This window comes from Telmatherina bonti, assembly GCF_933228915.1.
Source record: "Telmatherina bonti genome assembly, chromosome: 10".
In the NCBI taxonomy this organism is placed as follows: Eukaryota; Metazoa; Chordata; class Actinopteri; order Atheriniformes; family Telmatherinidae; genus Telmatherina; species Telmatherina bonti.
The window spans coordinates 8,322,192-8,379,569 of NC_136628.1; the positions used below are offsets into that span (position 1 = coordinate 8,322,192).

The 57,378-nt window shown below is 42.1% G+C and overlaps 3 protein-coding genes across 4 annotated transcripts in view; 1 reads left to right on the forward strand and 2 right to left on the reverse strand.

The window, feature by feature from the left end:
- The window catches only part of vps37d (VPS37D subunit of ESCRT-I), a 68,741-nt gene extending 62,171 nt beyond the window's left edge, over positions 1 to 6,570 (forward strand). The window contains exons 4-5 of one of the 2 annotated variants that reach the window (XR_013771466.1): positions 4,399 to 4,989; positions 5,839 to 6,570. Coding sequence is in view for 1 of the 2 variants with exons in the window: in XM_079247205.1 (XP_079103331.1) it covers positions 4,399 to 4,938 (540 nt within the window). In the remaining variant the exon portion in view is untranslated. Of the gene's footprint in view, positions 1 to 4,398; positions 5,270 to 5,838 lie in introns of those variants that run through there. The other variant, XM_079247205.1, reaches the window with a different exon arrangement.
- A 19,616-nt stretch (positions 6,571 to 26,186) lies between these two features.
- LOC306761195 (ATP-sensitive inward rectifier potassium channel 1-like) lies at positions 26,187 to 27,335 on the reverse strand (the record flags this gene model as incomplete). The annotated part of the gene is made up of 1 exon (XM_079247296.1): positions 26,187 to 27,335. The coding sequence occupies one exon, from the start codon at positions 27,333 to 27,335 to the stop codon at positions 26,187 to 26,189; it is 1,149 nt and encodes a 382-aa protein (XP_079103422.1).
- Positions 27,336 to 37,656: 10,321 nt separating this feature from the next.
- Positions 37,657 to 56,954, reverse strand: foxred1 (FAD-dependent oxidoreductase domain containing 1). The gene is made up of 11 exons (XM_079247148.1): positions 56,649 to 56,954; positions 53,651 to 53,871; positions 51,723 to 51,833; positions 46,951 to 47,069; positions 46,753 to 46,847; positions 44,730 to 44,831; positions 43,554 to 43,630; positions 41,815 to 41,975; positions 39,534 to 39,663; positions 39,355 to 39,459; positions 37,657 to 38,194 (listed from the first exon to the last, which is right to left on the reverse strand). Exons 1-11 carry the CDS (start codon positions 56,803 to 56,805, stop codon positions 37,940 to 37,942), a joined length of 1,533 nt encoding a protein of 510 aa, XP_079103274.1. The 5' UTR covers positions 56,806 to 56,954; the 3' UTR covers positions 37,657 to 37,939.
- Positions 56,955 to 57,378: the final 424 nt, after the last annotated feature.

Genomic DNA, 57,378 nt, shown 5'->3' on the forward strand with positions numbered 1-57,378 from the left:
AAAACTTTTTACTTGTCATTTTTCTTCTTTTTAATTAAGAAAAAACAACACAGTAGCCAGACCATCATTCTGCTGCTATTGTCATGGGTTTGCAGAAGATTAAGAGGATGAAAGGTTCGCGCTGAAGAATTATATCCCAGGGTTAGGAACAAGGAACTGGAAACGACGACAAATGGACTGGTGCCTGCTGTCCATTTGAGTTGGTTATAAAGGGAGGTGGTGATTGTGAAGAGATGTGTTGATTCACACGATGAGGTGCAGCTGTGGCTGGAGAGGGACGACAAACCAAGTGAGGGCAAGTGGAACCAGGAAGGGGATGACAGCTATAATGCCCAAGAAGACAAGTAAAAAGTTCAATAATAACAACAAAAATTTTAGAATTATTTTTATTTATTTGAAAATGAAAAATCGATTTTCAAATTGTGAAGCAAAAAATCCCGATATTCGATTTTCCAACCCCTTGTTTACTTTGTGAGATAAAAATGACAATTAATTTACTCTGCAAATAGCTGCAAACCCTTTCAAAAAAAGAAAATCAGCGATTTGTAAATGTCATAATTAGGCCTGTCACAATAACAAATTGTGCCATGCGATTAACTGTCTCAGAAATTATTGCGACAGACAATTATTTTTGTCATTCTGACACCATTTTCACCTAAAACAACAATCGTGCAAGTACACCCTTGAAAGGTCAACATTTCTTTAATTTCTACTGAACATTTACCTCGGTAAGCAGACTAGTTTATGCTCATCAGGTCCCCAGTCTGCTAAAACAGATCAGGATTTCTCCTGGGGTTTTGGCAACGTGGTTATCTGGAACATATGGTCTCTAAACACCATGTAACACAGTTACATAGTCTATGGTCAGCTCATATACAGGGACATGTTTGGACTTGACCAGAAGTGGAATGGTAAAATTGAGTGTCTTTGATCGCCTTCAGTGTGTCATTTTTCATGTTATTGTAAAGTTATTGAATTGCCGTTTGGAGCATGTTTGTTCATCCAGGCAAATTCTTAATGTCTTTTTTTCCCAGCTGGAAAAACTGCTGATTGTTGTGTTGATGGTTGTGTTTTAAGTGCAGATAGAAGCTTGTTGTGTTGCTGTGTTTAGTAGATATTGTCTTAAAACAAATGCGGTGCTCGCTCGGAGTGAGATGGAGGTAAAGTAAAGACAGGTAAAGGCTCCATTGTGCAAAGAATAATCCAGAAACACCGCCGTCTTCTCTGAAACAAAACTCGTTTAAAATGAGCTCAAGAAAAGTGGATGAAAATGTAAAAATTCTTTGTGGAACGGCATGTCCTGCAGACTAAAGAGGAAAGGCAGCATCCAGATTGTTATCAGCGGACAGTCCAATACCGCATCTCTGCCTCTGGACCTCTACATCTGGAGAGTCTCCATCAGTGCTGGAAGGTGTGCACTAATCAGGAAAGCGCTTTGTATAAAGCACCATCTTGCGCTGCTGCCATGGCTGGCTTGAGCTGTAATTACCTGGTATCTGCCGACATGGACAGCAGCTTGCGTATCTGGACTGACAACGTTAGACGGGTCTACATTTCCTGATGAGGGCATCTTATCTGGATCTCTGAAAGTTGTTCTGCTTTTCTTATCAGTCACACATCAGTGTATCAATGTCATCCATGATTCAGCCATCAGAAACTGACTTTAATAACTGATCATCAATCCATCCATTCACCCATCCATCCGTCTGTCCGTTTGTCCATCCATCCATTCACCCATCCATCCATCTATCCATCCATCCGTCAGTCTGTCCATCCATCCATTGGTCCATCCATCCATCCATCCATCCATCCATCCATCAACCAATCCATCCATCCACCTATCTGTATGTCCTTTTGTTCATCCATCCATCCATCAACCCATCTATCCATCCATCCATCCATGCACCCATCTGTCGATCTGTTCATCCATCCATCTATCCATCAACCCATCTATCCATCCATCCATCCATGCACCCATCTGTCGATCTGTCCATCCATCTATCCACCCATCCATCCCCAGCTGCTTATCCGGGGTCGGGTCATGGGGGCAGCAGCCTAAGCAGGGAAGCCTAGACTTCCCTCTCCCCTCCACATCTGCTAGCTCATCAGAGGGGATCCCAAGGCATTCCCAGAGAGATATAATCCCCTCCTGTGTCCTGGGTCTTCCCCGGGGTCTCCTTCCGCAGGAACATTGCCAAAACACCTTAACTTAGAGGCGTCCAGGAGGCATCCTAAGCAGATGCCCCCTCAACTGGTTCCTCTCGATGCGGAGGAGCAGCGGCTCTACTCTGAGCCCCTCCCAGATAACCGAGTTATTGTCAGGTTCAATGTGAGCTCAGTGACAGCAAGAGGCGGGGACCATGGGGGTCCGATCCTCGGATTCAGAAACTGGCTCTAGATACGTCTAACGTCACCTGATAATCCACGTATTTTGCAAACACTTAATTTTCTATTTCTTCAGAAAAATTCATAGGTTAGTTATAACTGGTTCAGGCTGCAGTACACCGTGCACGTGATCTGTTTGTGTTACTGACTGTGATTTTTTTTTTTTTTTTTAAATTTTGGTCACAACTTTGCCTTGATAAGAACAAATCATTTAACAGAACCTCCCAAATGAGTCATTAACTCTCATTAACAATGATACCTCCTGCCTCTAAAGGTCCATTTCTGCTCTCTTACATATGGAAACATGGACGTCGATTTCAGTCGTTACCATACGTGTGTTTTCAACCACTGTGTCGTGGCACACTAGTGTGCCATGAGAAATTATTAAATGTCACCTAATTGGTCCAAAAAGTAGCTCTTAGTTTATCCAAGCAGAACAAGTGAGTAGAACCAAAGATCATAAAATTCCTTGCTCTCGTGTTCATCTGATTTCTATTCAAGACATTTTGACAAGATGGACTTTGTTTTGCTTTTCAAAAAACATTTTTGGTTTGTGGCGTTCCTTGTGATTTTTTTCAGTGAAAAAAGTGTCTTCTGCTTCCCGCCTTTCTTCTTCTGTGGTTTGTTCCTTTTGCTGGTTGCGTGTCAGCTACAGAAGTCAACATTTGGTGGTTTTGTTCCATTTGATGGATAATCTCCTTGAAAACAAATGAAATTATACGCATAACTAACGCAGGACAAAACTGTCCGTCCGTCTACGTTGAGCCTTTAGTCCGTTAGCATCAACTAGCATAACAAACATAACCTGTTGTGTCCAGTTTAGCTGAAACATAGAATTTCGGGTCAGATTTAGAGCTGTTAACCAGATTTTACAGCATTTTTGTTGTTGGGAATAAAATCCAGTGTTTCCTCAGAAAGGATAGCGTGTTATTCCTCCTCTGCTTTATGATTTGCTGGTTTTCCTCCCCGATGTGAACTCACAGCCATCAGCGGACAAACAGCATCAACCACTGTGTACTCTGTGTCGGACAGACAGACTTCAGCCGTCTGTGATATTCACTAGGGGTGGGAAAATCTAATCAAAAAATCAAAAATTGGGGTTTTTTTGCTTCACAATTTTAAAATAGATTTTTTTGTTAAAAAATTTTTTTTGTTTTTAAATTCAATTGAACATATATATAATCCATTACAAAATTTGTCATTTTTATTGTTTTTATTGATCTTTTTACTTGTCTTGGGCATTATAGCAGCAGAATGATTATCTGGCTACTGTCTTGTTTTTCCTGATTGAAATCAGGCAAAATGACGAACAAAACAAAAAAAAAAAGTTTTATACATTTTTTTTGCTTTTAATTTACAATAATTAGCAATTTTGAAGAATTGTGAGAATCACAATTTAAAGCAAATCGGCACCCAAACAATCTGCATCGAATCAGGACAAAAGCATATCGTCACAGCCCTAATATCCACATTCACATTTAACCAGGAATAAAGTTTCCTCTGCTGTTCGAACAGCCCAGACTGCACCAGCTTTTCCAGATTTCCTCGACATTAAGAAAATAGTCATCTGTTCTGCTCTGACATGCCCAGAAATGCCACCTCAGCAACGGTGAAGGATCTTCTTCTGGTGTTATCTTAGAGCTTTTAACTTAATTTATTTGTAGAAAATCTGCATGTTTTCCATCATGTATGTGAAACCTTCCCAACTGTAAAAGCTTGTCTGTGGTCTGGGATCTGCCAGAGCACCTCACACAGCTTCTCCCATCCTGGGAACACATACAGAGATAGCCGATGCCTTTCAAGCTCTGCCAGATGTAACAGTCGTTGCACATGCACCATTGTTAGCTGTGCTCTAAAATACTATGCCAAAGTTCATGAGGAAACAACCCAGGACCGATAAAATCCTCTTTATTCTTGGAGGAGATTTCTGGAGCGATTCCCTGCAGCTGGACCCCCCCTGTGTTTGTTGTCCTGCCTGCTAATGCCGGTTTGTTTGTCTACTCTGCTTCACAGGAGCTGCTGGAGAAGTTCATGGAGGGAAACGTAAGCCTGGATGAGTTCTTGGACTCCTTTCAAAGTTCCAGGAAGACGTATCACATCCGCCGGGCTCAAGCGGAGAAAATGCAAGAGATCGTTCAAGCCAAGAAGCATCTGGGGAAAACCAAGAGATCGGAGGATAGCGGAGCTCCAGAGGTGAAGAAGGACTCGGAGCAGCCTCAGGAGCCCCAGAGACCCAACGGCTTCGTGGCTCAGGGGCCTCTCAGGGTCTTCCAAGTACGTTACGGCCTCACGCCAGCCATTCTCCTTCCTCATTACCCAGTTTCCCCCCCTGGCTCCGCTCCAGCCCATCAAAGTAGCACTCCCACTCCAGAACCCCAAGTGGGACAGACCCACATCCTCAGTCCCAGCAACCCACTTCCAGGACACGGCCAGCCGGTTGGCCTCAGGGTCATCGGACAGCTGTCGGGCGGCTGGCCGGCGAACGGGCGGCCGGTGCGAGTACAGCAGCTTTACAGACCGAACCCTCAGCAGCCTGAGCCGCCGTACCGATAAAAGACTAAAAGATGTTTGGAAGGTCTTCCAGGATGTGGCTGTCACATTCATGTAAGCAAAGACTGACCAGGAGACAGGCGGCGGCGGCGCCGACTTCTCTTTCTGTTCTCCATCCATGACACGCATAAACACCGAGAGACGACTGGTAGAGTGGAGGTAGCAAGGCATCGGGTGGCGGGCGGGAAAGGCTGCGATAGGGCTTCATTTTCAGTCCAGTAAACAAACCTGGTCTGAGACATCCCAGTTTATTACTTTTCATTATTAAAAGAAGAGAAAACCTTGCAGAGACCAGATTTATGTCTCTACTACAGAAAATCAGCTGCTTAAATCTCCTCCTGTGTCCAAACATTTAATTAACATTTAATAGATCATGTTGCTCAGCTCGTTTTTATTAACCCTTTAAACTACCAAGATTTATCTTCATACACACACACACACACACACACACACACACACACACACACACACACACACACACACATATATATATATATATATATATATAAAATATAATATATAATATGATAAAAAAAACTTCATATAGACGTAACGTTTCCATGCAGACATGATGTTTTCATGCAGACGTGATGTTTCCATGTACTTTCCATGCAGACATGATGTTTTCATGCAGACGTGATGTTTCCATGTACTTTCCATGCAGACATGATGTTTTCATGCAGACGTGATGTTTCCATGTACTTTCCATGCAGACATGATGTTTTCATGCAGACGTGATGTTTTCATGCAGACGTGATGTTTCCATGCAGACGTGATGTTTTCATGCAGACGTGATGTTTCCATGCAGACGTGATGTTTCCATGCAGACGTGATGTTTCCATGCAGACGTGATGTTTTCATGCAGACGTGATGTTTTCATGCAGACGTGATGTTTCCATGCAGGTGTGATGTTTCCATGCAGACGTGATGTTTTCATGCAGACGTGATGTTTCCATGCAGACGTGATGTTTCCATGCAGACGTGATGTTTCCATGCAGACGTGATGTTTCCATGCAGACGTGATGTTCCATACAGACATGATGTTTCCATGTACACTTTCCATACAGACATGATGTTTCCATGTACACTTTCCATGCAGATGTGATGTTTCCATGCAGACGTGATGAGTTTTGTGAAGCTAAAATTATGTAAACCTCCTGGACGGGATAGAAATGTCTGGAAAACCTTCGTAGAACACACAATGGGTCAGATATCCATTGCAATCGTCCCCACAGGGCTCATCTCGGGGAGTTTTAAGGGTTAATAAGGATTAAACATCTTGGAGCTGCATTTATTTCAGCCTTTCATGATCCACGTGATGAGATTTGACTCCAAACTGGATTTCTATCAGACCCCATCCCGCCCCCCTTCCTCCCAGTGAGAACATGAAAGTTTTAACGATTATTTCCAATTATTTTATTCTATTTTTTATATTTGACACTGACTGATGTGAAGCACAGGGTTGTGAAGCACATCTCTGGCGCGGAGAGAAGAAAAATACAAAAGGATCTTATTGTTCATTCATTCAGTGTGAAACAAAGAAGCTCTGTGAGATCCGAGCAGTCATCCAGATGAATGATGACATCAATAAAGTGGTGTTTAATATAAAGTCACATTGTTGTTCATGTTAAGGCAGTGACATTTCCGCTTTCTGATGGCAGAGCTTTAAAAGAGCAGGTGGTATTTATTCCCAGACTTTAACTTAACTCGGTGTTTGCAGTGTGGCAGACGATTACCCAAAGCCTTCTGCCTTGTCCTGTCGTTTCATTAACGTTGTGGCAGCAAGCGGCTTGTTTATTCATGCAAATCCTATTTTAAATGGCCAACTTCAAAGCTTCTTGTTAAACGAAGAGCTGCTTTTTTCTTTCAGCGCTGCCGCTGTGTTTTTATGTGTCCTCCAAGTCGAGCTGCAGAGTGACGGGGAAGTTCATCCCTCCCACTTGGTTCAGGACGTCTCCTTCTCCTCCAGCAAAGCTTCGGGTTGTCGTCATGATGCTTCTGCTTTAGGAATTTCATTTCTTTCATTAATAACTCATGAGTGCACGCTTACTACAGCTTGATAAAGTACATGAAAATGCCTTTTATAGACCAGTGCCCAGTTGCATAAAACATCATTTCATTTACCTCTAATTCAGAAAACATCCTGAAGAATTTAGATTTTCTTTTGTTTTTCTACATTTTAGCCTCATTTCTCTCCGCTAATGCTAACAGGTCAGCGTCTGAGATGCCGGAAAAGAAATGTGGATCATCTGATTCAGCTTAAATGATTTATTTAATGCCTGCAGACAGTTTACATCATGAACCTCCACAAGTCAGATTTTATTGCAGCAACAGGAGGCCTCGTGCAGGTCCTGATGTACCTGGAGTCTAATGAAGCAACCAGTCAGAGATGTTCTGCTTCCAGTCTGCTCCAGTTTAACTGCTTTCATATAAACCAGTTACAATAATCTGGCCAGCAGTCGTATCTTAGTCTGATAAATAAACGTAAATCCACTTCAGACCGAGGAAACGAAGAAGCTTTTCTCTGCTTGTTCTTTCTCTTTCTGGCTGTTTTCCTTGTTTGTGGAGGAGGAAAAAAAATGCATTTAATTTATTTCATAAAAAATTAAATAAATCAGATGAACTATTTCAGGTTATTTTTGGTAAAACTGCTGCGCTACTCCGTTCATGGATCCACATTACGGCTCAGACTCTAAAATGAGGTAAACAAATGTGACTAAGTGTAAATTATGGAGAAAATCCCAAAAGAGGAGCTCTGTAACGGATTGCTTTCTGCTTGTTAAACCATCTTTCCATTGTTTTATTTTATTTTCTTTATTTTTGGGGGTAAATATTTAATTACTTCTATTCTATTTGAGTGTTTTCCCACCACCGCTGTTTGTTGTTCACATGTTAAATGCTTCCAAAGAGGAGAAATGTCAGACAAATCATCTTTTTTTCAGATTACCTCGTAAACATAAATGTCTTTTCTTGGTGCGGAAGGTTTAGGCGTCAGGACTGTGTGGTTCATATGAGGCGAGAGCTGAGACACGCTTGTCTTATTCTCATCTATATATCCATCAGCCTTTCATCTGTCTTTCTGGGTTCTTGTTGATGTGTGTTAAACAGAGCAGTACCACCAGAAACCAGGGGAGGCAGTGTTGAGCATTATAGCGCTCGTGCAACTCGTGAAAGACATAAAGAGGAAGTTGCCTTTGATTAAGACTCTTTCGTACAGTGTTTCAGAAAATTATTCCCTATAGACGCCTGAGCTCAGGATTTAACTCTGACATAAAGTATGAAAAGCGTGACGCATGAAACACACGTACCTGTTTACACACATAAATGGAACATAAATGCACCTTTAGCCTACGTTCACACTGCAGGCAGAAGTGTCTGAAATCTGACTTATTTCTACGCCTGACTTGTTTCTGATCTGTTTGTTGGAGTCTGAACAGCACAAATCTGACCCAGACCGCTTTCATATGTCCTAATGCAGATGTCAGAGTTTGATCAGAGCGACCTCAGTCTGAACATCCATGTCACTGAAGAGAAACAGACGTCACAACATCGAGAAAAGACGCAGCGACAACATGGAAATAACGGACAAAACAAACATTGTATCGTTATTTTGTTCACTACGTTTTGCATCCATAAAGCAGCGTCAAATCAAAAAATCAAAAATTGGGATTTTTTTTACTTCACAATTTTAAAATCGATTTTTTTTTGGTAAAACAAAATCAATTTTTTTCCCAAATAAATAAAAATAATTTTTGTCATTTTTATCATTTTTATTGATCGTTTTCCTTGTCTTCTTGGGCGTTATAGCAGCAGAATGATGGTCTGGCTACTGTGTTGTTTTTTTTCCTAATTGAAATCAAGAAAAATGACGTGCAAAAAAAAAAAAAGTTTTACACATTTATTTTGATTTTTTTATCAACATATATGAGCAATATCAAAGAATTGTGAGAATCGCAATTTTAATCGAATTGGCGCCCAAAAAATCAGAATCGAATTGGGACAAAAGCATGTCGTCATCGCCCTAATGTCATGTGACGTAACGTCTTCCTCTGCACGCACAGGTCCTAAAGGGCCGTAGAAGGTTCATACGTAGACATACATGAGTTCACGCTGGAATCTGACGGCAGTCACATGACCTTATAATGCCAACCACCACAGGAAAAGACAGATCTCAGACTGAAGACCTGCAGTGTGACTAAAGATGCAGATGACTGCAGTTCCAGGGACGGCCACTGGAGGCAGTGCTAACACATGGATGCTGCGGTTTCACCTGCTGCTGCTTTGACCTTAAAGGAGGAAATCTCGAGGTTTAATACTTGATGAAAGAAGTTGATGGTTCCCAAACACCGTTCTGCTTTTTGGTACCAACTTATGGACCCTGGTGGTGTTCATCCACTCAGCCGTTTGCAGACTGATGGATGACGTCCTGGTCGCTGCATTTATCGCTGCAAGTATCTACAAGTCTTCCTTTTAATACATTTAGATTAGAGAAAACTTTCGAGAAAAAAAAAGGAAGCAACTTGAGGATGTGTGTGTGTGTGTGTGATGTAACTGGGCACTGGCTCCTAACATGCAGGTGTGTGTCCGCTCAGGGTCTCTGGGAGAATCAATGCAACGCCGCTTCATAACCTGCAGCACAGCTGGACCGGAGGTGAAGGTGGGCTTGCATCATCACGTCACCCCCGCGTTCCTCTGCTGCAATGAGATTCTACTGAATGAAAGTTCAAATACTGTTACTGGTCCAAGTCCTCATAGTGGGATTATTTTTTTATTATTATTATTGTGCACCAGTGTCGTCTGAACCCCCCAATCCCTCCACAGTCACAGGGACGTCCTCCAGACCCGACATTTGGGGGATGAAAATGTGTTTGGAAAACCCTTAAAATGACGTAAAAGTTCTTGTTTCTGCAGCTGTGCTTCTGTTTGTCGTGTCTGTTCTTGTGAAGAACTCCTCCCAGCAGCCTTCATTGCAGATTGAAACATTAAAGCAGATGAACGCACTGCTTTATGAAGGTTCAGCAGCTGACTTGGTGAAACTTCCTGACATGAAGCGACGCAGATGAAGGCGTCGTGGCTGCAGGCGCTCGTACCAGATTATGAGAGATGTCAAAGCTGATCAGCGCTGCAGTGTGTGAGGCTGAGCTATTAATATTCAACTTTGTCATGGACGTCCCCTCATTAGCTCATGCTACAGTACAGTATGTGTGTGTGTGTGTGTGACTGGATGCACGTGGCTGTCAGGACCCCTCAGGATAAAAGAAATTATGCAAAGATAAGAACTTCCTGGCCTGATTCTGAGCAGAAATCAAGTCAAATCTCTTCTGAAACAGTTTATCTGTTGTTAATTCAGGTTACAGACATAAAAAAATATCATCTGAATAAATTTATTTTCTCCTTTTTAATGAATTTAGCGTCAATTAATTTATGAGTGGGCTCTTTGCAGCAGAGCATATGGCAGTAATGTGCACTGACGGCTACTTTCCACCCAAAATAATTCCACTAAATGATCTAAACGCAGAGATTTATTTTTATTTTCCAGCATTTTTAACCCAGAATAATGGGGGGAAAAAAGCCCAAACTGAGTTTGAAAAACAGACAGGAAATGTTTCAGTCCAGCGACGCGCGGGAAGAATCTGCAGACTCATCATCAGCAGCGCCCAAACGTGGCCTGAAATTCAACCAGTTTGACTGGTTACCAGTACACAGCCGCGGTGAAAAGCCAAAACAGCGGTGAAGTAAAGCAGAAACAGTCGGAACGTGGGCTGAGGCTCCTTTTCAGGGGGTTAAAGGTGACCTTTGACCTGTCTGGTGAGTGATAATCCGCTGCTAGCTTCCTTCATGGTGTGAGAGTCAGTCGAGCTGCTTCAGGCTGACGTTTCCAGAAAAACAACCTCAGAAACACTTAAAGACTCGGCAGAGAGCGAAGCAGAGCGTTGAACAGGATCAACACACGTTTCCTCAACTGATGAAGGGAAAAAAAAACTCTTGATTTATTTAAAGTAATAAATGTTCAGCAGGGATGAAAAGTGAGACGCCTTCGGAGCAGGAGTGGGACTGAAAGGTCACGGGTTTACACCACTGGTCCTGCTGGGAGATGAAACCGCTCTGAAACCTCCCGGCTGTCGGTGCAGGGAGGAAAAGCTCTGAAATAAAAGTTCATGAAGACACCGAAGCAAATTAAGTCAGCCTTGTAGACAGCTTGCAAGCAGGCCGAACACTGAAATATTAATGTGTCACACATCAGCCGTGACATGAAGAACATGGAGTCTGGCGGTTGACCAGCTGGTGCAGCGGCACGCCGCCTGAACACCTGATTTACTGGAACACAATGAGCAACAGCCTGTAAGGGGGAGGGGGGCGGTGCAGGTCGTCACATCCAGACTGTAACCCTGCAGGACGGACCGAGGCAGAAGCAGCTGCTCGCTGTGTTGCCAGTTTTCTTTACACCTTCATTCATCTGTATTTTTAGCTGCGCAGCTCTGGAGGTGTCCCGTCAGCCATCTGATCCATCACGGTGATCGGGACCGACGTAATTAGGTTGATGATCTGGATGATGATGGTGCGTGCTGATACTAATGATTCCCTAAACGTGAAACCACCAGACCTTGTCTGTGGCTCAGGACCAATGGGTGGACCACTAACGGACTTCAATGTGAAGTTGCTGTTGTTAGTATCTCCCTCCTTATTTTTATTTGGCTCGAGTTTGTTAAAATGTTCCTCCAAACCAAATATACGGAAGAGTATTAGGGCCACTAAATAAAAAAAAACAAAAACAACTTTAATCTCAAAATTCTGACTTTTTTTCTCAGAATTCTGACTTTAATCTATTTAAACTATCTATTAAAGTTAGAACTTTTTTTTTATCAGAATTCTGAGAAAAAAGTCAGAATTCTGACTTTAATCTCAAAATTCTAACTTTAATCCCATAATTCTGACTTTTTTCTGAGAATTCTGACTTTTATAGATAGATTAAATAAAGTCAGAATTCTGAGATTAAAGTCAGAATTCTGAGATTAAAGTCAGAATTCTGAGAAGCCACGGAGCGTAAAATAACGCTGCGTAGCTACCTTGCATAAGCAGCAATTCTGACAATTCTATACACACTATACACCATACACAGCTCAGTGGAAACACCTGCAAATTGCAATTGTTTTTTGTCAAAATGTTGCTTTCATTTTGCGAAAGATTGAAATGGGGACAGAGCTTCTGAAAACCCAAGCGTTAAACTTGTAGTCTTAACTTGTTGTTAAACTTCTGAGATTAAAGTCAGAATTCACAGAATTTTTTTTTATTTTTTTTTTTTATTTAGTGGCCATATTCATATTCTTCCGTACAAATCCTGATTTTATAATCAGAACTAAAATAAAAAGTTTTTACATTCTGTCACCCTGTGGACGTCGCGTCCGACCCTGTGGGCGTCGTGTCCGATCCTGTGGGCGTCGTGTCCGATCCTGTGGGCGTCGTGTCCGATCCTGTGGGCGTCGTGTCCGATCCTGTGGGCGTCGTGTCCGATCCTGAGGACGTCGTGTCCGATCCTGTGGGCGTCGTGTCCGATCCTGAGGGCGTCGTGTCCGATCCTGTGGGCGTCGTGTCCGATCCTGTGGGCGTCGTGTCCGATCCTGTGGGCGTCGTGTCCGATCCTGAGGACGTCGTGTCCGATCCTGAGGGCGTCGTGTCCGATCCTGTGGACGTCGTGTCCGATCCTGAGGGCGTCGTGTCCGATCCTGTGGGCGTCGTGTCCGATCCTGAGGACGTCGTGTCCGATCCTGAGGGCGTCGTGTCCGATCCTGTGGACGTCGTGTCCGATCCTGAGGGCGTCGTGTCCGATCCTGAGGGCGTCGTGTCCGATCCTGTGGGCGTCGTGTCCGATCCTGAGGGCGTCGCGTCCGAGCCTGTGGACGTCGCGTCCGATCCTGTGGACGTCGCGTCCGATCCTGTGGACGTCGTGTCCGATCCTGAGGGCGTCGTGTCCGATCCTGAGGACGTCGTGTCCGATCCTGTGGGCGTCGTGTCCGATCCTGAGGGCGTCGTGTCCGATCCTGTGGACGTCGTGTCCGATCCTGTGGACGTCGTGTCCGATCCTGAGGACGTCGTGTCCGATCCTGAGGGCGTCGTGTCCGATCCTGTGGACGTCGTGTCCGATCCTGAGGGCGTCGTGTCCGATCCTGTGGACGTCGTGTCCGACCCTGTGGGCGTCGTGTCCGATCCTGAGGGCGTCGCGTCCGATCCTGTGGACGTCGCGTCCGACCCTGTGGACGTCGCGTCCGATCCTGTGGACGTCGTGTCCGATCCTGAGGGCGTCGTGTCCGATCCTGTGGACGTCGTGTCCGATCCTGTGGACGTCGCGTCCGACCCTGTGGACGTCGCGTCCCATCCTGAGGGCGTCGTGTCCGACCCTGAGGGCGTCGTGTCCGACCCTGTGGACGTCGTGTCCAATCCTGAGGACGTCGTGTCTTCAGTCTTTTCCAGATGTTCTGGTGGATTTGGTTTCTGGGTTCCAGAACTTTCCAGACTTCTGGTGAAGTCGTTCTTTTGTCTGTCTGGATGAATGTTTGGTGTCATCACCATGGCGAAGGTGACATTTCTGGTAAAAAGTGAATCTGGTATTTGGACCTGTTGAGAGTTTCCAGCTTAAAAAATATAGTTAAAAAATGAGTGAAAAACCTCAAAACAATGTGCAAACCTTACAAAGATTTATCGAGATTACTAGAAAAATAAAACCAATGATCAGAATCTTTACAGTTTACTGGCACGTAACACATCATTCACAGTGGTGTGTGTTTTCCAGTCACAGCTGCACATCCTGGACTAAAAACAAACACCCAAGACTCTGCATTTCACCTCAATAAATATATTCTAAATGTCTAATTTTACTCCCATTCATTCACGCCAGCAGAGGATGTCGGAACAGGAATAAATCTGATTCCAGACTTCTCCTTCACAACATCTGAAAGCAGCACGCAGGTCTGATCACTGCAGCTTCATTCTGCATCCTCATTCATCCCAACGCAGCACAGGGCCGACACAAAGCCTCCTGCATGGTCAACATGACCATCCAAACATTCCCATTTAGTCCACTCTGGTTGTGTTTCATGCTGACTTTGCCCCGAGGGAAACAAACGGTATGAAAGCTGTAAAGGCTTCATGTCAGTCGCCTGTTTGGTGGCTGTTGACACCTGCGAAGGTTTCTGTTCCTCCACACCGACATGTTTCGTTACCTTTCGTTACCTTCACGTGGTTAATTTGCTGGGTGTGTTTTGAACACGGGGTCGCTCGGCTTTGCTGTGAATCAGACTCTCATTTAACACCAATTTCTGCAGCGCAATTAAAGGAAGCTCCAGCTGCAGTACTAATTAATTAATCCTTTAATAGTTAATTAAAAAGCAGCGCAGTAGCTTGGCGGATTTCACCACCGCACAGTAAGCAGGCTGTTCATCTCGCTCCCCACGCCACCTTCCAGAAATATCAGACTAAAAATATGTAAACAGAAATACATTTTCTACTAAAGGCTCGGGATGCAGTTCGGCTTTGACTCTCCAGAATGTGGAGTTTCAGGACGTAAACTGTGTTTTTCTGAGGCGTCTGTGACATATTTTCTTTATCAGGTGAAATGGAGGCTGCTGGGAAGTTGTTGTGCATGCTGAACTTTGTGTAAACAACTTGCCGATGAGATTGTGCTGATTCGTCGTCTAAAAAGCCATTCAGTGGGTTCACTTCTCTTGTTGCTCCAGTTTGTGTCCTGCCAACAACCCAACGTTCAAGTGACCTTAAACAACACGTTTACATGTCAAACTGTTTCCATTTGCTGCCCATGTGGATCCAAGAGATATCAATAAATAACATTTGCAACTTGGAGGAAATTTGTCTTGTTTTTATTATCATGCAGGAGTTTGTAAAAATGATTCTATAGTCACATATTAATACTGACAGAAAAGACTACACTGCAAAAACTCAGCCTTAAAAAACAAGAAAAAATATACAAAAATTAGGTAAATGTTGCTTAAAAGAAGATAAATTATCTGCAAACAGAACAAGAAAATATGTAAAGACTTCCCAAAACAAGTAAAATACTCTTAAAACAAGAAGAATTCTCTGGCATAAAAACTAAGAATTATCTTACCTTTAAAAAAAATAAGCATATGTGTACTCAATTTAAGATTTTTAATTTTACTTAGATTTCAGTTTTTGCAGTGTGAAAACATTTGTGTGGGACATGGAGGAGAAAAGACAAGACATTTAGTCATTTTAAAGGAAATACAAAGTGGAAAATCTTGCTTAAAAGGCAACAACACAAAGGGACAGGAGCTGCGTCAGAAGTTCACTGTGAGATAAAACTATAGTAAGCTATAATTAGTGTCAAATATATTTAAAACAAGTTGCAACACAGTTTTTTTGGGTTTTTTTTAACACTGCTGTAAAACTAAAGATGAACATGTATAATAAAGAACACTGTAAAATTTATCTTTAAGTTTCTTTTGATTATAGAAATGTTATTTTAAGTTACTTCCCAGCTCTGGTTTTGTTCAGATTTTAGTGTCCGAGCTGCACACAGATTCATCACATCCGTTTATGTTAAAACTTCTCACCAGCTGCGTTTCCATTCAAAATCTAAAAGACAAGATACAAAGAATACAACGTCTTGCAAGCGGACTGATCAGTATGTCTGCCACGTCTTCCAGCCCTGATAAGCAGTGTTCAGATATACGTATTGATACAGAAGATTCCACAATCAGTAGCTCCGGTTTTGTTGCATTTTTTGCAAAATAAAAGTGATATTTCTAAGTTTCCACAAACAACAATTGCAATTTGCAGGTGTAGATGTAAGACTGTAGATAAGGAGTAGTATCTAAAATAAGCCTTCGGCTTCCTACTGCTCCTTCTCAACGTACATAGTTACACAATTGTGAATTTTCTTCTTGTACTGTTTACGTGTTTAAGATAAATAAAATTTTCAAAAAAGGATCCGTTTTTCTCCAGGCTTGTAGCCTTCATCAGACTCTAACCCCTCAGTCTGGTTGGGCACTCGGCTCAGTTGTTGGGGGGTGTATCCATGCTTACCAAGAACACGTTCATGCTGCACTTTGGTCCATCGAGTCAAACCATTCATTCATTCATTTTCCTAACCGCTTAATCCAATAAAGGGTTGTGGGGAAAGCTGAAGCCTATCCCAGCAGTCTTTGGGCAAAAGGCGGGGTACACCCTGGACAGCTCGCCAGTCCATCGCAAGGCCAAACAACCACTCACTCTCACTCCTAGGGGCAATGTAGAGTAACCAATTAACCTAACATGCATGTCTTTGGATGGTGGGAGGAAGCTGGAGTACCTGGAGAGAACCCATGCATACATGGGGAGAACATGCAGACTCCGCACAGAAAGGCCAACGAAGCAGACTTTCCGTGGAAACGGACCAGTATTCCAATCAGAAAGGCTGATGTGAACATCCTTTTATTCTTCCCGTTTCTACCTTTTTTGTTTTTAAAAGCTACTTTGTGAACTGACGCAGACTGTCATTGCAGGTATTCGATAATTAGCAGCAGGGGCGCCGCCAGGAATTTTGGACCCTATGAAAGACAATGGCATAGACCCCACCACTTTATCGCAAATTTGATATTTTTGTTTTTGCTTCAGTTCTGATTTTAAAAAATGGGGATAATAAAGATCTAGGGCTGTGTTTAACCCTTTATGGGCCAAGTGACTATTTTTGATCACTTTGTTTTCTTTCATATTCAGCATGAAACCTTTTTTTGTGTGTGTTAATGTAACAACATAATGGAGGTCTTCATTCATACCAGAAGAACTATTTTAGGTTAAAATGTCTAATTTGAAAGTACTTCATTGAGTGCCCTATAAAGGGTTAAATCACAGTGCATACATCTAACTATTTTAATATAAATGGTTTATCAGTTTATATTTCTGCTATATGTTATTACAACCTTTGAAAAATTATTTTTAATGAATGTTTAATGATTTTCTTATATAGTGTATACATCTTTTTGGGCCCCTATCAAGTTGTGGGGCCCTTAGAATCTTCTTAACTTTCCCCCCATATGCCGCCTCTGATTAGTGGCAACATAAAACTGTCATTGCAGGTATTTCACTAGATACTTGTTTTTCTGAAGTCATTCTGTAGTTAATAGTCAGCCCTATGTTATTTTTCTAACTTTTATTATGAAGACGGATCTGAGTGGAGTAGATGGAATTATTTATTTCATGGATTAGCACGCTAAGGCATTTTATGTGTCGAACAAAGTCTACAAATTTGATCATTTGTCCATTAAAGGGTTTTTGAAGCCTGATCCTGTTAAATCAACTCCACTCAAACAAAACATTCACACACATGGATGAATGTTAGCAAATAAGCAGGGAAAGGATACAGAAAAAAAATACTAAAAGTAAAATAATAAAGTTATGTGATAAAAGTATATATTTGCTTTACTTATATTTCCTTCTTCTCCAGATTTCTTCTGTTTTGTGTGTTGGATGTGTTTTCATTTCTTTCCTGTTTAATTGTCCTCAGTTCATGACGGATATAAAATGTGACTGTAATCAGTTTTCTGTAAGATTAGCAGACGCTGCTTGCCCTCCACACAGCCCTCTCATCTCCAGTTGCGTCAGACTCGCTGCGCCGATCCCTCTCAACACTTCTGTTCATTGTTATGCAGATGAGGCCCAGTTAACTTGCCTCTGCTAATCCAGATGGGATGAAAGCTGCTTCAGAAGTCTCTGCCTCACACTGACAAATATGTTGGAGCGCGTCTTAAATGAAGAGCTGGGCTCTCTCTCTGCTAGAGCACCTGCAGAGACGCTCCTCTGCTACAACACGGTTCATCAATCCAACCTGAGGTGCAGACGGATGTAATCAGATGTTTTGTTGCTGCTGTCAGTAAACTGCAGGTCATTGGGGAAAAGTGTGAAAATCAAAAGTTTGTAGGCTGAGCCTTTTCAGCTGGCATGCATAAGCATATGAAAGAGAAGCTGCTGGCAGAACTGGGACAGACTGAATTTTAAAAAAAAAAAAAAAAAAAAAAAAAAACTTTTTTGCAGGATTAATTGTGGAAGCTATATCATCCGACTCAATGTGAGCAGTGGTCTGATGCTCTCTAGTGGCCATGGCAGCTGTCACAGCATTTAAAAGACAAAGTAAAATCATGGGTGCCCATGTTGACTAAATTATCATTTGCATGTTATTAAATTTTATCATGTGTTTATAACTGCAGTGTTTTAGTACAGGACCCTTATCTGAAATTGATTTTTTTCTGAAACCACATTTAGGTTTAAACTGGCGTCAATATCAGAGTATCAGATCTGAGAGATGCAAACATGTGTCAGAATAAAGACCAGACCTGGAGGTTCAGACCATGACCTGTTGTCCAGATTGTGTTGAGATGTATGGCACAGAAGGGGGCTAAAAGACACATTACGTAACTTATTCACCTTTAAACCAGACTTGTTCAATGACACACTGATACTGTATCTACAATGTGCATTTCTGGAGGCACTGCAGTGTCCCGAGGCTGAAAAACCGCACAGTACAACTTTAACATCCGGGACACTGCACGACGTTGTGGCAGAGTTTTGCTTCACACTAGAAAACACATTGGCTGTTTTAAACACAAAACGTCGCTGATTCAGCAAAGAAAAGCAACAAGATTAAAAGAGAGTAAGAGACTTAACAAGAGTCATTGGAATAGGTCAGGTAGGATGTAAGATGGATGCTGAATTAGCCATCGATAGGTGACACGTGACGGGGAAATGGCTAAAGTTCTGTAGTGTGTCTTTAAAGCGCCCCGCGGTGGCGACTGGTACCAGGGGGCCCTGTCCATCCTGAAGCCAGCTACTGAGCCAATTGATTATAAGTATGCACCGCTAACTGCAGCCAACTGGGTAAATGAACTATTAACCAGGACATTTTATATGGTCGACGTCTCAGATTAAATATAGAGAAGCCTAAAACTGAAATGGACTGTCACTTAGAGCCTGCCGGAAACTAAAAGAAAAACAAGTTTCTCATTTGCTCTGGATTTTCTGCTTATTCAGTAAACACACACTCAAGTAGATCATTTAGGTTTTATTTTTTACCTCTTATGTCCAGTTACGGTGGAAGCCACAATGCAGTTACAACAAAGTCAACAGTGGCAGCAGTGTTGTGCAACGCTGTATCTAATTGCTACATTTAACTTGGAAATGCTGGTAGAAAATTAGCAAATGATTTGTCTGTGACAGGGAAGGTGCATTGCAAATGTAATTCCAATGACCCTAACGTAGATTATATTATTGCCAGGAGATTAACGTTCCCATCAACTCGGATTTATGAGCATCTACTTTCATACTGCGTAAAACTAGAAAACCACAAACCAACTGTAAAAACTTACATGAAAAACCAGGCAATTTTGGTGATAGCGGTTGATAAATCCCACATATTTAGGAATATTTCATGAAGAAACCCCACTGCAACAACGTAAAAAGTGATCACGACAACTAAAGCTATTTATACTAGAAACGTAACAAACCCAAAACAGTAGAAAACAATGTAATAAGGAATACACTTGATTAAAGTTAGTACTGGGCACAGGAGTTTGTAAAAAAATAAGCAAGGTCACTTTGACATTTCTGGCAGAAATTTTTTGGGAAAAACACCTGAAAGGAGACCGTTATGCACCGTCCACCAGCCTGAGCATCTCTAATGCTAACGCTAGGATCTCCTTGCTAATGGACAGTAGAAGAGAATCTAATCCAGTACATCACCCATCTGGAGAAGCTAGTTGTTAGCTTCCCTAATGCTAACACTAGAGTCTCATTGCCATTAGAAAGTAAAGAGGGTATAGCCTGGAGGTTAAGAGAAGCTATCTGTTCTCCAATAGTAACGCTAGGATCTCCTTGCTAATGGACAGTAGAAGAGAATCTAATCCAGTACATCACCCATCTGGAGAAGCTAGTTGTTAGCTTCCCTAATGCTAACACTAGAATCTCATTGCCAACAGAAAGCAAAGAGGGTATTGTAATGAATTACTGTGAGGTTCCGGAAATTCAGCCACACACAAGAAGCTGTAAAGTTTACAGTGTAAACAAACAACCAGTTTATGGGTGAATGAGGAATGCAAGATGAGAACGAGCAGAGGATCAATCCAGGTGACTGGGCAGCTGTTAGAAACCAGGCTCCAGATGGATGGCAGGAGGTAAACGGAATGGCAAATACTCATCCAGGGCAAAAGACAAGGCTCGGAGATCCAAAGACAAAGCAAGGGTCTGTGACCAGAAGATCCAAGAAAGTAGAGGTGTCCGTCGTGGGCAAGGCAAGGTGGGTAATCCTGGGACGTGAAGCAGTAGGTCAGCAACTGGAGACAATCCGTAGAATGCTGGAACACAACTAGACATGAGTCTGCTGATAATCTGGCAGAGGGGAAGAGATTGGAGGGAGTTTAAGTAGGTTGTGAGACATGAAAACCAGGTGAACTGAATGAAACTGATGACAAACAGCAGAGGCAATTAGGAAAGCCACAGGTGGATAGAGTTTCCACTGATGAGTGCCAGCCGATCAGGAAGGAAAAACTTGACACGTATAGCCTGGAGGTTTAGAGCAGGCATCTGTTCTCCAATGCTAATGCTAGCATCTCCTTGCTAATGGACAGCAGAAGAGAATCTAATCCAGTTTGTCACCTGTCTGAAGAAGCTAGTTGTTAGCTTCCCTAATGCTAACACTAGAATCTCATCGCCAATAGAAAGCAAAGAGGGTATAGCCTGGAGGTTAAGAGAAGTTAGTTGTTCTCCAATGCTAACGCAAGCATCTCCTCGCTAATGGACAGTAGAGGAGAATCTAATCCAGTTCGTCACCCGTCAGGAAAAGCTAGTTGTTAGCTTCCCTAATGCTAACACTAGAATCTCATTGCCAATAGAAAGCAAAGAGGGTATAGCCTGGAGGTTTAGAGAAGCTAGTTGTTCTCCAATGCCGCTGCTAGCATTTCCTTGCTATTAGAAAACAGAGCAGTGTCTGAAGCTTGTTCCATCCTCCATGAGAAGCAAGAACTTTGATCTTGATCTAAAGGTCGCAAGAGCAAGAAAAAAAAGGTTAATCTTAATCTGCTCAGTTCATACTCCACATTGCAGAACCTTCATGTGCAACGGGGCGGGAATCACTGCAGGGTTACCAACCCCATCTGCTAGAACAAAATGCTGTCATTTTGTTCTCATGGAGGATGTAACAGTCTTAAGGCTTATTAGATACTTTGCAAGAACAGAGAACTTCGTTCTTGCCACTAGAAGAACAAGAACGAAGTACATATTGGCCAAGTTACTTCATACATCATGAAAAACCATTTTAGGTTTAATAGGTCAGGTTTATCTTCCTGACAACAGTGGCGGGGAGTGATTTTTTTTTAAAATGACTCATCCATTTATGTTTTTTTTTTATTTTGGAATTTGGTATGATTAGAAGCATGTCTTTTTGATTGACAAGTACCTGATAATTAGCAGCAACAAGGCAAAATGTGGCACAACTGTGGATTTTAGCTGGCTAACGGCACGCCTTCATTTTACTTCTGTTAGCTGGTTAGCTACTGTTAGCTAAGTTAGCTAAGTTCTCTCTGCAAGTTACACATTCTCTTTTTGGGAAAACTAAGGCACTTCTTCGTTTCTGACCAAAATACTTCAGGAAAACAACCTCATAAGATAAGTGGAACTGAAAGAACAAGCTCTTTTGGAGTATGTTATGACCTCAATCCATGAAGTATCCAGCTTGGAGAAGCTAGTTGTTGTTAGCCTCTCCTATGCTAATGCACATCTGGGACTAAGATCAGTTGTGTAATAAGCAGGAATTACTGCAGATTAGCAATAAATATTTTTGGCTGTTTGTGTCATGGTTTGGACTTTTTGTGTCTTAGTTTTCCTGTTTTATTTCGTAGTTTTTCCTGTTTAGCTCCCTTATGTCTTGTTTAGCTTTTGTTCCTGTTGATTTAGTTCACCTGGGTTTAATTAGTTCATTTGTTTCACCTGTGTCTAGTTGTGTTCAGTGTATTTTACCCTCGGTTTCAGTTCTATGTTGTGGATTCATTTTGTTAGTCACTCCCCTGAATGACTAGTGTCCTGTGTTCCTGCGGCTCAACAATAAAACCAGCCTTGACTCAGCTTCTCTCCACCAGTCGTGACACTTTGACTGTTGCAGAGATGCAGATCTGAGAGAGAATAAAGCTCATGCAATGTTTAAAAGTGCCCATATTCATAATTCATAACTAAAATAAGTTTGGAACTAACAACAGACTTTGGGGAGTTATTTTATGATAACATGAAACATATGTAAGAACAACTACCTGTAGTGCTGTCAGCTGAGACTGTACAGTCGTCAGTAACAAATCACATGATTGGCTGCTGAGAGGTTGCCAGAAAGCACCAGATTTTGAAAAGTAAAAGCCTCTGATCTGATATATATATATATATATATATATATACATATACATATATATATATATATATATATATATATATATATTTATATATATATATATATATACACACACACTATTCACAAAAAGTTAGGGATATTCAGCTTTTGGGTGAAATTTCACAACAAGCCTAAAATGCATTCAAACCTGTACAGGTGAACTTAATGGGATCTTCTCTAAGCTTTTAAATGCACATGTCCAACTGTTAAATGTTTCAATAAATTTTGCACAAGTTGCTGTTCTCTAACAAGGAGCTTAACGGCAAAAATCACGGCAGGTGTGTGATCCTTGAATTGACCAATAAATGTCCTGGTTCAATTAGAGCTGGTGTTTAAACAGTTGTCCTCATCATGCTGTTCACATTTTGACATCATGAGACCAAGACGACACCTAACAATGGAACAACAGTCCCTTGCCATTGCGATGCTTCAAACAGGACGTTCTCAGACAGAAGTGGCCACTGAGCTTGGAGTGTCACAGAGTGTCATCAGCAGGTTGCAACAGAGATATGGAGAGACTGGAAGAGTCACAGAAAGGCCTAGAAGTGGACGTCCTTTGGCCACATCCCGTGCTGATGACCGCTACATTGTGAACACTGCCCTGAGAAACCGGATGATGAATGCCACTCAACTCCAGGCACGTTTAAGAGAGGTGAGAGGCACCCAAGTGTCACGTCAGACCATTCCAAACCGTTTCCATCAGCGTGGTCTGCGTGCTAGACGACCTGCACGGGTACCTGACCACACCACCAGGCACAGGCATCATCGTCTTGCATGGGCCAGGGAGCATTTACGCTGGACGAGGAACCAGTGGGCCTCAGTGCTGTTCTCTGATGAAAGTCGATTCACACTGAGCAGAAATGATGGCCGGCAACGATGCTGGAGACGTCAGGGAGAGCGCTATGCATCAGCCACTGTTGTCACCAGGCCAGCTTTTGGTGGTGGCGGTGTTACAGTGTGGGCAGGGGTGTCCACTTGGTACAGAACTGCCCTACACTTTGTGAATGGTACAGTGACAAGCCCATACTACCTGAATAACATCATTAATCCAGTGATTGTGCCCCTACATGAACAGCACAGGCCTAATTTCATCTTCATGGACGACAATGCTCCTGCTCATCGAGGCCGCATCATCAGGGAACGGCTGTTGGAGACTGGTGTACCTCAAATGGAATGGCCTGCACTCTCTCCAGACCTGAATCCCATTGAAAACCTGTGGGATCAGCTGAGCCGTCGTGTAGAGGCTCGAAACCCTGCACCCCAGAACCTCAATGACCTGAGGGCTGCCCTTCCAGAAGAGTGGGATGCCATGCCTCAGCAGGCAATAAGTTGCCTTGTGAACAGCATGAGACGTCGTTGTCAAGCTGTAATTGATGCTCAAGGGCACATGACGAGATATTGAGACGTTCAAATTTTTTGTTGTGGTGTAACTACCATTGTTGTTACCTTTTGTGTTGAATGAATTTTTTGAGATGAGGAAATCAGTAGTGCATCCTTCTACTTAAATGTCTTACTTTTATGATATTATATCACTGTAGCATGAACATATTGCATTTTCCATAAATTTCACCTCAAAGCCAAATATCCCTAACTTTTTGTGAGTAGTGTATATAATATATATATATATATATATATATATATATATATATATATATATATATATATATATATATATATATATATATATATATATATATATATATATATATCGTTGGTGGAAAAAGCTGCAAACTAGAAAAGCTCAAATCTCCGCCACAGCATTAAAAAAAATAAAAAAATAAAAAAATAAAAAATCGCTGGATCCAAATCAGATCACCACTAAAATTAAATCAGTAGCAAAACCTGTCAGTCGGCAGTTTTTAGAGGTTTCCAAACCAAAATCATGCAGGTCTTGAGCACAAAAAACCACAGATTTTGTTTAGGAATATGTCTGTCTGACCTGAATGCGTAAGAGCTGAACTACTTTATTAAAGCATGGAGTTTACTAACAGCATCCTTGTTGAGAAAGAGCTAATAGCAAATAGCTTTTTGCCACCCAACATTGTGGTGTAAGAAAAACTGCAACGTCGCTGAGAAGCCTGCTGTAACACAAACTGCACACCTAGCGGGCAGGGGATGAAGAAATATGAAAAATATCAGAGGCAGTCAACTGAAGAGAATCACCACACCTGGTAACGTTCCAGCTACAAACACAGTTGTTGCTGTTATATTCTACCTGCTAAGCTAATCGTTAGCTTACATAATCTAAGTGGAAAAGTAGTCTTTCACATCAATCCTTTCAGTGTTTGTAAACATTTTGTTAAATGCTCCACGGCTAATCAGACCACAATACATTCTCCATGGAGGAATTAGCGTTAGCTTGCAACCATCACGGCTCATGAAAGGTCAGGCTTTGATAACTTTACATCATTTCTAAAGAATATGTCAAACATTACAATCACAATATTGGTGTTGAGTTGTTTTTTCACTTAAATAAGTTTTTGGATAATTACTTTCTTTTACACAAGTAATGTTTTAAAGTAGCATTACTCTTACTTGATGATTATAAGATTTTGGTTATTGTGATTAAACAATGGTTTAGTTGGTACTAAGGGGTCAGCAGCAGCCTGAAGCGGTGATCCTGACGGCAGGATGGATCCATGTTGTCATGATGTTTCCAGCAGATTCTGATCCTACCATGTGAATGTGGAGCTGAACTGGAGACTCATCAGACCAGCAACGTTTCTCCATCTTCTATTGTCCAGTTTTACAACCATGTCATGTTTAAGGTAAGTGAAATCCCCATTTTTCCTCATCCTGATGCTCAGTTTGAATTTCAGGTCAACTTCACCATGTTTACATGATTAAATTCATTGATCTGTATGACGTGATTGGTCTGATGAGATGATTGTGAGACCAACCAGCTGAATAGATAAGAACCTAACATAACAGTCAGTGAGTGTGGAAAAATTTTGGAAATATAATGTAGTGGATTATTCTGATAATAGTTAAATATGAGTGTATAAAACATTTAGTGTATAAAACATTTTAAAAAAGGAAATGCATAAAAAAAGTTTTATTCCAACTGAGGCTTTCCCTGAGACGCTGCAGTGTTACACACCTACAACATGTAGACTGGTCATATTTAAATCAATACATTTACAGCTACGCTCACAGTTTCCTACTTATGACAAACAAGATCTGTCACCATGACAACAAATTCCAGAGTGGGTTTTTTTTAGCGTTTTAGTAGGAATAAGGAGCAAACTCAAAAGACCTGTGCTACTTTAGATTTTTTCTCACACAGTTTTCATTAGAACAGGCTCAGACTCTAATCTCCTCAACAGGTACCCACTGTGCCATTCGCTGTTTTACTCATTTCATACCTAACGTGTCAAACTCCAAACTGTCCTTTACACTTTACCAACACAAAATCCCAACGCTGGTTTGGCTGTGATGAGCAGCGTTTCCAGTGTCTTTTCACTGCTCAGCACAAATACTTAAGAAGCTTGTTGCAGAAAGCATCTTCATCATTTCTTCATGGCTCTAGTCAAGGCTGGATTATCCAATGGACATTATGGGCACAGGCCCAGGGGCCCACACCCACTTGGGGCTCATGTGGGGCAAATACCAGCAGTTTGGGCATGAAACAAAATATACATAAAAGCCAGATAGTTATTGCAACCATTGGCTGAGAGATGTTAGAAATGCCGTTTCACAGCATATCATTTACCATTTTCACAATGTTGCAGTGGAGAAGGGGCCCCCTGGAACACTCTGGGTCCAGGGGCCTGTGCACTTTAAATCCAGCCCTGGCTCTGGTCCTGCAAAGCTCCTCTTACATTTTGGTGACGTCCACAGAGTCGTGAATGTTAATCACCTGGAAGCCCGGGTTATCGATGCCCATCTTCTGGTGGTGACTGTGATTCTCCTTGTTGTGGTTGTTGTGGTTTCTCTGGTCGGCGTCTGTCTGGAAGCACTGGACGCAGTGTGGCGTGGTGACTCGGACACTTTTGGAAAAGTTTGAGAAATCCACGCGGTACTTTCCTGTCTTGGTGCGGGAGATGATCGGCAGGAAACTGTAACCCCACTGGATCTCCTGCGGGATGTAGGAGGTTCGGACTTGGCAGGAGGAGCTGGTGGACTCAGCTGTTCCATCCAGAAAGACGACCAACTCAAAGTCTTGTTGGGGGAGAGTGTCAGCGGACAGCTCGTAAAACGGACTCGAGCTGTTGATCACGTGGTACAGGGTCAAAGGGCAAACAAAGAACAAGTTGTCCTTTCCAGCGTCGACCATGAAGTCAACATCCACCTGATCCAGGATGATGGTTTCTCCATCCGGTGTGGTCGTGGTCCTCAGCAGCTTCCCGTAGATCTGGCTTCCAATTAATAAGGTCTTTCGAAGGTTTGCGACTCTGATCAGGAGACACAGGTTCTCTTTCTTCAAGCAGATGACTGCTGTGTTGCTGAAGGTTACAGTCTTTGCCCTTTTTTTGGGTAAGGAGATCTTGGCCAAGATGATGCCGCACATGAAGCAGTTGATGAAGACTCCAATTAGAGACTGGATGATGATCAGAGCCACTGTGCCAGCACAGTGACCAGTCAGAGCCCTGCCCCCATAGCCGATGGTGGTCTGAGTCTCTAATGAGTACAAGAAAGCCGTTGTGAGGCCGTTAACATTGTCTATACACTGGACGTGCCCGTCTGTTCGGTTCTGCCCAGTCAGATCGCCGTTGCTCTTAGCAACCCAGTACCACAACAGGCTGAAAAGGAACCAGCTGCCCGTGAACGCAGCCACAAACAGGAGGAGAACAAACCGCCAGCGGATCTCCACGAAGGTGGTCCAGAAGTCCACCAGGTATGCAAAGTGGTTGCTGTATTCAATGTTGCCAAACTCGATGTTGCAGTGGCCATCTTTGGTGACCAGACGGGTTTTGCAGCTTCGGTGTCCAGCTGGTTGGATGTGACCTGGAAACACCTGGAACATCGTGGAGCTGCAAGAGTAAACACAGCAAGAGTTAAATAAATAAAAGTTTCATTGCACAAATATCATTTATATGTTTACTTTTACACAGAATCTTCTGCTTTACTCACATTTTAAATGTTTAATGTTAAAACTTTTTTTTTGCTAGTTGTGGTTTGTATGTTTTTGTTTTTTTGTTTGTTTTTTGTTTGACTGTTTTTTGTAAATATTCTTATAGACGCTCAATGACTTAAAAAGCAGAAATGATGTTTTCAGGACAGCCCCAGTTGTCGGATTATCAGGATAAAATTATGTAAAATTAATATAAATTACCACCAGTTTAATCTGACTGTTTAAAAGTTTAACAGAAAGTGGCTTTATCATCATTTGTAGGTGAAAATATATGTCTCTTAGCAAAATTGTAGTGCCAATTATTTATTTTAGGATGAAAATGTGGTAAATAATGGCGTAATCATGGATCATTGTGGATTGACTGCATAGATTTTGTGGAGTTTTATGGGTTAATGAAAGACACAGTAATTTACAATGTTATATCAGTATGTTGTCAGTACGGGGACATTAATTTTACTATTTCATCCCAAAATCACCTGAATAATCTCATTGCCAATATATACGTAAATATGTTCATTTAATAAAACAGAATAACAATAACAGAGTATTAATTATTAATCTTATTAAAATTACATTTAGTGTCTTGATCGTTTTATTACATTTAAATAAAATTATACATTTTAAAATGTCTCAGTCTTTATGTAAAATTAAATATCTTTTATTTAAAAAGTAAATTTTATCTGCTTTTAGTTAAATGTTAATTAACATTAAACATGTAGATTTGCAGTAAAAACTGTAAAGTAACCCAGAAGAAAGGTCATATTTTAGAGTTTTTATAATATTTTAGAGAAATTCACCTTTAATATTAAATAAACAAACCTAAAGCTGCTAGTTGAGTTTTTACACTGTAATAAGATTATTTGGGGTTTTTTTCCCCTCAGGATTATTTTAATAACAGCAATCATCCATTTCTGCAGCGTAATCTGGGAGCAGCAGCAACAACCACACTGGTGCCAACAACGTCTCAACATCTTTAACAAAACAACCCTGAGCTGGATGGAGACAAATGTCCTCCGGAAGTTCAGAAATTTACATAAAAGCTTAAACTAAACAGAACAAGCGATTGTTCTAATGCAAGACTCTTACTTTGAAATGCTTTGCTCAACCAGATCGTAATAAACAGGTTACGTTGACGTATACGTTGAACCCTGGTGCAATTTGTTTCTTTAGGGTGATAAAGTTTCATTCAAACCAATCACCCCTGATTGAACAACCAAAATACTGCAATGCCCCCAAGCAAGTTGCTAAACTTTTGCATGATCATTATATTAAAAAAAAAAAAAGTAAAACTACAAGCTCCTTTTTTAAACGAACTTGACAAACATCTCTGTATTTAACCCATATGGAGCCCAACGTGAAATATTTGATACAGTTTCTGAGACATTTTGCATCCCTGATGGTGAAAACTTCTCTTAAAAGCCTTTTTAACTTGTGTGCTGCTTCCTCATGGATACCAGCATGCAGAATATTACGCTGCAATAATAATATAATAATAAATAGAGCTTTAAAAACTGAAAATTTCAGAATATTTAGCTCTGATGAAAAAGGACTGAAGTTCTTTTTAATATTTCTTTGACAAAAGATTCTGTTAGAACTTATTGATTTACAATTTACAAATGATTGAGTGTTGATTTACAACCCATCGTTGGTTGAAATAAGATAAGATTTGGGCAAATGCCCCTTTTATACCCAGTCCTGACACTCTCACTTTGTCATTTATGGCAAATTGTGGTATCGTCCATTTAACTGCACTAATTACATGATTTATGGCCCTTTCTGTCTTTATTTCACCTTACCTCAGTGTTTTTGAAGTGGAATTAGATTTTAAATGAGTTATTATTGTTGAGAAGCATCATGTGCAGGTGAACGTTTGGTTTTAAAAAGATGTTAAAACAAATTAAGTTTCTTATTGCATTTTAGAAAATTTTCCAATTTTTGCAGGAATAAGATATATATTTGATTAGTTTTAAAGACTGATTTAAAGTGTAAACAGGTAAACACAAAGACAAACAGGGGCAGATAGTTTAGGTACTGACGTGTCCAGTCCCTCCACAGTTATGAGGACTGATAACAGCTGCAGGTAAACAAGTGGAGAATTTACTTATTTATCCATGGATTAGGATTACAACAGGGTTGTGTTCATTCTGTATTGTTACAAATTCACTGTCATTATTTATTTGACTGTGTGGCAATAAGTTTATTCAGCAGAATGGACCACATGGTTCACTTCGAACGTTACACAAGAGCTGCTCATTTGATTCAACAAGGGAACTTAAAAAGCCTGATTATTACGTCCAAAACGGTCAGATCATTTGAGAAGAACCCCTTTCAGGATTTACGTTTACTACACTTTTTTTTTTAAAAAAAAAAAAGCTTATTTTAGAAGGTTTTTACAGTTTCCATCAGTTTATCTATGAAGTGCTTAGAGAACAACCATGACTGGAACTAAATGCTTTACATCTCAGACGTCATATAAAAGCATGAAAACACATAAAAACTAACATAAAACACTTAAAAAGAGTCAAACATCATAAAACTAGTGGTGAAAGTTTAATCTACTAGCAACCTGGCAACCTGTGTGACTGATTAGTTATTTTTTCAGTTTCTTGTAGTTAATACGGGTTTCATAAGCCCACTTTGTTCAGTTCTCTACATACATACACAGCCATGGCTGGAATATGTGGTTTTATCTTCTCCTAGAAAACTTACATCCTTACCAAACTTTTATAAAAATGTTAAATAAGTTACATGTGTGCAGCTCTAATCCATCAGGGTGAGCTGCACAACCTGAGTAAGGAAATAAACGTACCTGCTCAGTGAGACCATGGGCCCAGAGTGCTCACTAGATCTGTGCTGCAGCTTCAGACTCTTTTCTTTCACCGGGTGGCCATGAAGGCGTTGGAACGATTTTAATCCACAGTGAAATTTCCTAATCCCAGCCACATGCCGCCGTGTACACTGGTTTCATAGAGCCGGAGAGCTCCCGGTGGGCGTTAGTCCAGGGCGATTCCCTCCAGTAACAACGCAACCAGTGGGTTCAGTGGATTCCTGCAGGTCCTGACACTGTAAATGTCTGGCCGCCACGAGGAGGGTGGGGGGGTTATTCTAAAAAGGTGGCATGAATGGCTGTGGTGCTTTTTGTTTTTGGCAGAAGGTGCGTCATTGGAGGGGGACAAAGTGGCTGGTGCAAGCACTCACGCTGCTTTTGTTTTCACTCCTGAGAACATTTGGGATTTACAGGAGGCCTCACAAAGAATCTCCTCAGTTACATCCCCCCCCCCCCCCCCCCCCCCCCCCCTCTGCCTCTGTTTCAACCTGCAAGGCAGCCTCACATTTACATCAAAATGCAGAGCTGTGGGGGCACAGTGTCCTTGCCACTCTCTGCCTGCTGCAGTGGGACCATTCCCATGTCTTCGGAGCTTATTTCAACCATCTTTCCCAATGAGAGACCTGGATTTGACAGGAAACCCTGCAGTGATGGATACAGATGCCATTAGATGCATGTAAATGAAGCAAACAGGAGTTGGTGAAGATGCAGATGGTGTTCCTCCCGTATTGATTCCACTGTGAGAGTCCTGACAGAGACATCTCGCATGCAGGCATGTTCAGCAACAGCTGCACGTTTAGACGATCTGTTGGCACATGTCTGCACGTAACGCGCTGCATGCTCATCAGAGAAAAGCTCCAGCTTCGCTTTCTGTCAGGCGTTAGAAAGGCATGTCTACAGCTTGGTGTAAAAGCTGATGGGTTTTTCATGGCGACGTTGGGGGGCATTGCAGAGGGTGAACTGGAAGCCTCACCTGATCAACTACCTATTATTCTCTGATAATTACAACATGATCCACTTCAGCGTTTTAATTATGTTATCACCGCATGTCTCGTGGAGGAGGAGGAGGAGGAGGAGGAGGAGGAGGAGGAGGAGGAGGAGGAGGGTTGGGGTTGCATGCAATGACTGAAGAAACCTGCTTGTGTGGTTTTGTTTGCATGATTCATTCTGTGATCTTTGGTGTGCTGCAGGAAGTTAGATGAAGAAGTTGTGCAGCTGGCTGATCTGTGGTGGGAAGCTGCGATGAAACCCAAAATCATCGAGATGATATAACAACATGAGATTTTATCTTGCTGAATGGCTGGAGAAGAAAATTATTGTGCTAATACAAACCTTCATGTCATAAAGACACGACCTCGTTGCTGTTTGAGTGTATTTGATGACGATGTTGTGTCTAAAAGACCGATGAAGACATGAACGTTGCAGACAGGAGACACAAAGCTGCGAAGCAGTTTTCACTTCTCCACATTTCATGATTCAGACTTGCTTAGAAACACTTTAACTTTACTTCTTTAGTGCAGATGTGGTGGCAGCAGCATCAGCCTGAAGGAATGTTTTTTCTGCCTGGTGGACTGGGATACCAGTCATACTGGAAGCGAGGACTGAACCAGACGTATAGAAAACTGTCCGCAGACTTTCAGTTCAACTCAGAGTCCTGTCATGTGCAAAAGTACTCAGATGACTGCAGTTTATCAGCTGCAGACAGAGGTGTAGGAATGCAAGCAGCCACATGCTGCACATCATCTCAACCTGTGGTGGAGAGCACATGGTTTCCTCTGCAACCAGCTGCTGCATTCACAGGTCTGTTCAGTCAGAGGCTTCTTCATCTCCACAGTCCTGAAAATCCTTCAGTTATGTATTAAATATAGAATATCATCATTCCTGAACAGAATAATTTTTCACGATGGGGATAATCCAGAAGAAAAATAGGGAACAGGGAATCGGGTGGAGCTTTAGTCTGTTCACACTTGCAGGACATTGCAGTGTTTTGTTGACAACACAGTGTGGAGAGCAGATGTTCTTCTCTACTTAACTTCCATGATGAACATGTGTGTTGATGTTCAGATTAACACAGTTAAACACTCACAATTCACTTTATTAGGACCACCTTCAAACATGACGTTGGACTCCTTTTTTCCTCCAGGACTGCCTTAAATCTTTGTGTGATAGATTCAACAAGCTGGGCAGCGACCATGTGAAACCTGAAGCGTTGATCCTGACGGCAGGATGGATCCATGTTGTCATGATGTTTCCAGCAGATTCTGATCCTACCATGTGAATGTGGAGCTGAACTGGAGACTCATCAGACCAGCAACGTTTCTCCATCTTCTTTTGTCCAGTTCTGGTGAGTCTGTGTGGATTGTAGCCTCAGTTTCCTGTTCTTACTGACAGGAGGGAACCCGCGGTGGTCTTCTGCTACATTCTGGTCCAGACATCTACAGCTTGCTGCATATTTTCTCTTCATCAGAACATATCTGTGAACCTTAGACATAGTCGTGTGTGAAAATCCCAATAAATACTCAGACCAACAACATGACATGTTCAAAGTCACTAAATTCCCCCTTCTTCCTCATTCTGATGCTCAGTTTGAATTTCACCAAGTCTACGTGACTACATGCTGCCATGTGATTGGCTGGTTAGATATTTAGGTTAACAAGCAGCAGAATATATCTAGCCTACATAGTAAAGTGGCTGGTGAGTGTATGTTTGGCTTTAAACATTAATGAATGAATGGTTAGGTCTGGAAAACGTAGAAAGGTCAAGGCTTGTATGTTTTATTCATACATCACTGTCATGATCATGTCACATAGAGTCTCAAAAGTTCAGTGTTCAAATCTTATTTTTCATGCATACAGTTTTACATATCTTTTGCATTACATCATGATAAAAAAAAAAAAGGTGTACGCAATCTGATACTTTTGTCTCCTTTTCTCTTTTATTTGACATTTTCTTAAAATGTTGAAAAATTGACATTTTTCCTGAGTCTTGACTCCTCTTGAGTTGAGCTTTAAAGGGTGAACATGAAATGGAGCTTCTGTAGCTGTGTTTCCATTTCATCTTTTCACAAAATAAAAGGAACATTTGTATGTTTTTGACAAACAACATGAAGCACCCAATCCAAGTAGCTAGATATTAACCCTATGGTTAAGACTTGTGATAGTACAATGAGTGGGGCCCTGGGTACGTTACTTAAATAAAAATAAACTAATATTGGTAAACAGGAGAAACAGTAATAGTTAGCCTTTAGCTTTTTACACTTATTTATGTTTTTAATTATGGAGGTGCCTCCATCTCCCAAGGAGAAAATATGAAATACCCTAGTTTACGTTCACTCAGAATAAAAACTATAGCTGGAAATCAATGACACCAGTTATTCTGTAATGCAATTAAGACATAACACAGAAAGTTTAAAGTCAAAAGATAAGATTTAGTAAATATGAATAAAGAAATAAAAATTAGAAGGTAAAGTTTTAAGGGCTTCTTCCAGTACACGTGTGGTTTTCAGTTATTTCACAACTTCATCAAAACAATATTTCAGAATATAACATCCACACACACATATATATGAATCCAATTAAACCAAGTTCAGCTTTAAACCAGGAATTAAAGAGTCTGACGCTCAAATAAACAATTGTTGCAGGCCTGATGCGACACTCGGGTTCGTTAAGCCAAAAAAAAAACAAAAAAAAACAGAAAAATGGCCGTTTCCTTGGTTCACAAACCAAAATTAAGATAAAGGTGCTTTGGTTTACTCACAAATCCTTATGATCAGGGGCAATGGATGGTTAAAACCTTGTCCGTCATCATGCAGGTGATTCTCTGTAACTGGGCCGGCAGCTCGGGTCCTGTACGAGTGGGTCCTGCAGGATCTCCAGGGCCGCTGCACCCCCGGGAATGAGAATAGCACAAGTATACTTAGAACTTGAAACAAGACAGAATCATGTAGTTTTAACACTCATAAACATCTTTGGTGTTGCTTTAAAGTCGTTAAATATCTAGACTCAGCATTGTTTCTTATCCCACCTCTCTGTCAGAAACATTTCTTACACTGGAGTCTCTGTGCAGGTTAAATACGCTTTAATGAAGCGGTTTTACTTTTCTTCTGGCAGGATTTTGTTTGCAGGAATCCGTGTTTGAGACAAGCAGTGGTCACAGAACAAGAAGCATTCAGCTCATTAATCCAGCAAACAACACCTCATTAATATGGTGGAGCTGCTTCAAGGTCAACAGACACGTATTTTAGCCTCATTCTGGGACATCTCTAATGAGATTCTCCTCCATCTAGTGTGACAAACTTCAGTCTGAAGGGTTAGTTTAATTACAGTCTTGTTTAAATTCATCTTATAAAGCTGATGTTGTATCTAAACTAGCAGCTGCTCATATTTACAGCAAACAGAAAATGTGTTAATCTCTCCTCATGTGACGGTTTCACTTGATCATATCGGATCAGATAATGACTCTCGGTCTTTATTTGAGGTTCCAAGAGAAATGGCTCCATCTGGTGCGCAGGCTCTGAAAAACACAACAAATGAGGAAAGAAGGATTGAATATAACTGTGATGGACTGGCGACCTGTCCAGGATGTACCCTGCCTCTCGCCTAAAGGACTGCTGGGATAGGCTCCAGCTTCCCCACAACCCTTAAGCGGTACAATTAATGAATGATTACAACTTTTTCCAAAACGTTATATTTGAGTAAATCCTTCTTCAACAAAATGGACTCTAGAATATTGACGTTTATAAGGGACAACAGGACATCTGAAGCTACAGAGACTCTACAGATGGCAGCTCAGGTCAGAGTTCAGAAGTTATTTTGGCCGATGCCAGAGATCTGACTGGAAATGTAGATATTCTGAGATGGTTGCAGTGGAAGCTGCCACTGTGGAAAAGTCCTCACTTTTTTAGAAGAAGCAACTTTCTGGATAAAATCACATCTGTCAAACCGAACTCATCAGGTGACAGTCAGTTGTATTAAATCTCCTTTTCTGGGTTGCCAAGTTGGAGTTCCTCAGGGCTCCATACTTGGACTAATAATGTTCTCACAATATAGTAATGAATTAACAGATATCTGCCAACACGTCAATCCCCAGTTTTATACAGATGATGCCTTCATTCTTACTCAGGTTAGTTCTGATGTGGAAGTCTCAGGAAAACTGACAAGCAATGACTTGTATGATTAAGTGGCGTCCATCCCGCCCGTTTCCGAACGGCTTTGGCGAATTAAAAGTCAGAGGGAAGCTGGAGCCTATCCCAGCGATTACTGGCGAGAGGCAGGTGCACCTGGACAGGTCGGCAGTCCATCCCAGAGCATTTTGCATGATTACATTAAAACATCCAACAGCAAAGTCAAGCTCACAGTTGTTTTTATAAGGAGAGGAGCTGCAGGTTGTAGATAAATTATACATCTTTTGGACGTTGTTTAAAAATGTTTCAATTTTAATCTGTATTTTGAGACAAATTAGCTCATCACTGCCAGTAAATGCAACTAAAATGTTTTCCCAGTCTGAATAATGTTTTTCTAACTGGTCACATACAAACACTAAAACCAAAAGAGCTAGAAAATAATAAATAGAAAACTGTTTTTCTTTCATTATTGCTTCAGAAATACATTATTCTAAGTCTGGAAGTCTGTAAAAATGTAAACTGGTGTACTTGATTTATAAGACTTTGTATGGGCTCTCTATTCCATCCTGAAATGTATTTATCAAGCTCACATCCAGAATAAACGTTAAAGAACCTCTATTAGAGGTGACTGCAGCGTTCAGTCAACAGGTGCTTTGGTTAAAGAAACTGAAATTTGTATCAACATCTCAGCTGATAGCAGAGACTGTAAAACATTCCCAATACTTGGAATAAAACTCTGCTATTGGCTAAAAGGAACCACACATGTAACCACCGATGGCTCTCATGTGTGTCTCATATTGTTACTGTTTTCATTGTCTGGATGATCTTTGTCATTTTAAAATGGAAAGTAGACAATGGCCAATTCTGCATTATTTACATATAACGTGCATTTTTCCTTTTAAAGTTCACACAAAGAAAAAGACCACAGAAAAATGTTTCTTTTGCATTTTTCTGCTTGTTTTGGACAAGAATAATCAGGATAAATGTTTTTTAGCAAATGGTTGAGATGTAGGTTAATTACGACATAACGACAGTGAAACAGTAGTTTAGTGTGGGTTTTACATAACCAGACAAGTTGGTAGAGATGGTTCAAGCAGGTTTGTTTGCACAGTTTTTAAATGAAATTTATCATATTCTCAAAAATATAATTTTCTTTGGGTGGGGCATTTGTGTTCAGTTATTCTCAGTTGTCTTTGTGAGCTAATGTTTACTGTTTAAATTTTTAATTAAGAAGTAGGAGATATCTGTGCGTAAGTCTACAGTGCCCTCTTGTGGCTGTCTGTGAAATTATATATAGTTTTTCATGTATAAGTCGCTCCAGAGTGTAAGTCGCAGGTACAGCTAACCAATGAAAAAAAGTGAGTTATCGTCCCAAAAATATGATAAATGTTCCCGATGATCAGGACAAACACAGGTGGATAAAACAACTTTTCCAATTCTTGATGCAAATGTACACATGCAGCTGCAAAACACTGTTACAAGGTTGTAAATACTGCGATGGCTGAGTCTGTAATGGCGATCTCGTTCTTTCGGTCACTACCCACAGCTGCTGACCACAGGCGAGGGTGGGAACGTAGATCGACTGGTAAATTGAAAGCTTCACCTTCTGGCTCAACTCCTCCTTCACCACAGCAGAGAGTCTGCCTGTTGACCTCCTGTTCCATCTTTCCCTCTCTCCTGAACAAGAACCAGATACTGGAACTCCTCCACTTGATGCAGGACTGCATTCCCGACCCAGAGAGAACACTTCACCCTTCTCCAACTGAGGACCATGGTCTCGGATTTGGAGGCGATGATTCTCATCCCGCTTCACACTTGGCTGTGATTCGCTCCAACAGGAGCTGGAGACCCAATGAAGCCAACAGAACCAGATCACCTGGGAGAAGCAGAGACCTGATCCTGTAAAAACTGGACTACAGTGAACTGGATTAGATCCTGAAAGTAACTTTGTTGTGATTTGGAGCCATTTGCACAAAAAGCTGAAAGACTTTAATATTTGATAAAAGTTGCTGAACTTGTTGGCAGTTGTTGCTTACAGCGTGATGCATTGTGGGTAACGATGTGCTTGGAGACTGCTGTGAAGCTACTGGACCACACAACACAGACTCTGTAAAACAGTGATTGATGAGGAGGCGTTGTTCAGTCAGAGGCTGCTTCAGCTCTGCTGTAGTAAGGACAACTCCAACAAGTCATTTCTTCTCTAAATAAAAAGACTCAAACTGTTTCTCTTATTTTCTATTAAAATTTATTTTCTTCTTGTCGGTAAAGTTCAGCAATGGTCTGATTTCCCTTTGGGAATTATAAAGTATTATTTACATTTAATAAAAATCTGATTTTTAAAACAATCTTTTTAATATTCAGTAAAACCAAAGTGTCTTCAGACAGAGGCTTCTTCAGCTTTCATGCAACTCGTTAACTAGAGAAGTACAAAAAGTATTTTTGGCAACCCACAGATGTAAAACAGACCCCCAGCAGCCATAAAACACATGTAAGACTTGAGTTGTTATAACTTGGCGGTGACTCGTACAGATGTGAACTGCGGCGCTGTCAGACGATGTTCCTCTCCAGCATGGGTTCCTGAGCCAGAATCCGTCTGAAATTGAAGTTGCTCAGGTCCAGAGTTTTAAAGTTCCCTTCCAGGATGAGTTCCGCCACAGCGCGACCCACCGCGGGGGAGTGCTGCAGGCCGTGGCCGCTGAAGCCCGTGGCGAAGTACATGTTGTTGACTACAGGGTGCAAGCCGATGATGCCATTTTGGTCGAAGGTGTTGTAGTCATAGAAACCTGCCCACGCGCTGGTCACCTGACAGGAAGAGAAGAGGAAATGAGACATTAAAGCTCTTTAACCCTTAAAATGCCACTTTTTATTGCTATTTTTAATTCGTGATGTTTCCGTGCACATGTGATGTTTCCATGCAGACATGATATTTTCAGCCTCAGATTTTGAGGCTAAAATTATGTAAACTGAATGTATGAATAGATAAAGCAGCACAAAGAGCAACCAGAAGAAGAAAACGTGTGTGTAGAAATAACACACAGATCAACAGTGACCAAAACGTTTCTTGTCTGAACTCAAGTTTTGACTCTCAGGAGAAAAACAAGTATAGGCATAGAAACAAACATACAACAGAAACTTTTTACACTTTTATACTTTTTAAATGTTCTGACAGTTTTTGCCAAATGTGACACTTGAGCTTCATCACAACATCAGTAATTCATCCATCCATTGTCTTAACAGCTTAGTCCAATTAATGTTCGTGAGGAAACTGAAGTCTATCCCAGCAATCATTTGGCAAGAGGCAGGTACACCCTGGACAGGTCACCAGGTATTCACTTATCTTAAAATAATAGTGGGCCCAGTACAGATCCCTGTAGGACATCTCTGGAAAATCTAAAAATAGCATCTTTATTAAATCCTGTTGGCACTGAAACAAACACAACAGAAACTATTTACATATTTACACTTTTTCCTAATTTAAACCTCTTCCTGCTACTTTTTATCTGCTATCCTCACTAAACCACCTCCAGCTCAGCTGCATCAGAAACCTCTCCTTGGCTTTATTCCAGCCACAGAGGATCATTATTTTTCTGCTTTTCTCATCACTTGATCTTTGGCTGCTCCTGATTGGACATTACTGTCAATTTAAGCTCTCTGATTGGTGGAAAGTTTGACAGGAAGTGTTTTCATCATCATTTCAAGTTGAAAATAGAGGTCTCTTAGCAACACGGTAGTGATAGTGATGAACATGTGATAAATAATGGTGTTATCATAGAGTCTCTGAATGAAAAATATATGTTGTGGCTGGATTATAAACCTCCTGGATGGGATATAAATGTCTGGAAAATGTCACCTGAAGGGCAAAACCTACAGTATTGCACACTACTGTTCCTGATATGCTGGTAATGATGGAAACGATGGCACTGGAAGTGCTGGTGAGTTTTAAAGGTAGATAACAGCCTCACCTTTAGTTTCTCAAAAGCTGGAACTCGGTGGGCCAATCTGGGCCAAACCTTGTCCTCAAAAAACTGATGGTCCACCTCCAGACTGTTGGTATCTGGTTCCTCCGTCTGGAGACAAGCGAAGGACAGATTGTGTTAAACCATTAAAACACCAACAGAAACCATTCAGAGCTGAAACTAACCTCCTCAGGTGACACCCCCGTGATGTAGTTCCCACCAAGCCCCTCTCTTCTGAAGTAAACTCCAGAGTAATCGATCAGGAAGGGAGTGTCCAGACCGGGACCATCAGGACAGTGGACCACATATACATACCTGAAAACAGAAACAAGACAATTTACTGCACGCCAACAGCTAAACCACTTTGCTTTATAAATATTTTATTAAATGACTAAATTGATTTTCACTCATCTCTGAAGGGGGAAAAAAGGTATTTCTAAGATTTACCAGTTCGCTGAATAAAATGTCTGTTTTAGAGCAGCTGGTTGAACAACTGGCTCGTGTAGAGACTCCAGTTCATCAACACAGTTAACAGATTTGACTCTTTTTCACCAATATTCATACAATAAAAGCCGCTAGACCCACAAATATCTGCTCAACCAATCACAGGGCAGCACGTTAGCGTCATGTGGACATGGTGAAGACGACCTGCTGAAGTTCAAACTGAGCATCAGAATGGGGAAGGTCTGAAGAAGAGAAAGTATCCAGCTGTTGATGTCAGAGGAGAATGGACAGACTGGTTGGAGATGACAGAACGACAACAGGAAGCTGGATAAGCACCGGTTCCAACTAAGATATGCAGAACATCATCTCTGAACACGTCCATCTTCTGACGGCTACTTCATGTTTATTTCTCAAACATGACAATGAGAAGTTCAGAAATACACTCGTGTGTCATGTGTTCATTCCAGTAAAACTTGGTGTTTTATGGTTAAAAAATACAAACTGGGTCTAAAATCTGCAGGTTTTCTCTCCCTGCTGCACATCTCGGCTCATTACTGCCACCTGCTGGTCCATCACAGGGTGTAACAACACTGAGTCAAGAAGACGAGACAAACATTTGGATGAATATTAAATCCATTTAGATCATCCATCCACCGAGACGGTCCAGTTTGCTTAAAATTAAATGTAGCATTACGACTAATGAACCAATGTTTTACTATGATAATTCCCTCCGCCAAGCAGGTTATGTGTTTACCGGCGTTTATCTGTTTGTTTGTTTGTTTGTGTTCAAAATAACTCAAAAATTTATGGACGGATTTTCATGAAATTTTCAGGAGTTGATGGAAATGTGAAAAGGAAGAAGTGATTTAACTCTGGTGGTGATCCAGATCACCGTTTGGATCCAGGAATATTTTAAAAGATTCTTTAACATTGTGCTTGGCGGAGGTTTGCTCTCTCCAAGTGCTTTTCTAGTTGTTATTACTTTCTTTAAATGATTTGATTAATAAATAAAAGCAAAGCAACACATCAGGAAACACTGTAAATAATAAACAGAAGCCATAAATTTACTTTAATGAGGTATTACAGAGCCATGTTCTCAGAAAGTTAAATTATTAAAGAAATATTTAAAAAAATATTATATATATATATATATATATATATATATATATATATATATATAAAATAATAACTATAATATAATAATTAATACATAAGTTACAATATTAATAAATAAAATAATTATATTAAATACATATTAATAAAATAAATATTAATAAATTATTATTAATTATAATAAATAATAATAATTATAATAATAAATAATAATATAATATAAAATAAAAATGAAATAATATATTGTAAAATAATTCTAAAAATAATAAATAATAAGAAAAAATAATAATCCAGGCTTGAACTTAAGAACAAGAGGCGACAGAGCCTTTGCAGTGTGGTTCCAAACCTGAGGAATGTGCTGCCCTGAACTGTGCAGTCTGCTAACACTCTGTTGACCTTTAAATCTAGGCTAAAAACACATTTATTTCCTTTGACCTTTGGCTGACCATGTTCAGAGGACTGGATTTTATATGTGACTTTGTGTTTCGTCCTTGTATTTTAGTGTTTTTCATGTTTTAAATGTCATTTTCTCTATTTTTATTGATTATGTAAAGCACTTTGGATTCTGAGGCTGTGTAAATGTGCTATTTAAATAAAACTGACATTGACAATAATAATAATAAAATATTGAAATAAAAATAAATAAATTTAAAATAAAGATAGTGTCAAGTGGAGGCTTAAACAAGTTGTAACACTGCTTAAAGCGAACACCATGAAGGTATTAGTTTGTTCGTGAATCTAATGTCAAACTTCCAGCTCCACCCAAAAGCACAGAAAGGCGTCTGAGACCAGATGGTAGAAGCAGCATGAAGCAAGGAGTGGGAAAGAAAGCGTCAGGGTGCGAGAAGCTGCAGCATGTGAGGCTCTGTCCTGGAGGAAAACTGACGGGCAGCTGGATTCTGGGCCTACCTCTTTCGAGGCTCCACAGGGAGTGGAATTCCAGAGATGGAGTCTTTGGGGCCGAGGCCGATTCCCAGCATCTCACTCAACTTCCCAGAAAAGGCTCCTGCTGCATTCACCACGATGGAACATTCCACCTGCTGGTACTCCAGACTGTTCGGCATCTGCACCTGCAGAACACCAGCGAACATCACGAGCTGCTTATGCGGCGAAGAAAAGACTAGCCCGCGCACATCCGTGTTTTCTCAGGATTTTTCTTCCCAATTCACACTAGGGCTGGGCGATTAATCAGATTTTGATCTCAATACAATCTGGGTTTTTTAATGATCATAATAATAAAAGGGTGTGATTATTTTTCTCTCTGCAGTTTCCTCTCCTGCTGTCTTCAGCTGCTAATCGAGCGTCTCTGGCGTTGCAGCGCTGTGCTGTAAACTCCTCCCACAGCCGCTTTGCTTTCATTCAGACACTGTTGCCAACTTGGCGACTTTCTCGCTAAATCTGGAGACTTTTTTTGTTAAAAGCGACAAATCTAGCAACTTTTACTGGAGTTATTAGAGACTTTCTGGTGTTTTGGCAACTGACTTGAAGGCACATATTGTTCTGCAGTTACTGTAAGGAAGGAGCAGCGGGAGCCTCTCCCGTCCTAAAGCACTCCCAGGCGGCCAGTCTCAGTCGGCTCCGGCTGCAGGTCAATGTAGAATAACTGCAGTAGGTTGTGGAAGTTCACCTAAACATAGTTTATACCGTTGTCAGCGACAACTGGCTGCATTATTTTCCTATACATAGTTTAGCGAGTTAAACGCTGTAATATCCCTCCGTTACGGGGCGTTACCATAGCAACGCGTTAACCAGCTGGTTCAGATCAGCCGTCTTTTAACAGGTGAATGAGAGAAACACGCTGCAGCCTGACAGCGGTTGTTTGGTATAAAACGTACATCGAGGCCAACATAAAATAGTTCCTATATAAGCGGTAAAAGCGGATTAAACAACTCGGAACCGTCCATTAGACGGTTATAATGTACGACACGGAGTCTAGAACACCACGACGCGCAGCGTTGTTTAAAAACACTGGATGATTGTGTTAAATAATCGAGATCTCAATTTCAGTCAAAATAATCATGATTATAATTTTTGTCATAATCGAGCAGCCCTAATTCACGCTTCTGCATGTGAAACTAACGGACAGTTTGGGCTTCATGTGAGCAGAAATAAAGACATTTGCAAGGTGTTGGGACAATGACAGAACAGGTGAGAATCCACGTCTGCAGGATTTTACATAAAACGCTTCCCATCTGGATGAAACGCCCACGTACAGATAAGATTCTGACGTTCCTCCACCAGGCTGAGATCATCTGTTTTCAGCTTCATGACAGGTGTGGGAACCTCCAGCAAGCGCCAGGTGAACACCGACGTCTCGGCCTGAAAGCGGTGGAAACGTCGAGCACATTGCTCAAAGATCCAAGTTATTAATTATTCATGTTCCCGCATCTTAAGGATTCTTAACTTGTCGTGAGAGTTTATTTTCTAGTGTTTTTAACAGTTTACTGGTGAGAAACCGAACGCGTTGATGGGAAGAGCAGCTGGCTTCCTGCAAAATGGTGGAGAAAGCCGCGCTGACGCCACATTCTCCCTGGGAGCTTTATTTAATAAACTATTAGCCGCTTTTTTCCCGCGTCTGCTTAGTTTTACATGAATACATTTAAATCCCTCGGGAGATGACAGCAGGTACATCCGTTCAGGATTCTTACTCTGACAGAGTGTATCCTCTTCATCTGAAGCTGCTCTCCATCCGCCATCCTTATCACGTTTGTCGTCGATGTAAAATCTGGACGAGACAAAAAGCCTTTTATTCTTCTCAGATGTTATTCTTCTCATTATTTCTCTCCTTTTAGAAAAACCTCATGGTGTTTTTCTACATCAGGGGTGGGAAACTCCGGTCCTGCAGATGTTAGGAGTTTCCCTGCTGCAACGCACCTGATTCAGATAAATGGCTGATCAGGAGACTTGTGCAGAGTTTGACGTGCACATGTCTGCTGATCAGCTCTGATGTGTGCCAGATGTGTTGCAGCAGGGAAACTCCTAACATCTGCAGGACCGGAGTTTCCGACCCCTGATTTGTCACCGTTATGATGGCGGACAGCGTGTCGTGATGGTGCTTCTGTGGAATGAACCCCGCAGCTAAACGTGGGGAAAACACCACCAACGCCACCAAATAAAGCTCCAAAATCCCCTGAAACGTCTTGTTGGCGTCTCCCGTCGGATGACTGAACTCTCATCAGAAAAACAAGCCATGTCTGACATCTTTACGCTTCAGTTTAAACAACCAGAGACTTTACTGCTGTAAAACCGCCGTAGGACTTCAGAGGGGATGAAGATCCGTGCACTGCCTCAGCAGCTTGGCTGCGCCCCCTCATACTGGTCACACGTAGCAGTGGGATGTCTTCCCAGTCCTCAGCGGTTGCTGAAGGTTAACCAGTCTGGCTGTGTTGGTTGGTCAGACATGAAGAAGCTGATGCAGCTAGTCTGGACTCCCAGCAGGTCATGTCATCCCGTCCAGACCCAGAACCTGGAGGGACCCATGATGATCCTGGATCTGTGGGGGAGACGGTGCCATCTGGGAAGTTGGAGTTTATGGAGTTATAAATCATTACTGCCACTGGAATCTCTTTCCAATGCGTCTGTCTGTCAATCAGCTGCCTGTCAAACGTCTGTGATTGGTAGGTGGCGGCTGGCGGGGTTTTAGGCACAGTTTTTACAAAGCACAACCCACGTTTAGCTGTGATGCTCCTTCCACAGAAGCACTGGGTTGTAAAGGAGATTAATCAGACTTTCCAACGCTGTGCTGGAGGAGAAAATAAATAACATGATGAAGACAAGATGACGCTGAGCATCAGGTGTTGTTGTGTTAGCCGGTGCGGACACACCTGTGACCTCCCCGCAGCACTGAATGACCCCCATAGAGATGGCCTTTCGCCTGAAGGCGTTCAGCAGAGTCCAGGGATCAAACCAGCCCTCGTTCTCCAGCCCTGCAGCCGAGGAAGAGCACACGTCACGCCGAGGCTTACACGCGTCATCACATCAACAAGATGAAAGCAGGTTTACTCTTCAGCAGCTCCACGGCTTCAGAGACAAAGCTTTTATTCTGACAAGCAAGAGCTGATGCAGCATGTGAACCATTTATAAAAGAAAAGATCATTTAAACATTCACAAAATAAACTTGTTTTCTAGCTGCACAGAGAATAAACCCACCATCCACCTCACCGTGTCCAGTATCACCAGTTTGGACTCTTTTTTTCCTCCAGAACGGCATTTATTCTTGGTGACACAGATTTAACAACAAGGTGGAAACGTTCCTCGGAGGTTTTCCTCCATGTTGACATGAAGCATCACACAGTTGCTGCACATCATGATGAGAATCTCCCGTTCCACCCATAGACTGTATATAAAGAGATGGGCCGAGCCTCTGTGACGTCACCCATAGGTTTCTGAAGAGCTGAATTGAAGCTCGGTGGGCGGTTCCTACCATCACCATCTTGATAGGGGCATGCGTGTCGTCTCTCCCGGAAAATACAAATATGGACAAAGAGGTGGAGCTGAGAGGGGTGCTGTGAGCGTCATGGTGGATGACTGACATCGAGCAAACTCCAAGCTTTCTGTAGCTAAGAGCTAACCCGGAGATAGCAGGAGATAACCAGCTAACAGAGGTAAGCGGGCTAAAGCTAAGTCACGTTGTTAACCGGCTAAAAACCGCGGTTGTTCTACGTTCTTCTTACTTGAAGCGGGAGATCGAGTACCTGCCAATCAAAAGGACACGCCCCTAAATATGCCAAACTTTGAGATTAAATTACTTTAAAAAATTCACTCCCCCCACAGTTGTCATGAAGGTAAACCTGACCTATTAAACTGAAAATGGATTTTTGAACCAGGCTGTAAACATGTTTATTTCTGCTGTGAAGTTGGTCTTTTTAACATGGGAGTCTATGGGGATTTGCTCTGTTTTGGAGCCCCTAGTGGATGAAGGGGGAACTGCAGTTTTATGCACTTCAGCATGGGCTTCACTTTTAACCGCTGGAGGTTTCCGCTTGGTTCCACCACGTTCCAAAGCTGCTCTGCTGGACTGAGATCTGGTGACTGTGGAGGCCGTTGGAGGACAGTGAACTCATCTTCATGGTGGAGATGATGTGAGCTTTGTGACATGGTGCATCATCCTGCTGGAAGTTTCCATCAGAAGATGCTACACTGTGCTCAGAAAGGGATGGACATGGTCAGCAGCAGGACTCAGGTAGGCTGTGCTGGTTAAACCATGTCATGGTGGTACTAATGGGACCAAAGTGGGACCAGAAAACCTCCCCCCACCATTCCACCAGCAGCAGCCTGAAGCGTTGATCCTGACGGCAGGATGGATCCATGTTGTCATGATGTTTCCAGCAGATTCTGATCCTACCATGTGAATGTGGAGCTGAACTGGAGACTCATCAGACCAGTTTCTCCATCTTCTATTGTCCAGTTCTGGTGAGTCTGTGTGAATTGTAGCCTCAGTTTCCTGTTCTTACTGACAGGAGGGAACCCGGTCTGGTCCTCTGCTGCTGGAGACCATCTGCTTCCAGGCTGGACGTGTTGTGTGTTCATAGACAACGTGTCTTGGTTGGAATCAGTGCTTACTGGACTTCCAGTTGCCTTTCTATCATCCAATCCAATCCAACTTTATTTGTAAAGCACTTTAAAACAACCACAGTGAACCAGTCTGTCCGTTCTCCTCTGACATCAACGGCTGGATCCTTTCTCTTCTTCAGACCAACAGGAAGTTGAACAGGTGGATGTAATGAGGTGGATACTGAGTGTAATAACGTCACTGTTATTACACAGGAGTTGTTTAACTTAACCAGGAGCTAAAAAAAAAACAACCAAACAGTTAACCCAGAAAGAGTCTGACTGGTTTGCTCTCACCATACGAAGCCAGCGCCACAGCCTCTGTGTTTATCCAGGGAAACTTTTCCTTCACTTGTGTTGGAGAGAGAAGACAGACTTTGGCTCCAGCACACCTGAAATCACAGATTATTTCCAAACAAGACCAAGAAGAGGGACAGAGTTGCCACCAACTGGGATGGTTGGAAAGCCCCTCAGACGGGGGAGCATCTCCTTCACCTCTGGGTGCTGTAGTTCTCCTCCATGATGTGAGCCACCTCCTCACTGGCCAGGAAGAGGTATCCTGATTGGTTGAACTGCAGGTCGACGGGCTCCTCGTTCACCACACCGAGATGATCCTGATGGGAAACAACAGCCAACATCTGTGCTCAGAGAACATGTTCACAAACAGACCAGAGAGGGAAAAGTCAGAAGAATGTTGTGCTTTAGCAGCGCAGGTGTGACTCTCCAGACCCTGGAGTTCACTTCAAGTCTCGCGTTAAGCTCCTCCGTCAAGTCGCTGCAGATCTTTCCCTTTTCACGCTGGTATCATGGCTGAAGAGTCGGTTAACCCTTTCATGTTTGCACTGAGCAAAGAGCATTTTTCTCGTCCTCTGGATAACGACACCAATCAAAGAGCTTTAATATTTCATTAAATTTATTTTTAAGTTGTATTTAAGAGGTTTGGTATGAAAACATGTTTTTTTTTTTCTTAAATAGATAAGTTAAAAGGATGGACCAGCTGGTCCTAATCGGCAGATAAACACAGAGATTAATGAGAGTATATACTAACAAAAATGTGCGCTGAAACCAGTTTGTCCTCATTTTAAAGAGATAACTTGGTTTATGAGGTTCAGATCATATAAAACGGGTCATAATTACACCTGAACCTGGACGTTCGCCTGCAGTCTGGTCCGTAGATGCATCCGGACTAACATCGTCATGGTGTCGTGGATGAAGAGAAAGCGGTTCGTCGTAGCATAAATGTGGATTTCTTCTTACACACGGAACTTTCTAGCAAAGCAAATGGGCGTCCAGGAAACAGCCTCCATCTAATGATCAAACGAATAAGTCATAAAAACGTGACTGCAGACCACTTTCAGCCCATTGAGGGTCCTGAGGTTTCACCGTTCAGAGCCAGTGGGATTAAAAGTCACAGAGACGAGTTGAAGCGAGTTTTTTAACCACCTGAACATTTCGGGGACACGGAAACGGAGATTTGGAGCCTGAAAATGCTTTTTAAATCAGGTCCCAAACAATTTTTTAACACAAGTATCCTCAGTTAAAAAAACGAACAACTAAAAGGCTGCAACTCGTGCATGTAATCCACCTTCATGTTCAGGACTTTAGGAGGTCAGGGACATCCTGGGGGACTCAGCGATTGGCCATCTTCTCTAGGTTGTGCACATTAACGAGAAGAAAGCCACGCCCACCTTCACTGTTCAGTAAAACTACTCCTAGCAGCTGACCAATCAGACGCAGGACATCGTTCGCTTGCTTCTGGCAGAGGCTGATCTGAGAGGATCTACACTAAATGAATGAAGGTTTTTGTGAAAAATGCTTGATCATTTCTTGCCCTTCTGGACTTCCACATTAAAATAAATTGACCTGAAATGTGCTTCATAGAGCCACTTCAATTCCTGAAATTACCTGACAGTCAGAGTCTCGTTGTTCAGCTTGTCTGTAATAACCAAGCCTCAAAACAGTCCTGAAGACCAGCTTTGTTTAGTGGAACATGTCTATATCTTGAAGATCTAGAAGTTTAACCTGAAGCTGAAACTTTCAAAAGTCCTGTTAGATTAAGTGACAGCTGCACAGGTGGAGCACATCATGTTTATCCCAACAACTTGGATTTTTCCTGCAACGTTTAATTGATAAAACACGTTGTAGAAACGCTGCAGAGTTGATGATTTATCTCCATTTGAAAGGGAAAAAAAAGTGGTGCTTCGTGTTGTTAATTTAACTTTGGCTTCATGGAATGACAGAACTCCGACAGAATAAAGGATTTATGGTGAAAATATCTCATAAATGGTGTTACGGTCCCTAAACAAAACAATACGACTCAAAAATAGGAACCATAACATATAAGAGAGACCACCGCCAACAATCAACATTTAACAAAAGTTTATTAAAGAAACCAACGGGAACCAAAGGAGGAGGGAGCCCCGGCCGAAATAAGCAAAAGGAGGGAGGAGTCTCCAACCAGCCACGCAACGGGCCGAAGGATCTGGGCCGCTCCCCAAACAAAAAGATCAAACCAAAGAACCAAAACTGAAAACTGGACTAATGAAGACTCCCAAGTCAAAACAACCAAAAGGAACCGGTGGAGAGGTTGGTGACCTCTGCCTGAGCACTGTGCACCCCCGCCTTATGTCCATTCCTTATGACACACAGCTGGAAATGATAGGGTGAGACAGCTGACCATGGCACGCACGACAAATGGTTTCAGCAGGGGGTGGAGCAGGGGGTCTGTGGCTTTTCAGCGTTTCCATGAAGCGGGTCTTCAAGGAGAACAGGTCGGGAAGCACCGAGTTAACGCTCAAGTCTACTGCAGCGACGGTTTTAAGAGCAAAAAATGTCAAAAACATGTAGAATATTTGGAGACTCCTGAGTGTCTGCAGATACAAAGGCTTTCCTGACGTCATCATCAAAAGTTTGTTGGTGGATACGATGTTTTATACAGCAGAAGGTTGAGATAAGAGTTACCAATAAGGTGACAACAGTTAAAACCCGAGTGAGTAATGGATTACCAACACTTGCTTTTGGTTTTAAATGTGCAAACTAAGTAGTAGAGAAGTCTCAGGCTGGTTTATGGAAGTCTATCCCGACCAGAAGCCTTGGTTGACCTCGGTGGTCCAGCGGTTGCTGAAGAAGAGAAACAACGCCTTCAGGTCTGGTCTTTTTATTGTGCAGCCGGAGCAAACATGAAGAGGGGCATCAGAAAAGCCAAATCACATTATAGGAGGACGATTTGGATGGCAACAACAGCAGGCAGGTGTGGCAGGGGATCCAGCACCTCACCAACTACAAGACCATCATCAGCACTGCTTCTCCGGCAGAGGAGCTGAACCTCTTTGGCCGGTTTGAAACGGAGCAACCCGACTCGGCTCCACCACTCCAGGTGTCAGAGAGTGGCCCCGCCTTACCAGTGGAGGAGCACAAGGTGAGGTGGGCCCTGTGGGCCGTAGACCCATTGCTGGACCAGATGGTGTCACTGGTCGGGTGTTAAAAGACTGCGTTCCAGCTGGCTGGAGTCCAAACCAGGATCTTCTCAGTCTCCATCTGCCTGAAACCCTCCATCATAGTCCCTCTCCCCAACAAGGCCACCATCTCTGGCCTGAATGATGATCGCCCAGTCGCACCAACCTGGTTGGAAATCACATCACAGGTCTCCTTCCCCTGCTCCTCCACCCACACCAGTTTGCTTACTGGGCAAATTGATCTAAAAAGATGCTGTGGCTCTTTGTGGACTACAGCTCAGCATTCAACACCATTCTCCCTCACAGACTGGTGACCAAGCTGATGGACCTCGGGGTTATACCCTCTACTTGCCTCTGGATCAGCAGCTTTCTGACTGGTCGCCTTCAGTCCTCAACACGTCCAAGACAAAGGAGCTCCTAACTGATTACAGGAAATACAATATGCTGCCATTTTTCATGAATGTGGACTGTATGGAGAGGGTGTCAGACGTCTGTTTCTGGGGGGTTCACTTGTTAGAGGCGGCCTGACCTGGAGGATACACACTACCAAGCAGAGACTTCCTGACATTTCTCAGGAAGAATAACATCACACGAAGACTGTTGGTGTCCTTTTACCGCTGCTCGACTGAGAGCATCCCAACATGCTGCATACCCATCTGGCTCAGCAACACATCAGCTCTAAAGAAGACCCTCCAGAGGATCATCAACACAGCTCAACAAGTCATTGGCTGGACGTTTCCCACACTGGAGGAACTCCATGGCTCCCAACGCCTCAAAAAGGCTCAGAAGATTATCAGGAACCCCTCCCATCCCAGCCACCGTCTGTTCAGGCTGCTGCCATCAGGCAGACAGTACAGATGCATAAGAGCACAGACCAACAGACTGAGGAACAGTTTCTACTAGGGGTGGGAAAATCGAATTGAAAAATCGAAAATCTCGATTTTTTTTGCTTCTCAATTTTAAAATTGATTTTTTGTAAAAAAAAAAAAAAAAAAAAAAAAATTCAAACAAATAAAAATAATCCATTATGAAATTTCTGTCATTTTTATTGTTTTTATTGATTTTTTTTTTACTTGTGTTCTTGGGCGTTATCGCTGTGTTGTTTTTTTCTAATTGAAATAAAATAAAAATTATGAGCAAAAACATAAGTTTTATACATTTATTTTGTTTTTAATCTCCAAAAATCAGCAATATCAAAGAATCGCAATTTAAATCGAAATCGAATCGGGACAAAAGCGTATCGTCACAGCCCTAGTTTCTACCCCGAAAACCCTGAATGAGACATAGTTGATGATGTTTATTTTTGTGGTTTGTGACAGTCAGAGTGATCGCATCGTTTATCTGTTGTCTTTTGCACACTGTGAAGGTTTGCACTTTTTAATTTCGTTGTATGATGACAATAAAGTTCTATAAAGTTCTAAATATTTACAAAAGATTAATTCCAGTCAGGGAAAAGTTTGCTCTCCCCAAAAAGTCGAGCAGTTATTAAGGTGATGCTTGATAAAAACCATGCAAAACCACAAAAGTCCTCTCTGTTCATTTCAAGCTAGTTCCTCCATGAAGTTTCACATTTTCTAGTATTTATGTAAAGAAATTGTTCATTTCTTACATAAAAATAATAAAGATATTCATGTTTAATGTTGAAATATTCACCTCACAACTAAACAAATCCAACTTTATGGACACATATCTGAGCTACACACCAATCACAACTAGTGTTACATGTTTGCACTATCGGATCATGCTCACATATCACCTTATGCTCGCTCAAGTTAAACGAGTTACTCCTCATTCACTGTCGGCGTCACCTACGTTGATGTTCCTCATGAAGTCCGCAGAGGCCAGGGAGAGGTGGATGTTCTCAGGCAGGGAGAACTGCTGGCGGATTCCTCCAGCTGACAGCACGGTGGAGGCCTGGGAGTACTGTGGACAACCACACGCAGAGGAGGGAAGGAATTAGTAAACATGCAGCGTGATGACGATGAACATGAGGGAATCACTGTAATGCGGCAGCTGTCCACCAGGGGACAGAAGACGAGATCGTATCGTGCGCAGCAGCGTTCTGAGCAGTTTTTACCATAAAGTGACGCAACAGCTCTCAGAAACTACAGGATGTTCAGCCGTCAATCCATTTTTACCCTTTTTGATACATTCTAGGTCTCTGGAGTCATTTAGAGACTGTTTCTATGATTTTTGCGGTTTTTAAGTCTAACTGTTCATATTAAAGCTGGGGTAGGTCATCTTGCTCAGACATTTATTTTTACTGTGGGTGAGGTGGTTCCTCATCCTGATAGTAGTCTCTACATTTTGTAATCATGAACAATAAGAAATATAGTTAGACCCCTCAGTTTACTGTAAATCGGTAAAAACTGACCAATCCAAACGTTCGAACCGAATTGAAGTTGTTTATTTCTTTCTTTTTTTTTTGTCTTATCCAGCTTTTAAGCAGGCCGAATGATTTTCTGGATGCTGTGTTCTGCTGGGCAAATTTACTTTGCCAAGGAAAGCATTATAGATATAATGCTCCCCTTGATATTCTGGATTCTAATTTTATTTTTCTATTTATTTTACATAATTGTTTGTATTACAAAGTTTGTACTGCTGGACCGGACCGGAGAGGACAGAAGAGGGACAGAAAAAGAAACGAGAAGAAGAGAAAACAGAAAAATACCTCATAAAGAGAAAAAGAGAGAGAGAAAAAGAAAGAATGAGAAAGAGAACAACCTACATACATATGTATATACATAATAACACATACACACCCACTTATATATACACATATCTATACACCTATAGACATTGGAGTCATGTTCCCCCTGCGGGAGGATGAAGCCATTAACTATCAGGAGAGCCTGAGGACTCACAAGCTAAATCAGACACGCAAAAGGAAAACCAGCCGTTGTTGGTGAATAAACTTGCAGACGACTCAGTGACTGTGTCACATTCAGAACATACAGAGTGGAACGTGTTCAGAGAAGAGTGATCATGCCAATGTGACCCCGCCCACACAAAGGCAAGAGGGAGGCCAGGAGAAACCCAAGAAATAGGCAAAATAGGCCGCCTTCAGTGCGAAGGCCTGGACATCAAAATCTGCAATCTGCAAAAACTCTGACCAATCCAAACGTTTGGACCCAAATGGAGTTGTTCATTTCTTTATTTTGTAAGCCTCCCCCCCCATGCCTGATAGCCACACCCTGCATATAAACAGCATGTTAGGATGAAAATACAACGTAATGAAGAAGAAACTCAGAAGGCAAAGATTACTGAGGAAATGCAGGAAGGATTTCCCCGACCAGGCTCGGTTTATTTGCCTCCTCCCGCTAAACAAACGAGAAAGAGGAAACTGTTGGTGGAATTAAAGAGCCTTGGATCACGCAAGGAGCAAAACCAGAGGGGGAGGAGCCAAGACAGGGCGCCACTTTCACATCTTGCTAGCTGCCCAACATTACCTACCCCAGCTTTAAGTTTTCCTCTATTTCTTGAAGAGTTTTGTTATCTTTGTGTCTTTGTGATCGTTTGACATCTTCGCTTCCATTTTGCTGATTTTTGTCGTCATTATATTGTAATAATTAAATCTGACGGTGAAATTTTAAGTCAGTAAACAGGAAACAGCATCACATGATGCAGTTTTACTTATCTTTTTTTTTTTTTTTTTTTTTTTTTTTTTTTAGCAGATTTATTCATAGAAGTGAAGAAGTTTTGATACTGGGGGGGGGGGGACGGGACGGGACGAGACTCACCGTTGGGTCCCTCTCCACGACGACGACTCGCACCCCCCCTCGCACCATCTCCTTCTGTTTCAGCCAGTAGGCGATGGACCAGCCCACCACACCACCTCCAACGATCACAATGTCGGCCCTCTCTGGAGGAAGGTTGGGGTTGATCTCATACGGAGTCCAGCTGCTTCCTGGTAGAGCATCCAGCGCCTTCTTCTTCATCGCTGCCAGATGCGCCTCCAGGTCTAAACAACACAAACCAATCAGTCACTAACTTCCCGCTCCGACTTTCCAACTTACCATAGTCTGGAAAAGTTTTTATTTTCTCCTCATTTCTTTTTTATTTTGAAATGAAAACTGAAAACAACTGAGAGGATTTATAGAAATACAAAACCGTGAGTTAAAGTTCAAAAAAGATTGGCAAGAAAAAGTCAACAGATTAAACTTTTCAGCCTTTTGTTCAAATCTCCGTTCAGATGATCCCACACCGCTTCAATCATGTTGATGTCCGGGTTCTGGGGAGGATGCAGTCAACCCCAGACCCGTTGAGGTCTAGGTTCTGGGGAGGATCCAGTCATCCAGTTGACCTGCTGAGGTCTAGGTTCTGGGGAGGATCCAGTCATCCAGTTGACCTGCTGAGGTCTAGGTTCTGGGGAGGATCCAGTCATCCAGTTGACCTGCTGAGGTCTAGGTTCTGGGGAGGACTCAGTCCTCCAGCAGACCTGCTGAGGTCCAGGTTCTGGGGAGGACCCAGTCCTCCAGCAGACCTGCTGAGGTCTAGGTTCTGGGGATGATCCAGTCATCCAGTTGACCTGCTGAGGTCTAGGTTCTGGGGAGGAGCCAGTCATCCAGTTGACCTGCTGAGGTCCAGGTTCTGGGGAGGATCCAGTCATCCAGTTGACCTGCTGAGGTCTAGGTTCTGGGGAGGATCCAGTCATCCAGTTGACCTGCTGAGGTCTAGGTTCTGGGGAGGATCCAGTCATCCAGCAGACCTGCTGAGGTCCAGGTTCTGGGGAGGACCCAGTCCTCCAGCAGACCTGCTGAGGTCTAGGTTCTGGGGAGGATCCAGTCATCCAGTTGACCTGCTGAGGTCTAGGTTCTGGGGAGGATCCAGTCATCCAGTTGACCTGCTGAGGTCTAGGTTCTGGGGAGGAGCCAGTCATCCAGTTGACCTGCTGAGGTCTAGGTTCTGGGGAGGAGCCAGTCATCCAGTTGACCTGCTGAGGTCTAGGTTCTGGGGAGGAGCCAGTCATCCAGTTGACCTGCTGAGGTCTAGGTTCTGGGGAGGATCCAGTCATCCAGTTGACCTGCTGAGGTCTAGGTTCTGGGGAGGATCCAGTCCTCCAGCTGACCTGCTGAGGTCTAGGTTCTGGGGAGGATCCAGTCCTCCAGCAGACCTGCTGAGGTCTAGGTTCTGGGGAGGATCCAGTCATCCAGTTGACCTGCTGAGGTCTAGGTTCTGGGGAGGATCCAGTCATCCAGTTGACCTGCTGAGGTCTAGGTTCTGGGGAGGATCCAGTCATCCAGTTGACCTGCTGAGGTCTAGGTTCTGGGGAGGAGCCAGTCATCCAGTTGACCTGCTGAGGTCTAGGTTCTGGGGAGGAGCCAGTCATCCAGTTGACCTGCTGAGGTCTAGGTTCTGGGGAGGAGCCAGTCATCCAGTTGACCTGCTGAGGTCTAGGTTCTGGGGAGGATCCAGTCATCCAGTTGACCTGCTGAGGTCTAGGTTCTGGGGAGGATCCAGTCCTCCAGCTGACCTGCTGAGGTCTAGGTTCTGGGGAGGATCCAGTCCTCCAGCAGACCTGCTGAGGTCTAGGTTCTGGGGATGATCCAGTCATCTAGTTGACCTGCTGAGGTCTAGGTTCTGGGGAGGATCCAGTCCTCCAGTTGACCTGCTGAGGTCTAGGTTCTGGGGAGGATCCAGTCATCCAGTTGACCTGCTGAGGTCTAGGTTCTGGAGGATCCAATCCTCCATCAGACCTGTTGCAGTGCACTTTTATACACTTCCACATAGGCTTCACTTTTTACTGCTAAAGGCTGCGTCCATCTTTCATATACGGTCTATGGATAAAACGCCGCGTAGGAACCTCCAACAATCATTTCACAGCACCATTTGTCTGTTTGTCAGCGACATAACTTCATAAATTATGGATCGATGTTGATTAGATTTTCAGGAAATCTAATAAAAATGGAATAAGGACATAAGTGACTCAGATTTGTGGGTTGATCCATTTTCCAACCTGGAGCCATGATTTATTTTAAAGGATTGTTTACTATGGGGATCATTTTACCATTAGAGCTTTCAACTGAAACTATGCCCGCGTAAAGAAACAAACAAACAAAATAAAGCATTACAATGGCTTGACGGAGGTCTGTGTCTTACAAAGCTAGTTTAGATTTAGGACCACCACTGTATTTTATTTATAATTTTTATTATTTTGTTGGTGACATTAAAATCTAATTACACTTAAAATACCTTTAGGGTGTTTTTACACATTTAAAATGTTGTTAAATTAATCAGTGTACAATAATTCTGATAATTACCATGTTTATATATCTGACAATGTACAGAGGAAATCTATAATCATATTACTAGCAATAATTCAGGTAAAGCACTTAAAAGGATGTTTTTAATTTTCACAACATCTGGACACAAACACAGCTGCTTTACTAATCTGGTGATCCATTAATTTATTCATGCAAGAATAAATGAGATACTGGATTCAACAGATATTAATAGAGATATACTTCTTTAGCACAACTTGACAGTTTTATCCACATTTTCCTTGTCTATACTGAATAATAACCTGTTATTCTGGTCCAGTCGCTTCTGTGTTACTGTGCTAAAAACAATAAATGACAAATGTCACCAGGCTGTTTAAAGGTCAAGCCAAAAGCTTTAAGTAAGATATAAAAAGTTGCACATATGAATTTCCATATGCAAATAATTCAGATTTCCTATCATCTGAAGGTAAACTCGTTTATTTCCTGCATATCAGTCACTTCTCAGCAATCCTCCCACCTTTATAGAAGTCACTCCGGAGAGCTCCAGCTGTCCTCAGGCTCCGACAGAACATTAGATGTCCGCATCGTCCTGTGTGCCGCTGTGTCACCCGGGAAGAGGCGACTGATCCCCGGATAGTCAGAAGCCTGAGCTGCAGCCGCCGCCACGCCGACATGCCTGCTGTTAGCCTAGCAACTAGCTGTTAGCTTAGCAGCTAGGTATGCTAACCAGCTAGCGGCTTGGTTAAAACGATAAAACGAAATCTGAACGAATCCAGAAACTATGAGCGCAAACTCTCATGTTTCGTTTTGTGTAACGCGTTGTGAAGCCTGCAAGCTGTCTGCAAGGTCCACAGACAGAAAGTTAATTAAATTACACAAATAAGACGCGGCGCGACCGGATGTAGTAGCACTGCCTTTTAAAATAAAAGCACATTTAGCTCAGACGTTTTTAGTTTGTTCAGTTTTAGTTTGCATGATTAGTGGTTTTTAAAGTATTGTAGTTCATGATTGTGAAAAGATGTTTATGAATTATTATATTTCTTTTCACTATCGCATCTATTGTAATTAAGCATGTATTAGCTTTATGTTCATGTTGCTAACATATCTATCTATCTATCTATCTATCTATCTATCTATCTATATATATATATATATATATATATATATATATATATATATATATATATATATATATATATATATATATATATACACATATATATATACAGTTATACTCATTTGTATTC

Bases quoted from the DNA above. Each gene is read 5' to 3' on its own strand.
- foxred1 (XM_079247148.1), bottom strand. From the start codon at position 56,805: ATGTCGGCGTGGCGGCGGCTGCAGCTCAGGCTTCTGACTATCCGGGGA. The intron at 47,070-51,722 runs GTAGGTGACGCC...GTTTCCCATCAG, and splicing joins ACTTCATGAGGAACATCAAC to GATCATCTCGGTGTGGTGAA. The intron at 39,664-41,814 runs GTAGGCCCAGAA...TTCTGTTTTCAG, and splicing joins CCTGTGGAGCCTCGAAAGAG to GTATGTATATGTGGTCCACT.